The sequence below is a fragment of the Pelmatolapia mariae genome, linkage group LG10_11, assembly GCF_036321145.2.
Source record: "Pelmatolapia mariae isolate MD_Pm_ZW linkage group LG10_11, Pm_UMD_F_2, whole genome shotgun sequence".
In the NCBI taxonomy this organism is placed as follows: domain Eukaryota; kingdom Metazoa; phylum Chordata; class Actinopteri; order Cichliformes; family Cichlidae; genus Pelmatolapia; species Pelmatolapia mariae.
This window is the reverse complement of record NC_086236.1, coordinates 45,890,463-45,951,410: the sequence shown is the minus strand read 5'-3', so window position 1 is coordinate 45,951,410 and position 60,948 is coordinate 45,890,463. Positions and strand designations below refer to the sequence as shown.

Genomic DNA, 60,948 nt, shown 5'->3' with positions numbered 1-60,948 from the left:
TATAGCATACAGAAAACAAATAAACAAAGCGGTCACTGCCTGTAGTTAATTGTACTTTTGAGACAATACTCTATAACTTCTTATGTTATAAGAGTATTGCTAAATGCATCACGTTTTCATGTACCATACTATTGTACTACTATGACATCACAGAATCAACAGAAGCAACCCTCAGTGAATGGATAAGCACACAAATTACTTTTAATTGCATAAAAATACTTTCTTTCGGCGTCTTATCTTGCAGGTGTGTGGTTATGATCCGTTATTTGGTGTCCACTGCCCTCTACTGGTTGGAAAAGGGCACTACATGCCACTATATGCAGCCCATCAATGCAAGGTTACTTGTATATACAGTTCGGTTGCCAAAAAAGAAAAAAAAAAAGAGCACAGAGCTTACTCATTATGAAGAGTTCAAATAAAGAGCCTAACCCATCTTAATATAACTGACTTCATATCCTGTCTACTATGGAGTGTTTAAAAATATGATGCAAAACTTGGTGGTTTTTTGTTCCACTTCAAATGTCAGTATTCGGATAATAATCATAGTAGTGTAAGCTATTATTGGCCCAGGCGTGAATTCTCTTTGTAAATGAATTACACTTTATGCATCATCTTCTAAGGTAATGCACGCACTTACAAACGCTCACCTACAATGTCACCGAAATGGCTCCAAAAAAGTACACCACAGTGACTATATTTATTACATTTAGTTATATTTATTATAATTACTTCTGTAGAACTTTTGCTCTGAATTATCTGACGGACCTCTAACAAGCGGATTGCTCAGCAAAATTATAAAAATAAGGTGGAAAGCTTAAAACTTCACAGAAATCAACCACAGACAGTGCATTAGTAGTAGTTGTTGATGTTTGTCGTCGTCTTCTTATTATTATTAGTAGTATCATTAGTAGTATTGGTTCTAATAGAAACATTGCATGCATTTATTAAAATGAATCAGGGGCTTTTGACTTGTATGAATACATTTGGCGTTTCACTTTTGAGCAAAAGTACATAAGGTACACATATCTAGGAGCTGCGTTTCCAGAATAATTACAGTTCACAAGACAAACATGTTTTTCGCCCCGCTTTCAGGATGTCACCAGCAACCCGGCTTCGACCTGGTCTCATGGTGCCTCATTAACGTTCTCACCTGCCCACCAGGAGTATTTGGTTACAAATTGTTTTTTTTTATTATTATTATTTTTCTCTAATCACGGACCTCTTCGGGCATATGCTGTTATGTTACCCCACACACTGACGGGGCGCATTTGAACACTTAGGTCTCCATCTCATCAGCTAATGATTGACTACCTGATGATTATGGCTGTGCAAGGTCCCTTCTAATCGGCCAGGGGACGACGGCTTGTTCCCATAGATACATCCCAACAGTTGAGCTCCCATGATACCCAGTCTACATAGAGTAGGGAACTACTTAGACTCGCTGGGCTTTTTACCATCACCTGCGGTTTATAGCGGTGCACACGCTGTAGCGGTCACTCCACACCTTTTCCTGTGCAGAGGAGCGGGAATTCTGCAGACAGCTGACATTTGTAACGCAGGGAAACATCAGCACTTTTATACGCTCCATCATACTTTTAATCAGCAACTTTCTTAAGTGTAGAAAACATTTTTTCCTCCTCTGGATTTTTCTCTGTCCAGTCTGCTGGTTTAAGATTTGCCTCCATTACCCATTTTTACTCAACCCAGAACATTTGACGAGAATGGAACAGCTCTAATGAGGTTATAATGGCCTGTACCTCTGAACCGTGAGTTTGTTGTAACGTGTTTTTTTTTTTCTCTCCGCCCGCTTTTACGCACAAAGATGAGTTCGGAGAGGCCAAACTTTCTCTCTCAACCCGTGGTGAAGAACGTTTTCATGTTTCGAAACGGCGATCCATACTACGATGCTCGGCGGATGGTGATAAACCAAAAGAGGGTGTGCAACTTTGAAACCTTGCTAAGAGAGGTGACGGGCGGCATACAAGCCCCGTTTGGAGCCGTGAGAAACATTTACACACCGAGAGGAGGTCATAAAGTTGACTGCTTGGAGAGCCTGAGGAGCGGGGAGCAGTATGTCGCTGCTGGGAGGGAAAAATTCAAAAAGCTAGAGTAAGCATAAATTGTGGTTTAGGCAAATAAGCTAGCCTACTTTTATAAGGCTTTCACGCTGTGTCATTATACAGACGTCTATAAGCATTAGATGCATACAGCTGTAGATGACCAGGAATAAACCATCTACCAGTTGCTGATGCATTCAAGAGGGAAAGCTGGCCATTAGCAATCATTGTTAATCGAGACTCATGCAAATTTCTTTTGAAATATCCCTACTGTTTCATAATCATTGTAGCTGACATTAGCAAATATATATATATACGCAAATCGAGCCAATTGTCAGACACGGAGCTGAGTCGTGGCTTTAAAGTTTTGCATCAGTGCTGACTCACGGCAGTGATGAATGAGATCAGCACTGTAGAGAAGTGTACTCTGCCCTAGCCTAAAAATAAGTGGCCTCATGCAGCAGATAATGAGATTTGAGCAGCCACTTATTCATAGAATGCAATGGAGAAGCAGCAGAGGGGAAGTTAATGTATCCCAGATGCAAAAAGATTGCATACTGTCTCCATCTTCCTTTATTTTTACAGTAAAAACCAGAGAAAGTGCATGCAGATTTTTTTCTTTAAATATTCAGATAAAAATGTTTGGAATATCAGCTGTGATGATGCAGGAACAATTGAAATTGCTCTCTGTATAACAACATATTAAATTTTGTGCAGTAAAAAGCTGCACATTTGGTATTTGACTTTATGCGACAAGTGGCTAAATTCGAGCTGTTTAACTCTTGGTACAGCTTTCAGCAGTTAGCAAATTCTCATCCCTAACTGCTGAAAAACGTTATTCTGCATGTGTGGGGTGCAGAATACCTTACAGAACAGGAAACCTAACCTTTACTTCATGTTATCTCTTGTTTTTAGTTATCTACAGATTGGCTCCAGGAAGAAGAAAATGATGCAGACCGTTCCAATGCAGGTACGGCAAAGCGGCTTCAAAAGTCAGTAAGATCCATGCTGTTAGAGGGTAACAGTGTTAACAGCCTGAAATTCCCAGGATTTTTCTTTTTTTTATAGCTGGCTTCAAACTAACAATTAGAAGAGATGGTTTATATAATTTACAGTTCCAGTAATCCAGCTAGACTCCTCAAATGCTCTCTTACTACATCAAGTCCACAGGTTGCATTAGATTTAGTTTCAGATACTTTAGTGTGCTGAAGTAGCTACATTTCAACTACAAACTTGTTATGTCCAGTTTTTAACATCCAAAACTGCCTCAAAATGAAAAATATATTTGGGAACACCCACAGTGTAAAGATTTTATGAAGATCCTTGAAGAAAGGTGTTATGTTTAGCATTCCCCCTAATTGTTCTCTGTGAGGAATCACTGTGTTGTCGTCTCAGTTTCCATGCATTATTGATTTATGGATCATAATCATCCCTCCTTTTAATACATCTTTAATGCATCAATGAAGTCAGAGCCAAAGGAGCTTAAAGTCAGGTAGCCCACAGGTTCATGACCTCCTTATTTTTTTTTTAAAATTAATATAAAATGTATCCTGGCGAAAGCACAGAATGGTCTAGTAGAACCCAAAATAACAAATTTTGCTGACTTCATTTACATTATGGACAAGATGTCAGAAAACAAAGAGGTGCAGAATTTGACATGCTAATTGCTGTCAGAGAAAATAATGGGGCACTCCAAATTTTGTCAGGGTATTCTAAAAAGCGTGCAGCCCATTTTTAAAATTATTATAATTTATTTTTTTTAACTTATGACCACAACTTTAAAGACACTAGCTGTCATCATCTGCTCCTCTTGACTGTAATGTGTTTATCGTTCAAAGAGAACGTGCTCTTGATTATGTCTCATCACCCGCTGCAAGAACTTTCATTATAGATGACCTTGTTAATTGTTGTTTACTTCACTGGTATCTAGCGAGTGCACACTCAAGATATAACTGAGTAGGTGTGTGATGTGGCAGAGGTTCCATTTAAATGATGCACTGAAAGAACAAGGAGTTTCCTTTGGTTTTTTTTTGCTGCCAAGTGGACTATGTACAAGGACACTAAAACGAGCCGTGGGGACTTTTTGCCCACTATAGAATGAAAGATCAGATACTGATAAACAAATCGATAGAAAAAAAAACTTGTGCGATGTCCCTAGAGACTGATGCATGCCTTGCCTTGCTTGGTTTCTTCCTGATTTGGATTGGTTAGCTAGGTCTCACAAAAAACATAAAATAAATAAAAATAATTATATTCTCTAGCAAACAGCAGATTTCAGGATTTTTGATTGTGGTGTTTTATCATCTTCTGTGGTTTCCAAAGCCTCTCTCTGTAGTATGTTGTAGCATTTTCTCCCGGTGTGCAGTGTGCAGTTGGCTTGCTGTTGAAAACTGGTGTACCACTGAACATGCACCGCCCTTTATTTATCTAAGATTTTTTAATTTTACTTCTGACCTTCACACCTCAGTTGCCAGGTTGCACTCACACACACCAGAAGACTTTTAATATAACTCCTCCCTCATCCCATTCTCCCCTAGGATGCAAGTCTTAGTCTCACAGTCACAGTAGGTTACAGGTGTTGTGGGACAAAACCTGCAGAGCTTATTCTCTGCAGCCTCACATCACTGGGGAGCTCATTCTTTTGCTGTCACGGACATCACAGATGATTTTAGTGTGGACAATAGCGGATTTTCTTTCCCTTTAGAAGTAAAAGCTTTGATGTTGCTCTTTCTTTATTTTGTACTTTGGTGTACTAAAAATGGTTAAAATGATTTTACAAAGCAGTTTAATTACTGTCAAATTGTTGTTGCTAGTTTTGACTCTAGAGCTTGCATGCTATTTTTAACCCTGATGAGTCTTTTGTATACAGTATTTAGGTTGAAGGGTTAGTAAAGTGCCCATTCTGTTTGGACTCCAGTATGAGCATTGGTCTGCAAAGTCCCTAAAGTTTATACAGGTCTGTTGTTTTGAGCCTCCAGATCCCAAGTGGACAAGGTGATTCACCAACAAGCTTTTAACTTAGTCCTGTTATCACAAAACAGAAATGAGACAGTGTTTACTCATTCAGCTTAGTGCATTATTAAAAACTGCATTAATAGGTTTTTTCTTCCAGATAAATTTAATTAACAGCTGTATGTTTGATATAGACTTATTGACGCTTTTTGACTGTTTCTTTTTTTCTCTTTTTTTAGATTAAACCATTTCCACCAAATAGAATCATTGTGTCAGCTCGATTCCTGAAACCCATCAAGGAGCCATGCACCATATTGTAAGCTGAATTTTCATTTTTCAAGTTTTTAACTTCACTTTGGAAAAATTCTTCTTAAATTGTCCCATTATTTGGATTAAATAAACAATTTAAATATATGACCAATTTGGACATAGAAAAGAAGTAGATGTAGTAGATAGGTAGCGTAAGAAAAACTGGACTTGACACTGGAAACTGAAACAGTTTGCACCAAAGTTCTTCCTCTTTTTTTTTTTAACTGTGTGCATTTCCCTTCCATAGTGTGGTGGCAAATGGTGATATATTGAACTCCGCAGTGAGGCTGTTGGTCCACCAGAGGATACTGGGCGAGTTTGACAAGATACTAGAAATGATTACAGAGAAGATGGGTTTAAGAGTCCTCGGAGGAGTTAGAAGGTAGGTGGACAATTTCAAAAAACAAAAAATTGCATAAATGGACTGCATTTCTTTGCAAACTTAATGATTTATTATATAAACTAATTTGCATCAGACTTTCAACACATGCACTTCCGTTACAGCAGATTATTCCTAATTGCATATATTTGCATTATTGAATTTTGATTTCTTCTCTCAAAATGTATTTACTACCAATGCTAAAACGTATTTTCTTTTTTTAAGTAAAAATATACACTACCAGTCAAAAGTTTGGACACACCTTCTCATTCAGTGGTTTTTCTTGTTATATTGTAGGTATATACTGAAGACACCAAATATAAGAATTTAAAATATAAAACATGTTTTGAGTTATTTAACTTTTTTGTTTACTATACAATTCCATATGTGTTCATTCATAGTGTTGATGCCTTCAGTGAGAATCTATAATGTAAATAGTCAGAAAAATAAAGAAAAACCATTAAATGAGAAGCTGTGTCTAAACTTTTAACTTGTAGTCTATCTGCTCTGACATTATATGAAACATACATTCTACTGGCACAACAGAAGTCGGTATGCTTCATTTTTCAACCAGCTCAATAAACAATCACATGGAGATTTTGAAAGCAATCAGTAACACAGATGGGACTGACTTTGGAAAAATGCTGCAAGCACATGATGTAAACAATAAGGCTTTTGATTCTCTTTGTGTGTTCTAGTCTCTTTACCTATGAAGGCCAACAGGTGACTGAGGGGAATCAGTTAGAGAGCGGTCAGCTTTATGTGGCTGTGGGAAGAGAAAAGTTTAAGAAGCTTCCTTACAGTGATCTGCTCTTCACCAAACCCAGAGGGACGAGGCGAGTCAGAGGGTAAAGAAAGTAACACTTTATCTTAACACTGAGTGCTTGATTTAAAAACAAAAATGAAGACTTGACATATACCAAACTGTCACACATCTAAGATCTGCAAAATGATGTCATTAGGTTTGAAATTTTGCATTTGATTTAGCCTGCATTAAAAATAAAAACAAGCATTTTTACAATAGAATTGCACACGAATAGCAGTGAGTCATGAACACCGTTAATATCCATCACTATGTGTAGTCTTGAGTCATTCATGAAGAGCTGTGGAACTTTAAAAATAGAATACTATGGTGACCAGGGATGCTTCTTGGAAACCGTACAGTTTGTGTTTAGATCTTTTCCACTGGGGCAACTAATTACTCCTTTAGGGCTACAAATCTGCTTTTAATTCTCTTGAAAACTACAATCCTCACACATGTTCCATCTGTATGAAGGTGTTCTGTTTGAAATGATTATGATTAAAGATAGATATTATAGGCACGTACATCACACAACTATGAAGAGCTTCTTAATTACAGTGGCTTGCAAAAGTATTCGTCCCCCTTGAACTTTTCCACATTTTGTCACATTACAGCCACAAACATGAATCAATTTTATTGGAATTCCACGTGAAAGACCAACACAAAGTGGTGTACACGTGAGAAGTGGAACGAAAATCATACATGATTCCAAATATTTTTTACAAATAAATAACTGCAAAGTGGGGTGTGCGTAATTATTCAGCCCCCTGAGTCAATACTTTGTAGAACCACCTTTTGCTGCAATTACAGCTGCCAGTCTTTTAGGGTATGTCTCTACCAGCTTTGCACATCTAGAGACTGAAATCCTTGCCCATTCTTCTTTGCAAAACAGCTCCAGCTCAGTCAGATTAGATGGACAGCATTTGTGAACAGCAGTTTTCAGATCTTGCCACAGATTCTTGATTGGATTTAGATCTGGATTTTGACTGGGCCATTCTAACACATGGATATGTTTTGTTTTAAACCATTCCATTGTTGCCCTGGCTTTATGTTTAGGCTCGTTGTCCTGCTGGAAGGTGAACCTCCACCCCAGTCTCAAGTCTTTTGCAGACTCCAAGAGGTTTTCTTCCAAGATTGCCCTGTATTTGGCTCCATCCATCTTCCTATCAACTCTGACCAGCTTCCCTGTCCCTGCTGAAGAGAAGCACCCCCAGAGCATGATGCTGCCACTATATTTGACAGTGGGGATGGTGTGTTCAGAGTGATGTGCAGTGTTAGTTTTCCACCACACATAGCGTTTTCAATTTTGGCCAAAAAGTTCCATTTTGGTCTCATCTGACCAGAGCACCTTCTTCCACATGTTTGCTGTGTCCCCCACATGGCTTGTGGCAAACTGCAAACGGGACTTCTTATGGTTTTCTGTTAACAATGGCTTTCTTCTTGCCACTCTTCCATAAAGGCCAACTTTGTGCAGTGCACGACTAGTAGTTGTCCTATGGACAGATTCCCCCACCTGAGCTGTAGATCTCTGCAGCTCGTCCAGAGTCACCATGGGCCTCTTGGCTGCATTTCTGATCAGCGCTCTCCTTGTTCGGCCTGTGAGTTTAGGTGGATGGCCTTGTCTTGGTAGGTTTACAGTTGTGCCATACTCCTTCCATTTCTGAATGATCGCTTGAACAGTGCTCCGTGGGATGTTCAAGGCTTGGGAAATCTTTTTGTAGCCTAAGCCTGCTTTAAATTTCTCAATAACTTTATCCCTGACCTGTCCGGTGTCTAAATCCAATCGAGAATCTGTGGCAAGATCTGAAAACTGCTGTTCACTGGTACGTTCAGAAGCTCCTGACTGAGCTGGAGCTGTTTTGCAAAGAAGAATGGGCAAGGATTTCAGTCTCTAGATGTGCAAAGCTGGTAGAGACATACCCTAAAAGACTGGCAGCTGTAATTGCAGCAAAAGGTGGTTCTACAAAGTATTGACTCAGGGGGCTGAATAATTACGCACACCCCACTTTTCAGTTATTTATTTGTAGAAAATTTTTGGAATCATGTATGATTTTCGTTCCTCTTCTCACGTGTACACCACTTTGTATTGGTCTTTCACGTGGAATTCCAATAAAATTGATTCATGTTTGTGGCTGTAATGTGGCAAAATGTGGAAAAGTTCAAGGGGGACGAATACTTTTGCAAGCCACTGTATAGACAGACTAAAAAACAAACATAGATATTAGGAAGTTTGTGAACAGATGTTATTTAAGATAAGATAAGATAAGATAAGATAAGACTTTATTGATCCCACGACGGGGAAATTTTTGCATTACCTCAGCTCAGGTACAGATATCAGAAGGAAAATACAAAAAATACAAATAAAATACAAACAAATAAAAAAGAAGTAAGATAATACACTACATACAACGGTAGCATACACAGTATGTGATTATGGATATGGTTGTGGAAATATGCAAGACATAAACTATATAGCTTAAAATAACTATTCTACCACTACTATTCCTATGTATAGACATGTACATGCACACACACATGTACACACTAAATATACATATATATATATATATATATATATATATATATATATATATATATATATATATATATATATATATATATATACCTGCACACGTCATGTTCAGATGTATTACACTTCAGTGCTTTATGTATGGGTTTCATGTATGTAAGTCAATATTCGTTAATCATTTTTGCAGTATCAAATATATATGTCACCACTTTTTGTCTGTTTTCTTTTTTTCACAGAATGAAATCTTATTCTTTGCCACCCATCTACAGGTTCTCAAAACAGAGTGAAAATGTCAGTACTCCACGTACCATTTCCAATATTTTGTGAGCTGTTATTTATTTATATTTTATAATCCAAAACTTTTCCAGGATTCTTTAACATGCAAAGCACAGAGAAAAAATTTTCTCTGAAAAATTCTGCTGGTTTAATTATTTAGGGATGGCTAGCAAATATTGATGTAACAACATGGTGGTCTAGACTCCCCGGTCCTAAATTTTAAGCCTGAATTAAATTTAGGATCAAGTGGACTTGCAGAATTGTATTTCATCATGAATCTTAAAATATTTAGTCATTTTTCTAAAAAAAACGTTACGATTCATTTCAAAATCCCACCTTTGAATAAACTGATGCAGCAAACCCAAGACGTAAATCTTTTTTTACTCTCCATCGTCATGATTTTGAGAAGTTTCTTACTAACTAAATCTGACTGCTACTTTCTGCAGGGTAAGTCCATGGTCCAGAGCAGTGACAGTGGAGATGGAGAGTCTCCTAAGGCCTCGCCTCCAAGCCACAACAAGGAACACCTGTCCTCCATTGTAAGAGAGATTTCTCAGGCCAGACTGCTCTCCTTAAAGAAGATTAAGAGCAGACAGAGCTTGACTCCTGGTGCATCTGACAATGGTAATGCAAAAACACGAAAAAGATCACCGTGAATAGAAGTGAAATTTTAATATCTACACCTGTTTGTTTTCATGGTGGCTATTAAGCTCAGCAGGGCCGTATTCATCCCGAAGTCAAAGAAAGGAAAGCATTGCTACTGTATATAGTATAGGTTTATATTTAAGGGTTACTTTGACTACACTGGATAAAAAATATAGTTTAATGTCATATCTCCTCTTGCTCATATTATTCTGGGCTAGCATTTGTAATTATATCCTTAAGTAGTTTGTTTGTAATATATATTTAAACATAGAGTTATAATCAGTAGTATTTTTTTGTTTCGTCAAAAAAGTCACATTTTAATAAAAATGAGCTAGTGAATGAAAATCATACAAAAGGAATCTAATCAAAGTTTGTGTTTGACATATTATTACCCAAGAACTAAAATAGTTTAGTTCATGGGTAACAATATACCCAAGAACCAATAGTTAGCAACACTCATGCTCCTGTGATTCTGTCATCATCATCATCATCATCACCACTTTCTGTATTCATTTTTCATCTATAGAGTATGGTAGATGTGTGCAAGTGGAAGGTATCAGAATAATCTACTTCTTTAAGTATTTGCCATCCCATGTTTCACAAGTGGTGCTTATGTACTGCTGAGAGTTTAACATACACAAAAATATGATGTAATGCTTTGTCACTGGAATCTTATGTAACCTGCTGCATTCGTAAATGTCCACACAGTGGCACTGTTGCTCTGCAAAATATTTGGCATGAAATATTAAAAGTAGGTCTAACATGATGACATTAACCTTTATTACAACAAACACATTACGTCATCTTCTTGTGATACGTATATAATAATGTCCTACAGAAAGTTTGGCACCTGCCATCCTTTTTTTGGAAATTAGGAGGTTTTACTGCTCTGGGACTCTTAATCTCATTATTATTATTATTCATCCATCTATCCATTCATCCATTGTCTTTATGATTATCAGTTTTTACAGTCAAAGGGAAGCAAATCTTCTGCAGACTGCTGCTGACCTTGTTATAACTGGTTCTGTGGTATGAACCACATTACGTCATGTTGTGGCTCTTAATAGATTTTGCCTGTTTGCTCTCTGGCAGGGGATTTGACAGCAAAACCCCCAAAAGAGCATGGAGACTTTGTGACTGTGGTTCAGAGGAGGTGGCTTTTTGCATCAAACGAGAGAACTGAGGAACGTGTGTGTGTGTGTGTGTGTGTGTGTGTGTGTGTTCTCTGTGTCGGTATGTGCGTGACTGCATTTGCAGCCTGTAATGTCACCCTCAAAATTGCCTGTATCAGATTGTGTGGCACGTCATATTACAGGCACAGAAAAGCATACTGCATTATTGGTCCCCTTGGATGACATTGAGCAAAAATTACGTTAACAGACAGACATCTCAGAAAACAAAATCTGACATAAGAGATCTTTAAATGGCTTTGAGGACATTTCACTTTCTCATGCAGTCCTCACCGTTTGACCTGTACAATGCTTTCTTAGTCCTTTCATGTTAGTGAGACACAATATTTTCCTTATTTGTTTGGTTTCATAGAAAGACAGAGTGTATGCGATGGCAGCCTGCTTTGTCTCTGTCCATGGTCCTGAATTCACTCTAAGCAGTATATTTAATTCCCAAAGACATCTTTATTCTTTTTATTTATTGCTTTTTTTTGTTTTGTTTTGTTTTTTGGGTTCTCAAATGAAACATGAACAAATACTGGCTTACACAACAACAACAAAAACAATAAAAATGTCCCTTTAGCCTATCATCTTAGGCAGGTTAAATTCAGTGTTGTTTTAATATTTGGCTTTGCAACAGGAACACAGTGTTCATATCACCTTTTATGGTGATTGTAAGCAGCACAGAGGTGTTTGGTGTTATTTTCCCTTTGGGAAATCCTGCCCTGGCCGGGCATGAGGTAAATACACCCCGCTCTGGTGCCAAAAGGAACACAGCCAAAAGGTTGCCAGACTGGCAGAGGCTGTGGAAAGTACAAAGCATGAAACCCACACTTCAGATCTCTGATGTGTTGGAACATTGGAACCAAGACAAAAGATATTATATGATTATAAAAGCATCAATTCATTATAAATGTATTTGTCAAAGATGGCTTTGGAGTGAGGGATGAGACTGAAAGGACAAGCAAACCGATGACAGCGGGGAAAAAAAGACAAATGAGACCGAGTGACCCTGTAACTGGAGATTCTCCCTCTGCAGTGCACTCACTGTGTTTACAACATGGAGTTTAGTTTTTGAGTGCGTGTGTCTATGTGTGTGTGTGTTCACCAATCCCCATTACTCACCGTTTATTGTAAAGCCTTTACCTTTGCTGTTTCATTAGAGGGAACACAATGGTGAGTGAGAGCAGAGAGAAGGGAGAGGAGGTGTTACAACTCGTTCAGCAAACTTGGAATGAATGAAATGAATTTGACCTTAATGTAACAAAGACATCCAGCTTAACCCTTGCATCCTGTTCAGGTCAAATGTAGCCTTTTTTGACATTTGACAGCAGAAAACGTACCCTAAATGTCATGCTTTTGACCTGAATTTTAAGACTTTTTATAAAGTGACCCAAAATACACGAGATGTATTTAAAAATTGTATAGTATACTATAAATTGTTGTACCCTGAGGCTGTTCAGGGTCAAATTTGACCCATACAATTGTGATTGATTTTGGATATATATCAATATTCACCAAAGTATTCCCAGCCAGCCAAGAGACATAAGGTCAAATTTGCTAATGTCTTATGCCAGTGCGATCTGGGTTTTGGCATTAAAAAAGTACTCTTGGCATTTACAAAGAGAGTGCAGTGATAAGATTGTTTGGAAGAGGTGGGAGCTCAAAGATTTTTGCACCAGAACCTGTTGTGTCGTATTTCTGGGATTTCCTTTCTCAAGTCATAAAATATAAGGAGGAGGATATTTAAATCAAGCATCATGCAGTTATGTAGTATTCACTGAAATGCAGCTGAGCTGCCATTTCAGTGAATGTGGGAAGCATATGTGAAAATGCCACATACGTAAGGTTTTAGTGGTTAGGCATAATAACTCCCAACAGTTCCAGAATGTTCTCGTGATTTCCGCTTTTGATAAAATATGTTTAAATTCATTATATTTGTTATGTTTTCATGTGTTGAGTAAAACAGGGCATGCTATTGTGTGATGGTAGATACCATCCAGTAGCCTAAACAATACATTCTTCCTGCTCTCTGAAACATTAATTAAGGATTATTAACAATTTGTTAATTTCAGAGATGCTATTTTAGACATTCTAAATTGACCTGTAGTTCAAAACACACTTAATATGAAGGGAATTAACCCAGACTATACTGTGAAGGCATGAAACATAACCAGTATCTGTGGGTTAAAAGACTTAACCAAAAAGACACATGGCTTGTTGGTTTGGTCTTTATTATTCTTTTAAACTTACTGGTCCAATTTAGCCAGTGTTAGCCTTTTCTTTCAAAAACAGCTTGAATGGAAGCAATTAGCAGTTGTTGCTAGCCTCAAAATAGAAATGGGATGTTTATCAGTGTTCTCTTTCTTAAATGGCCTCTGTGGCCAATTCAGTTAATGGCTCTCCTGGGAAAAGAAGGGGAACACAGCAGAACCAAAAGGGGAGACAAAGAAAAGCGTAACCGAAAAAGGAGAAAAGGATGTGTTTAGACAGGTGATTGGGGATAAAGAAGGACAGAAGAGGGAATAAAAAGCTGAGATGATGAAGTGAGTAGAACATTATGGAGGTGGAGAAGGGAGGAAAAGGGAAAACAGGTGGAATCAAACAGTGAATTTGATGAATAACCAAGGGATGATGAAGCATGAGTACTGGATGGAATAAAAAAAAAAAAAAAGCTCAGAGAGATATTAACGGGTAGAGGGATGGGTGGGGTTTGGATAATTGCCTTTCATTTGGATAATCTCTCCATTTAGAGTCATCAAAGCAGATTTTTAGTTGCCTGGGCCCCTCGCTGGAGCCAAATTGCTGCTCTGAAAATCAACAAAAGAGCCTTGTACTTCAAGAAGAAATTACTGATAAAAAGGTATGCACTAGAGGAGAGAGAGGAAAGGTAAAGGCAGAGCAGGGTTCTACTGATTATCTGAACTTTTACGTGCTGTGTACATGCCTACTTATTACATTAGCACTGTTGGTGGGGGGTGGATGGGGCACTAATTAAAGGGTCAGGTGGTACTGAAAAGTTATGTTTATTTTGTTCCCCCAAGAACTTTTTGTGTGATTAAATAGTTCTTTGTGGAATACTTTTAATCCAGGATGCTTTTTCTTGTAGGAAGAAATAATAGCACACAATGCAATAAATAGTGGATGTAATGCAAGCTACAGTACAAATAATGATTAGAAGTGGAAGCCAAACATTGTTTTCCACTTTGTAGTTAGTTACAGCTTAGCTAAAAATGGGCTTTCTATTTCTACTTCTATTTACTTACAGAGCAGCCAGTATTTCAACATGGTTCATCATGCCTTTTATTTAAAAATATAAATCTAGAGATGTTGAATTTCACACACATGATTTCTCCACTTGCATTAATACTTCAAGGGCATACACTTTACACAGAACCTTCATGTCTGAATAGCATGGCTCCCTCCTTTTCTTGTACTTTATCTTTTTGAAGGTAGCAGAAGCCAGTTGAATTTCTGTTGTATTTATGTATGTTTTATGAAGGATGTACAGCATACATTTTCTCAAAAGGGCTTTGATTTGAAGTCAGTTTTAAATAAGAAAGGGAACAAAACCATTCTTTGTATTATTTGAAAGTTGAATGTGAGAGAAATAAAAATTGCTGGACATGAGTGAGTGAGCTTGTGTGCATGTGTGTTTGTGTGATTATGCTTGTCTCTGCATGCCTTTGCGTATGAACAAGTCAACCAACCAGATCAAACCTCAGCCTCTGGTGTCATAAAATGTGATTCTGCTGGGGGGAATTAGCCCTGTTAGCATATGTATCTATAATGCTTGTCAGAGTGAAATAGGGTTCAACCCAGTGTTAGGAGGCAGGAGACATGTACACAAAGAGAGTGTGCATCTCAAATCGCGTGCCTGTGTCAAAAAAGAGGCTAAGCAGTGAGGGATGAATGATGGCACCACTTTTTTTTTTCATTTGCTAAGTTCTTACAACGTGTGGTTTGTGTGTGTGTGTGTGTGTGTGTGCGCGCGCGCGCGCGCACATGCCTGTTTTTATGTGCATTTGTGCACACGCTCATATGTCAAATTTCCGACAACACAGCCATGCTTGTCTGTTCTTCGTGGATTCTTCTATTCCTTTCATCTCCTCCTTTTAACTACAGCAGAAAAGGGTTCTTCATGACCCATTGATGCAGGATTACTGGATTAAAGAGCAGGGAAGCTGTACTAATCTGCCACATTCATCTGTTAACAAGTGTTTTGGCTGTGGCATACAACAGCACCGGCTGTGATGGTGATGTGTTAAGGTGATGTGTGACACTCTTATTGACACAAATATTCCTCATGTCTATCAGGTTCAATCTCTACTTTTCAGGCTTGCCTTTTTTTAGCATTTCTCAGAGCTTGGTGTGAGTGATTGTGATATGATCACAAGTCTTCGTGGGGTTAATATTAGTCTGAGAGACTGAAACAGCTTTGACATAGACTGTAAATGGCAAAGGTAAATAACTGACATTTGTGGTTATCTAAAGTTTATATTGTTTGTTAAAGAGAGGTTTAGGAATGCAAGCAAATGGCATCAACGATGCATTTTAAAATGTGTTTTTCTGTCTTTTCTTCTAGTTTTAATCCATACAATGTAGTTTAGAGGATAAAGAGAACATGAACAACTATCAGAAAAGATATTAATCAATTAGTAATTAAATAAATTTACAGAAGACTATCCGTGCTTGAATTATTAGAGAAAGGAATTGCGTTCAGTGTTTTCTTAGATTTGATGATTACAACTCAACAGCACAAGTACTTGGACTTGGAATAAAATGGTCATGCTCTCATGTTTTTTTTCAGTTGTGTAGAAACGAAAAGAAATCAAATTTTAATATGAGTTCATATTGCACTTAGACATTCATTCAGATTAAAACCTTTGTTTAATGAAAACGGTCAATGGCAAGATTTCAGGCAACTTTGAGAACAGTGCAGGGGAAAAAGCTCCATGAATTATTTAAACATTTAACAGAAGCTGTGACCTTTATAAATATTACTTTGGCTGTCTGGTTGCAACATTGTTAAGCAAAGGTTTTCTTTGATTTAATGTCAAAGCTATCTAAGCACATGCGCATTAAAGGAGATATGAGGAATTTTCTACACAAAAGTGCATGGCATTTTTTTTCCAGATGTATCTTGGAAACAAATCTCAAAGATAAAGGCTATACATAAGAAATACTTAATGCCACAGTGTAGACAGCTTGTGTCTATTCTTAATGCAAGACATTTCAATATACCATATCTTTTAAAAGGACATGGCAAGGTTTTGCACTTCCATTATATAACAATAATATTTAGCAATGGCAACAAATGCCAAGCTAGTGATCCATTGTACTGAGTCAAGCTCCGAAACTGGGGGATCTTACCATTCTAATAATACCAACAAAGGGAGATTCCAGCTGTCTTTATGAGTAAAGTCTTTAGGTTTGATTTGGAGTAAGTGACATATGAGTCACCAAATCTTCATTTACAAATCATTAGCATTATAAGTATCAAGTCATGTTAGTGTGGTGTCACAGAATGAAAGAGTTAGACCAGTCAACCATTTTTATTCTCAGCTGTTCAGCTTTTCTGTGTTTCAGATTTATGTAAAGCCAGCAGCAGCTGGGTCTCCCATGTAGCCATACAGTCATTGCATGTTTTAACAGGACCCTGGTCAGTGACCGGAGCGCACTTGCAGAGTGGCAGCATTCCAAATCACTGTGCATGTTGTTTTACACCCAACTATAACTCAGGTACATGCTGAGTGGATTAAATCATCTGGGTGTAAATATGCAATTTACTGTACTGTCCAGTGAAATACAAGGAGTGATGTGTGAAGTGATTTAGGTCCATTAAGTAGTATTTCTAGACTTGAGAATTTATTAGCTGCAGTACAGTTAATGCTAAAGTAGACCAGGCTTGTGGAGGCCAAGCAAATAAATAAATAAAAGCACACACTGTGTGATGTAGTGTGGTGCATCCACAGTGTAGTAGTTTACACACTCGCTTAACAAAAGCGCTCCAGCTTGATCCTGAGAGGAGACACGAGTCCCTCGAGGGTTGTGTCAGGAAGGGCATCTCGCTAAATCAAACATGCAGAGTGACCCCCTTGTGAATAAGAGATCAGCAGAAACTGGCTTTACTGTGTAAAGCAGTGATTTGTTTTGCTCTGAGTTACAACCTACTGCAAGTGTCACCCTGTCAGAGGTTATTATGCCTGGTGATCATCAGCACTGAAAATGTTGCAATAACAAATGTCTATCCTACCTAGTATCCACAGATACTAGACAGAGCACAGTAGTTTTTTTTTTCTGTAAGGAAGATTTGGTTAAAAAAAACAAGGTAAAGAAGAGTTTTACCTGGGTTAATGGGTTTTCTAAAAAGTCCCAACACAAATTAGAGAATAATTTGCAGAACAACAAAAAGAACAGTGTAGAGATTACACGACTCACTCACAGATCCCTTTGCAATAGTGGTTAAAAATGTCCTGTGGAGAAGTTTATTGGACTTTAAAGTGCTTCCCGAAGGAGTGGAAAATCTTTGAAACATTCTTGTAGAATGCATCTCTTTGCTCATGTTTGATTATTAAATTCTGTATTAACCTCTTCACTACACCTTCTAAGACATCACATGATTTCATAAATCCTTTGCATCTGGTAGGCAAAATAATAAAATACCTGCTTTGCTACTGTGCTAAGACTTGAATTTGGTGAAATGTCCTTTGGCAACTTTTTAACAATGCATTTCAGGATTTAGATCAGCAAAAAACACCTGCATCGCTAAAAGCAGACTGTATTTGTGTGTTTACGTGTGCAATCTATCTAGCCTATCACTTCATCTTGAGTTGTGTTTTATTGCATTTCTCTGGAGCGACAATCATCTGTAACTTTACCTTCCAAGATAATGCCAGCAAGAGTCGTTTATATGAGTAATTATATCTGCTTGCAGTTGCATACAATTTTACTTCTTACTAATGGATGCAGCACATCATCTGAAATGTGGGTGTGCTCTGTCTGCTTATGCCTTGTGGAGGAGGGAGTGTGTGTGTTTGCCTGATTATGAAAGGAAAAGTCAGACACATTTTACACTCAGTTGCACACACATACATAAAGCAGTCCAACCATTTGCAAAGCCAGACTCTCCGGATATACTGGAATGAGAAAGAAGGGGGAGATTCTAAATATCATATTTAATTTGATTTAGCATTTTCATGAGCCTGTTCCTCATCCTTAAATCATGTTAAGATGTTTAGAGTCATAGCAGCTCCTCCTCTGCTTACTGCTTACACTCAATCGCTTGGCCCTCACTCCTAATGAATGCGGGGTGATTTCCATAAAATATTCTTAAAGAGGTCTGTTATTATTACCATAACGTTTCATCTCCCACCATGGCTAAACTTCAATCAGTTTTGCATTTGAAATGCATTAAATGTCTCCATAAACTCTTCTAATCTCTACCAGAGTCATTTTTCTTCCTTAACCGGTATGTGTAGAAAGGAAAACTAATATTAAAGATATTAATTGCACTGTTCTTTTTTTCATTCCTGATTAGAAATTTCAGTCTCATCCAATGTTTCAAAACAAGTGTGTAATTATGTTGTTTATCAGAGCGTATACTTGTCTTCCTCTTATGTTTAGGGTTAATTACTCCAAGGTCTTTGATGCACATGCTCACATGAAAATAGAAAAGCCCCGTATCCATTTTCACACTCCAACAGAACTGCCTTGCTGAGCTGAGCTTGTTTGGAGTTGTAGTACGATGTCTTCATTTAAATTCCTGGATCCCAGTCTCACTTTACAGTTGTTTGTATTGTGAATGATGAAACGTTGTTTCCTCAGGGGAAACTGGAGGATTTCTTCTACAGGCCTCTAGTCTGTTGGATGATTATCATGGGTCATCATATTTGTTGTGTGGTATCATACAAAAGCAATGGTTAAAGGAGAAAACCATCTACCTTGCATACCTGTGGTGATGATTAGGATGATTACTGCAGTGGTGATAATAAAGATGAAGACAATGTTAGACATTAAGTGTAAAATTTAGATCACTAAATGAGCTTATAAAATGTTTACTGGCTCTCTCCTGCACACTTCCCATCGTCTAGGGAAAGTTGTTTACTTGCAACAAATTATCTTGGGTGCTTTTCCTTTAGACCAGCAGGTGTCACTCTTGTGCTGCATTTATTCAAATTTGGCAACATCTGCTGAATAAAAGCTGAATAATTTCAACAAGTCTCTGACTGAAGGATGAATAAAAGCACCCATATTTATGGGACAGATTTTCTGGGTTTGTAAAATGAATTAATTTGCAGTGAGTGCGAAGATTTTGGTTTCAGGGTCTTGAAAAGATGAGCAGTGGGCACATAAAGGAACACTTTGGCTCTTTTATGCCCAAAGAATGACAAGATTTGAGGGCAGGCTTTTACAGGTGTGACACTATATTCATCTGCTTTGACAAAAAAAAAACCCTACTTAAACTTTGATGAGTTTTTTTACATGTAATCATTAACATTGTCAATTATTATTATTTTACTGTATTTTACATATTTTTTTCTGAATGAGTCCAGTTAAGTCTACTGCATCTATACCAGGATAGTAGGACACCCTTTATTTACCTTTCCTTTATCTTGTACTGGCCACAACAAGCCTTTTCAGTATTCAATATTGCACATTAGGGTGGAACACAAGTGGAAAACATGCTTTAACTTGTTTTTTTCTGTACTTTAAGGAATCAAATACCTCTCTGTAAAATGAGCTTCTGATTTTGCATGCAGAGCTAAAATTGTCTGTTTTTCTAGATGAACTGGAACAGAAGTTTGATGAAGGAAATGCTGATTGCCAAACACTACAAGACAATGGAGCTGAAGCGGTATAAACATACACTACTCACTCTCTCTTTTTATTTTACATATATATTTACAGTCATTTTTATACATAATCCCTCATTTTCAGACTCACAAGTTATTAAACAAAGCATTTTTAAATAGGATTGTTCTTAATACTAATAATGAAAGTCAGTGGTGGTAGTCTGTAGTCTACCTGACTGACGGCCTGAAGTCTAGAACCCATGGACATCACCAAATGCTGTTCTTTCTCCTTCTTGAGATGGCAGGTTTTTACTCCATCCACATTCAGTAATTGCTTGTTTGTGGGTCTCTCTGCTTTTTCTTCAGTTAACTGAAAAACATGCTTTATTTGGTTGGGGTCAGGTGACTCACTTGGTCATTGAAAAATATCAGATTTTTTTGTCTTGACATACTCTTGGGTTTTGCAGTTTGCACTGTGAAGCACCGTCTGATCAGTTTTGCAGCATTTGGCTGAATCGGAGCAGAGAGTACAACCCTGTACACTTCACAGTTTATCCTGCTACTTTGTCATTCACATCATAAATAAACACTAGTGACCTGGTTTCAGTGGTAGCCATACATTCCCATGTGTCCATCATGTTTGACAGATGATGTGGTATGCTTCGGAACATGGGCTATTCCTTTCCTTCTCCATGCTCCCCATCTTTCCATGATTCTTGATTTCATCTGACCAAAGAACAGATGAAAACGTTGTTCCAGAACTGTGTAGGCTGTTTTAGATATTTGCTAAAAGTCTAATATGTTCTTCCCATTCTTCAGTGGAACCACTGATTTGCACCTTCTCTTTCCATTTATGAAAGCATCTCTTCATTTTAGACTAAGCTCCTTGATAGTTTTCTTGACTGGTCTAGAAGTCGTGAAGGCCTTTTTCGTAACCAACAAACGATGGTGTTCCAGTCCTTTTGGTTTTGCTGAGCTGGCCAGTGCATAGGTCTCATAGGTTTTTGTCTATGTTTTTTTCATGTCTTTGGGACATCACATTGAGAATTCGAGGGAAAAGATACCAAATACTTGGATTCATCTCCAGATCTTTTTCTGCTTAATTTTTGATAAGATGATGAGGGGACGGACTGGTTTCACCTGGGCATGAAACCACTTGTCAGTTAACTGTTCAATTACTTTCAGGCTTTTAAAAACTATGTATAAAAATGGCTGTAATTCCTAAACAGTTACAGTAAGGCAATAATTGATTGCTGTTTATCGTTTCGTGATTCTTGATGTTTGATTTAAAATCTACTGTGCTGGTGTACAAAGGCAGATAGCACCAACGAACCATAGCATCAACAGAACAGTGTAAATCACAGAAAGAATTCAACATACTGAGTCTGTTAAAATATTTAGAGATATTAATTGCTTCTGTGGTTATACTGCATTACAGAAACTTGATGCTACTGATACAAATGAAACAGAGGAGAATGTTGAAAAGCCAGAAGAAAAAGAGGAGGCAGAAATGGCTGAAAATGGCAGAGAAGAAGGTGATTTACCTAGCAATGAAAACAAGATGAATAGTCAGGAGACAAACAGTGAAAAAGAGGGGGGAGGTGGAGGAAAAACAGAAATCGATGGACAAAAAGATGGAAAAGGAGAAGACATAGCAGAAAATGAGAAGAAAGTGGAGGAGGTAAAAGAAGAGGAAAAGAAGGAGGATCCAGAAAAGAATAAGGAGGTGTTTAATGGTGAAGAGCATGGATCTAGCAGTGATAAGGCTCTGGACAGTAAGGAGATTGAGGATGGAAACAATATGTCTTCTCAAGGTGAAAGGGGGAAAATTGTGGAAGACGAGAAGGAAGATAAAGACCACACTGAGGTGGAAAAAAGCACTACGGATCACACTAATGATGTAGACACAGTGGAAGAACAGAAAAAGATGGGAAACGGCAACGATCCAGAGACGACTCAGTCAGATAACGAGACTAAAGAGAACGATAGCAGTAGAAGTAGCAGAGGCAACAGTAATCAAGAAGAGAATGAGAACGAAACAAAAGAGGGCGCTACCAAAGAGTCAGGTGAAGAAGAAGAGAGCAAGGTGAATGCTTAGGTCAGTGGAGAAGATAATGAGGTAGAAGGTGAAGCAGAGCTCAACACAGATGAGAAAAAATGGACCAGTAAAGATGCCGAGTGCACACACGGGGAAGATGGTGATCAAGAGAGGCAAGACGAAAGTGAAAAATTTAAAGAATAGGAAAAAAACACCAAGTTCTTTATACTGAAAATATGAAGTTACAAAATCTATTTATATAATGAAAGTGACAGATGAAATTTATAGAAAACAAAGCAAGATCAGAGCGCACTCTGAGAATTTTTTTTCTTCCTATATAAAAGCAGTTTTGCAATGCTGAGCATGTAACCTAAATATTTAAATGGTTGTCTGTTAAATGGCACAAGTACAGAAACACCATATACATCAAAACTTTATAACTTTCATGTTTGAAACAGAATACACATATAAAATCCATAGTAATATATTCTTATTTTTGCATTAAAATGTTCTTAACTAATAGGTTGCTTTATTGTTTCTTTACACACTGTCTGTGAGCACTGTAGTGAGTGATGCAGAGAAATGATAATATATTTATCCTTTGAAATTTTTCGAAAGAATGATTATGCCTCTCATAGAAACTCATACAAATGTATTTAACGAGACATATATTATTGTTTGTTTTTGAATGGTAAGTTAATTTATAAAAAATTCGGATCTTCTTCCTAAATGAGTGCTTCCATCTGTAGGGCTAAAGTTGTCACTGAATAATTCGGTTAGCATCAAAGTGATGTGCATCATATAAATTTAACATAACCAGAACACTCGTGCAAGATTTTTGTCCATTATATTTTTAGTCCCCTCTAACGCCATGATCAACACATCACATTAGTCAATATCTTTTATAACAATGATGTTTCATCCCTGTAATGCAGTTCCAGAGACTTACAGAATTATTCCCAGTCTACAAGTGCAAGTGGAGGCCCAGAACCTTACTGTTACGCCTAATGTTGATTTCTGTCACTGAACCATATTTTCAATGTCTAATTTTTAAAGGCAGTTTCATGTCATATTATTTTGTAATGTTGCTGCTATGCCAATGTCCATCTGCTTCCACAAAAATTAAACTGAGGGAAAAAAAGACAGTTTTTTTGTCTTCTGTAACTGATACTTCAGTGATGAAATGTATCAGTCAATGGAATAGTAAAAATAAAATCATTTTAAAAAGTGATGATGATGTATGATATTGGAAATTAATTTTACAGCAGGCGTAAAGCTTTTTTAAAACGTTCACTGAGATTGAACTACACTCTCCATTCCACAAGAGTTGAGATGTACGTGTAAAATGTAAATAAAAGAGATTTAAATGTTTTTAATATCCCATAAGCCCATTTTTCATTCACTTTAGAACATAGAATGATATCAAATATTTAAATTGAGAAAACTATTTTGCAAAAGAAGAAGAAGAAAAAGGTCAGGATTCTAACTGCTCAATAGTTTTCAGTCCTACTTTTCTCACTTTTTCTTTTCATGATAGGCCAAATGTTTAGCACCTGGACTTTTCTATTAGAAGGCCTTGTTGTAGTAGATGCAGTATGCAGTTTAGTATTGTCTTATACAATCTGAAAAAGATTCCATCTGCATAGAAGCATGGGCACTAATGCACCTCCACACCATCGGTGATGCAGGCTTTGTAACTAAGTATCGGTAACAACCTGGATGGTCCCTCTCCTCTGTACTCTGGAGGATGTGATGTCCATGTTTTTCAAAAAGAATCTCAAATTTCAATTCGTTTCATGGTGGAACAGCTTTCCACTTTGACTCAATGTATTTGGATCATGTTCACAGATGTAGATTTTTCTTTAACCTCCATTTGTGGATCAGCAACATGTTCTGGAAGTTTTCCCGAGCCCATGCAGTGATTCCCATGGCAGAATCCATCCTGTTTTTAATGCAGTGCTGCCTGAGGTCTCGAATATCACATTCCTGTCCCTTCCGCACAGAGATTTCACCAGATTCTGTGTAGTAGATGTGATATTTAAAGTCTTTGCAATTTTACATTCAGGGACATTATTCTGAATTTTCTTTTACAAATTGGACAATTTTTCACTGCCTCTGTAAAATGCTCAGTCATTTTACTGACCTGTTGCCAATTAACCTACTTAGTTGCAAAATGTTCGTCCTGCTGTTTCTTTTTCAGTAGCATTTATATTTCCAGCCCCATCACAACTTTTTGAGATGTGTTGCTGCCAAAGTCAAAATACAATTTTTCCTGAAATAGTAAAACAACTATGTTTTCTTTTCTCTTTGGTGAATAAAATATCGGTTTATGAGATTTTCAAATCATCGGATTCTGTTTTTATTTACAGCGTCCCAACTTTTTGTGGGACACTCTTGGTTGAATTTTCCTAACAGAACATTCTTAAAATCCTTAAAACTCTAGGCATGGGTCATTATGTTGTTGTTATGAAGACTTAGATAGACTAATATGGACTTAGAGACCTACTATAACTAATGTCTCATTATGCATTAGATCTAGATCTTCAGTCTGTCTTAGTGAAACTGCACTTTGGTCTTTAGCTGCTTTCATCCTGACAGGAAGAAAAGTGATATTTTTGGAGAGGCACTCTTCTCACTCTCATTCAGTGATTTTAATTTGTCATTTTTTTCCTGAAACAAAGTTCCATAAATCCACTATAAACAACCAGCTGTGGGCAGGAAATATGAACTCTGATCTAATTCAGTATGTATGATGGCCCCACTGCCCGCTCATCCCTGCAGCTGTTCAAATTGGGATTCATGCAGTCGATGTGTTTGTGAGTTACCATCCCAAGAGAGATAAGGAACCTGGCTGAGAGGGAGGAGGAAGAACGAGAGAGCAAAGAGCAGGAGACTCAGAAAGCAAAGGAGGTGGGGGCAGGAGTGTGTGAGTCATAAGGCCTGCCTGGTTGAGGTGATGATCCTCAAGATGCTATTTCTGGCATCACCATTAATTCTGTGTTATCTCCTCCACCAGCTACTCTGTGTTTTCTGAGTGTGTATGCATGTGGGCGTGTTCAGTAAGGCCCTAAATAACACACCCTCCAGACTGCTTACAAGGGGGGCTTCTACAATGTAAAAATGAACATTATTAACATATTGTTTGAATGAATTTAAATCTATAATTATTTAAATATTGGTTTGAATCAATAATCATAAATTAGAATTATTCTTGATTAAGAAAAAAAGGGAAGGCACCAGATTTTAAAGAACACAAAGTCCTACTTAGCTAGTATTGTACAGTATATTTAAATAACCCTGCAGGGAATTTAGGAAGTAAAAGTGTCAGTTGTTTGGCACAGTCATAGATGGCAACTGTGAGATATTAAATGAAAACAGCAGGGAAGATTAAAGATTAAAATAAGATCAAAAACATTTGACCCTTGTGACAACAGTGAAGTATTTTTTAATTCTGTAGGGAGACATAAACTAAGCCACTTTCTGCTCCCACTTTATACCAGTTTATACCTCTCACTTCTGTTGGGAGGTATAAAGTTTTATCAACAGTTAAGCCACCAGTCTGTCAGCTTACTGCACAGTGTGCTGCAATACAGTTTTCACACATTTTCGATCCACCGATATGTCAGTTTTATTGTGCTGTTCGAAAAATAGACATACTGCATGTAGACACTGATTTATATGTGTTCTTTATCCAATCTGTTCGCAAATAAGGGTGGCATCGTTTTTTATTTAGTGGGATGATCCACTGTTACATCAGGAAAGACTTCAAGTTAGATATATAGCAGAAAAAAATATCCATTATGGATTAGAGTTTGTAATGCAGCAGGAAACAGCATAACATTACAAACCAGCACTGCCTGTTAAAGTCCTGGCCGCACTAGAAGGTTTGTCCATAATGGCTTGTTAAACAGCTTGGCTTTTCTTCATGTACTGAAGGCCCGCAGCTCAGTGGCTGTGTATCTTGAAAATGAAATGCCTTGCTTATTACTAGGTTGGTTTTTTTTGTAGTTACAGCTATGCTTCTGTGTTGCATCTGAGAGTAAATGTGTTAACACCAGGACTTTTTAAATAATAGTAGAAAGAAGATTGGAGGTAAGTAGAATAATATTGAAAAGGTCAACTTACATTGACAATAGTAGTCAGCATAGCAAATCAACATCTTATACAGTAAATATACAAGCTGTGCTGCAAGGATTTGATGATGAGATATGGTTTAAAAAAAACTGAAGCTTGTATCTTGGACAGTAGAATTGTTCTAACCAAGTACAGATTTTTTTTACAGTACAGGTTTGTTTATAATGATGAAACAAAAGATACATGTTAAGAAAAACAATGCAAAAACAAGCTTTTAAAGTGGTAGGATTACAGTAATTGTAATAAATATATGTACAACACATGTGGACACAGTGTATTAAAAAGCAGCAAAACATGGCCGTTACCAGCTTATTGTGCTTCTAAGTTACAGTTACAGTGTGAATACTTGTATAACATAAAGGAATTAATAAAACAGGAACCGTCTTAATAATCACTCCTTCAGTTTCACATCCAGTACATAAGCAAATTCTCTATAGTGTAAAAAATGTGGTCCTGGAATTTATCAGCTCACTGGTGTTAAACATTGCTGACTGTGATATAAATTATTGAGTTTCAAATTTTGTGTGTGATAGTAGGAAGGCATTTATTGAATCTCTTTAATTCATCCATTAGTGCTGTCAAATACGATGTTGCTGCGATCCCATTGGAGAGCTGAACGTGCTCTCATCTTCCCTCCGTTATGTAACCTGTGTGTCACATTGTCTCTCTCGATGCACCCATCTTCATTTTCATGAGTAGCACTGACTCATGTCTGGTAGCTATTAGCATTTTGATTCAAAACAGCGTCTGCTCTGATGGATCTGTGTGTGTCTATGAGCCTTTTGTCACAGGGTGAAAAGGAAACGATGGAAAGGAAAAGGTGGGTAAGCCAGTGTTTAGGTATTAAAAACTTAAAAATAAAGATAGAAGACATGATGAATGTCTTATTTTCTGTATGTTGAAAGTAATCTGACATATCATTGCTGTTCTGCATGCTCTGTCTGGTTCAATGTAACTTTCATCAGCCTGTCTGCTCTTGTGTATTGATTCTGTCTGAAGATTTACTGAAGGAAACAAGGTCACTGGCCTAATAAGACAGAAGATAGACACAGAATCTCCCCATACTGTCTCTTCTAATCTGCATTTATGTCTAATCTGTTAGGACACTGTGAACCTTTAGAAAGGTTAAGACCTTTGAGTTACTACTTTATCGGAAAGAAAAAAAGAAAGGTATTATAAAACGATGTCGTGCTTTGTCAGCCTGGATGAGCGTTTGAGGTAAATATAGTACATTTACACTTTTAACAGCTAATAATTCCAAACATGCACTCATCCTGATGGTCACTAGTCAGAGGTAATGAGTGTTAACTGGTACATTTGATCATTTCTGGGAATGGGGGCCAAAAATTTCAAATATGCCACGTGCTGCCCATCGCCCTCTAGCAGTAACAACATTGCCTTTTACAAAAGTAAGAATTCTCTCAACAGTAAACAAACAGAAAACAAGCTCTGTGGAAACTACTGCACAGTGTCACGATTCTGCAGATGTCTTTTCCAGTGAAATTTAAAAAAAAAAGTTTTCTTAATATTAAAGTGAGTGTTTTTTTTATTGTTTCATAACATCTGATAAATAAATCCCCTATATTTTGTTCATCCTTTCTAAGTTTTTAAAATCTCATTTTAATGTCAAACAAAATAAGATGAGGAACCAATACTATCTGTTATGTAAGCTGACCTTTTAAAAAGATAAACTGCACACATGGATCAACATACACACACCGGTCCTCTTACAACTTTCACTTTATGCCTTGATCTTAGCCTTGATCAGGGCTCTGACTTTGTGGTCACTGGCTGGATGTTCTGAACTTTGGTAAGTGTGACTGGCACCTTTCCTTCTCCGGGAGTTGGTGCTCTCATTATTGGAGTACCTGTGGCATAAGCAGTTACTGTGATTTAGATATTCATATACAAACGCAGAGCCATTTCAGCAACCTTTACATTTATTCTGCTTACATTAATTTGAACGTGTTATACTGGGAAAGAAGAGAATGAAAACTTACCAACTGTTGCTTGCAGATCTACCAACCTCTCCTTAAACTTCTGTTGCAGAAACAATTCTTCTTTGGAGTAGCTTTTGGCAAAGGCAGACAGCAGGAGACCCACAGCCATGGAGGTGCCTCCCACACAGAACAGCACTGCACCAGTCAGCTTACAAACATCCAGTGCACGGTTGAAACTGACGGCATGGCTGTTACAAGAACAGTTTAAAGCAATCATTTATTTGCCACCAAGTCTTTTTGTTCAATATTTATACAACTATTTAGAGTTATTTCTAAATTTAAACATATGCATGTCCTACTAGAACACTGTTCTTGGACATTATTGTCAAGACTAAGAAGTAACACTTCAAATAAAGTTCATGATCTGTTCATTTTAAGTCTATGTAACCTTTACTATTTCAGAATAGCAAAGGTTACCTAAATTCTTTCCCACTCGTACATTGTACTGTTTCTATACCTGTCAACAAAGAGCAGATCATCTTCACCAAATGCTTCAATCTTGGCTGGAGTGGCATAACCTACCAAAACAACAATGAGGCCCGCAAACAAGATCAAGGTACCGAACGTGAGACAGACCTGTGAAAAGAAGAAGTCAAAAAACAACAAAAGTCAAAAACATATATTGTTATAGTTGTAAATAATTTGGTTTATTTTCAGTTCCATTATATTGGTGTTGTTTTGAACAAGCTAAGGGTTAATCTGACCTTCCAGAGTAAAGAGCTCCACCTGCTAGGCAATCTCTGAATCTGAAAATCTTCATCACGTTCCCAGATAGAAGCTGTGCAGTCCTCATAAAACTGGATAAGGAATCAAAGAAAAGTACAGGCTTTCTTAAAATTCACATCTTGAACCTAAACTTACAAGAAATGAAGGTTTGGTGATTTTGTGCTTAAGTGTTTATCCGTTTGTGAGTTTCATAGGAGACGTCTTACTTTGTGTGGGTGCTGAGTCTGGTTACACTATTACCTGGTGTAGGTAGGAGCGAACTCCATACTGCTGGTAGTTCCCACCGGTTTGAACTTGCTCACTATATTCTGACCCACAGATCTCTGAGCAAGAAGTCATCCTTCACGTCTGTCTACCTGAGAACACACATAAAAAACACACATCTCCAGTAACCTTTAAGCCTGATTTAATTCAAGAGATCTGGGAGGAAACTAAACTCTTGCACCTCTTCTTAATTATATAATGTACATATCTCCCAATATTGGAAACCTCATTTCAATGGGGGAAAATCTAGCTCAAAAACTTCTCAATTCAGCAAGGCAAGAAAAAAAATGACAGTCAAAAGGAAAGTGTGGGTTTAAATATAATGGGATGTATCTTTATATTCAAAGATTTAGATTTACCATGAAAGCAGCCTGATATCAGTGGCATTACTAAAGGCTAGTACAGCCTTCTGCTCACCACAGCCAAAGCCGCATGGGTGAGGCTATTTCTGTTTTTATACATCATACTTGCAGTAGGAGTTAAAAAAGGCAGTTTGTTTATTTTATTTTTTGTTGTTGTTTGCACACACAGTTTCTGGACAAACTGTTTAAACGCATAGTTGCATACACATGTGCAGTACATTTATGCTTTTGTACACATAAGCATGTAGTCACTGTTGTTATGTAACAATGTACTGAAGTAATGGGTGCCATAGGGCATTGAGTTTAATGATGCATTCTGCTTGTCTGCTGTTATGAAATAAAGCATGACATATTACTCTTTGGATCCAATAATGTTTCAGCTAAATGCAGATGGTGCTGACATACATAGAAAAATCTTTTTTGTAATGTTTAAAGAAAAACTATTAACAAACATAAACAAACATAACTGCATATTGGACTTTGCCTCAACAGTGAAATATGTGAAATATGTAACTATTAGGTGTTAGTTAAAAACTAATAATATCTGTGACCATATGTGAATAGATTTTATGAACATTAATCCCCCACTGACTGAGAGCTAACTGCATTGCACAGTTCTGCTCTGTACAAACCAATTATGCTTCATGTTTTTGTTAGCTAATACTAAATCAACTATTTCTGCTGGACTGAATTACAATAAGAAAAGGGTATAATTGTGGGAATGAAATATTGAGTCCATATATGTTAAAATGTGATCATGCTCTTTCCAGTAAGACACTGGTATACAATGCATTGTGGTTGGAATAATGAAAAAAAAACTAACTAAGTGTCTAACCTCATAAGAAAACCACTGGCCTGATATAGTAAAACTCATCAGTTAGACGTCAGGCATAATTGTACATGAAATAGCAAGGGTTACATACCTCTTGTAGCTGGAACCACATTATACCAAACTAGCGAGTAAATTATTTACAATATTATTATTAAAAGAAAAACATTATATAGTAATCATCTATATAAATTCATAGTTAATTACACATTACTAAATAACTTCACTTTTAACTAATTAGTAATCTTATAAAATATGCTATTTTTCAATCAGTTTCTATGATATCAAATTTAAAAAATCATTAATAATATAGTATTGTGCATTACATCATAGTCAATGTCAGACGATAACACCTCACACACATCAGCACACATTGCATTTTATAAAACATATTGGTTGTTTGTTTGTTAGTTTGTTTTTAATCATTCCCAGATGCTATCATTCTTAGGTAATAATGGTTTCATTGTAGATCAGTGATCCAAACCTCTTGTGAAGGACCTCTTGCTCACATTTGCATACACTGGACATTTATAATATGCAGGGTTAATGGTGTAAACCACAACATTAAGCTGCCCAAACCTAACCACCTAGTGAAGAAAACGTTAACAGTAATTGAAACAGATTGTGATCTTCAAACTCCTGTTACACTTCACATATATTATAAACCTGATGTTCACCTTTGTAATAGTCATTCAAATAATGTTAATAGAGGCAGTAAACAATATTATCAGTCATAATCTGAAGCTTTACAGTTAATATCTAAACAACATTTTTAAATGAAAGTTCTACAGCCAAATTATATGTGGATGAGTTGTAGAGTAAATCATATTAAATCAATTTACTAATGCAAAGTGTACAGTGATAGTGCAACATGAAAGAGTCTTACAGGAGGAAATTTGAGTGGACATGTCAAGTATTTTTTAACCTCCAACCCACAGTGCTATTAATATTGTTATACAACTCTAGTTTAAACTGTCGGTATGCTTATTTTTACTTAGCTTTTATAGTTACCATTACATAATCAGTGGACCTGATGATGTTTATACTTTGGTCTGTTTTATTTATGTACTCCATAGTCACAAAATAGTTCAAATACCAACAAAGGGTTAGTTCACTTTGTCTTCATTGTTGTAATTATAAGTAAGTAGTTAAAGGACACATTCTCTCTCTGTGCAAACAACAGCTCTCATGTTGCTATTCTACCCAGCCAGTGCCTCTTATCTGAAATGCTGCATACAGATGAGGCACACTCTTCCCTAGTACGTTTACCTTTGTCACACACAGCTTAATTGTACACAGTAAAGAAGAATATTCATATTGCATTCATATATCATGTACCTGAAAAATGAACAATGAAACAGAAAATTAAAACTGTTAGTTTTAATTTTCTGTTTTCTTAGTTGTTGAGTCAACAACAAGGTGTAATTCAAATTTAATTCAGTCTGTTAACTTTAATGGGAACTTGTTATAATAGCTTTTAAGAAAACAAACATTTTTAATTAGAATGGCTTGAATAACTTTAAACAACATCCAATCTTTAACTAATCTTCAATCAGGTGTTGTGTGTTTCCTTTCTACAACAGATAAAACAAGACATAAAAATACAAGTAAATCAAACACAAACATTTTAACCCATCTCGGTTAAAAATCAGAGCTGTTAGGACAAATCAAACCAGAATGTCTTGATATAACGGTCCAAACATATCAGCACCACTGACCGTGGTGCTGAAAATCATTCAGCCTTAACCCAGCAGGAAAACACACAGACGTAATATGTGACGCCAGTCTGAAAATAGACTTCATCCATTCGCCCTCCCAACCCCCTATGAGATTGAGACCCACTGCACCGTTGAAGCTTAACCTTGCAAATGTGGACTTCACGTAAAAAAACAACACAAAAAACGTCCAAATCAAGTTGGCTGATGTTGTAACCACTTGAGAAAAAGTAGCTAATCCTTTAGCATGAAATGACATACGCCGAAGAAACATATTGGAGAAGCGTTGTTCCATGTCATTAAGACAGCAACGCCCGAAACGAGTTTAAAGTAAGACAGAAATACTCGACATCGAAAAAATGAGATACAAATGAATGCACGGTGATTAAAACAAACATTTCTTTGACATTCTCAACACGGAAGCTTCTTCCAGATGTGCAGCGGTGCAAGGAGGACACGACTGAAGGAGTCTTCTTAGAAAATGTGAATTCTCTGTGTGCTACTAACAAAAACAACAACCCGCACCGATGCTACAGCACTATCCCCATATTTCTAAATAATAATAATAATGGTGATGATAAATCGCCATTTACCTGTCATTACCAGCTCGGAGAGTGATCATTCGCTGCTCTTCCCTTAGCCGGGTCCCATCACTCTACAGTCACCCCTCTCTCTCTGTCGATGATTCACATTTTCACGCTGTCTACTGCGCAGGCGTTCCATCCATGACAGTATATGATTCAGTAACGATTACAAATAACCAGGCAGGAGGGATGGAAGGATTAGAAAAAATGAATTTCATTCATAATTTTACAGAATAAAGGATAGATAGATAGATAGATAGATAGATAGATAGATAGATAGATAGATAGATAGATAGATAGATAGATAGATAGATAGATAGATAGATAGATAGAGTTCAAGGGGAACAAGTCAGAACAAAGTCAGAGAACATGTAATGGGGTTAGAACAAGTGCCTCTGACTCATCCGTATCCTCAGTAGCAAAACCCCCAGCAGGTACAGAGTGATGTAAAACATATATTTTCTGGTCACATTCCAGAGCTCTCTATTTTTAGCTCACTTGGTGACATAAATGGCTGAAGGAAGTGTTAGTCACCATATCAGCAATCATCATGAAGGAGGTGGAATCTAAAAGAGCAAACTATATTGTGCCTCAGAAATAAAATCCATGCGGAATAAAGAAAGAATAAGAATGGGAGACTGAGTTCCCCATTTGCCTTGCTCATGCCTTGCTTTAATAATGTAATGACATTTTTATTTCAGCTTTTAGAAAAATGTTAGCTTTTTTTGATACAGGCTTTGGAATTTAAGTTGTATAAAGAAAACCTGTCACTGTTTGTTTTGTTGACTTGGTTGTGGAGAAAGGCAAAACAGGTTTAATAAAATTTGTCTTTTCTTGGTCAAAAGGCATAATTGTAAGTGACTGGAGCAGAGAAACAACAGGAGAACAAACAAAGGCTGGACCATTCAAATTTTAAAGAGTGATTTGGCAGAAAGGTAACTGAGAAAATTCCTCTCTTTATTTTGAATGACTGATAGATGGAGTGCACGCTGAAAAGTCTCTGTGCCACAGGTAAATCACAGTAAAGGAATTCTTAAGTTTTTCTAGTGGAAAGTTAGTGAAATATCCACTATGAAAGTCATTGGATATATGTGAAGTGATGCTGTAATGCCTTGAAAAAGAGGTCAAGTTACCTTATGCTTCAAATCAACTATTTTTTTTTACCTGCATTAGGAAAGTAAAGCTGCTTTCATGCTTTTGTTGCACTGGAAACGTAATAATGTAAGATCAAAGTATTACATGTACAACCAGCATCGCAAAAATGTTGCGATGCTGTGCACAGCATTATTAAAATAGAATCCAGTGACTTGGAACTGCATCAGTTTTTTAAACTGAAAAAAACTAGAATTTCCTGGCAGCGATACATCAAAAAAGTTTGGATAGAGACAGCAAAAACTGGAAAAGTAGATGGTAGCAAAAAGAAACACCTGGAGGAACACTTTGAAATTAATAAGGTTAACTGGCAAAAGGTCAGTTAAATGACTGTGTATAAAAAGAGCATCTTAGAGAAGCTGAGTTCCTCTGAAGTAAAGATAGGCAGAAGTTCACCAATCTCAAAGAAATGCATGAAAATTGTGGAATAGTTTCAGAATAATGTTCCTCAACATAAAGTTCCAAAGACTCTGGGTCAGTCATGCAAATGAATGCACAGGCTCTGTTCATTGTGCAATCCACATGTGGAGGTAAAAGCTCTATTATGAAAAAAAAGAAGCCATAATATGTAAACATGAACCAGAAACACTTCTGGATTCTTTGGGTTAAAGCTCATTTAACATTGACTGAGGCAAAGTGGAAAACTGTTCTGTGGTCAGATTAATTGAAATTTGAAATTCTTTTTGGAAAACATGGAGGCCACATCCTCCAGACTAAAAAAAAGGAAAGGGACCATCTGTCTTTTTTCTGCGCTCTGTTCAAAAACCTGCATCTTTGATGGAATGGGGTTGCATTAGTGCCTATGAAACTGGCAGCTTGCACATTTGAAAAAGATATCATCATTGCTCAAAAGTATATTAACAGCAACATGTATTTAAAGCAACACACAGCTCCCTTGCAGATGTGATCTTTTTCAGGGAAGGCCTTTCATATTTCAGCAAGACAATGTTAAACCATCTTTTACATCAGGTTCATAGTCCAGTGGTCTGGGTGCTGAACTGGCCTGTGTGCAGTTCAAACCCTTCACCAAATCAAAGCTTTTGGCACATCATGAAACAAATAATATGACAAAGCTTAACTTATATATCAGTCAAGAATGGGAACAACATACTTCTCCCCAAACTCCAGCAGCTGTTTTGTTTTTCAGTTCTATGGTGCAGCTCATTGATAAACATGGTGTATCGGTGTACACTTCACCCCCAAAAACACAAAAAGGAAAAAGGAAAAAAAAAACACCTTCTAACCTGATGAAAATAATGAACCTTCACAGTAACATTTTTAACGTAATGGATGCAATAAATAAAGTAAATGGAAGGCTGTTGAATAATGATAGGGGATTTTTTTTATCTGTTTACCACTGGTTAACAAGACAACTCTACTGCCAGATGATGTGCCTGTGCAATGACACTACAGCATACTAATGCTTTTTTATTTGGACAAAATGTTCTGTTATTGTTCTCTGTATTGCTCTGTCTCTGTCCCTCGCTCTCTTTGCCTCTCTCTCACTCTCTCTCTCTATTTCACTGAGAGAGAGGTTTCTATGGCAACCTGAGAAGGTCACCTTCAGGAAGTTCTCTGTGAGCTGTGCAGAATGCCAGTTGGATAATCAGGCTTCCTGTAATGACTGATGGCAAACCATAGCTCATTAGAGAGAGACAGCACTGAGCTGCAGAGAGCAGGGTGGATTATTGGTCACAGTAGAATAAAAAAATAAAATGTTTATATTAAAGGTATGCTACTTAAATACTGTGTGTCTGGTGTTTGTTTGGCTAACAGGTTGTTCAGCTACAACACACTTAGTGTGAAATACAGTACAATAATTACTAAATGGATGCAGGTTGTGTAGCTATAGAAGGCACGTAGCTAGTAACACTACAGTAAATAGTATAAGAAATATATATAAGAAAGAAAGCATCTCATATTGCTCATGTTTGCCTCTTGGCATATCACTTAAGTTAACTGATATATAGGGTGATGGTACCTGGCAACCCGGCAGGACATTGTGACCTACATTAGCAGTGATACTGCAGCCGGAGTACATTATGACTCAAGATGCCTTTTGTGTATAAGTGTATGACAGCTGATTATGAAGGAAACTGCAATTTTACCACAAGCTATCCTGCAGCCCTGAAATGGTTTGACAGTAATGATAACAGGTTTGCTAAATCAACCTCTTTACTTTTGGGGACTTCCAGAGTTTGCCTTCACCTCAAGGTTAACGGCCTCATCCCCTGTAAATATACTACAGCATTTTAAAAAGTACAACTTTGTGTTTATTTAAATAAAAAGGGGTTTGCATGCAGATTTAAGTACTACTGAGGTGGACATTTCTCATGCAGAGTAAAACTGAGGTTATGTTTTGTAAAGTTTGTATAGTGCATTTTAATTAGATGCTTAAATTTATCCGTAAAATTTTCATGACACAGATATAAGATACAATGAAATGTTGTTTTTAAAACTAAGCTACATGGGAGTACATTTAGGAAGCATAATAGCATATACATTAGCATTAAATTTCAAAAGCAGACAGTGCTTTTTTCTTGTGCTTTCTGCTGGTTATAGAAGAATGCTCTCTAAGATATGCATTACCACTTACTGTGTGTCGCCTGAAAAGCTGCAAACTGGTTACACCCTTGTCTACTTCACACTGTGCATCCAAGCATCACACCCATTTCTTGAAAGAATCAAACAAGGATGTCTGGACTTTTTCCTGTGTATTATGTTAATAGCAACATGGTACACGTACTTACTTTTTTTCTTTTATCTGAGATAGTAGCAGGATAGGAAGGAACACAAGCTGTGGAGATGGAGCGTGATACTCTGTGTATTATTCTGCTTGGAAGTCTTACAGTATGTCCAGGCATTCATGATGATGTTACTCTGAGAAAACCCACCATCCATGTAAATTTTGTTGCAGATCACAAACCCATGGCAATAATATTATCTGTTGGCAGCTTTATAAACTGAATTGAACTAAACTGAACGGAACACCATGATAGGCATGGTGGGGGACCAGTACAATATTGGGCAAGTAGTTTTAATGTTGTGGCTGACGGGTGTAAGTTTTCAATGAAATGTAAAAAAAAATAAAATAAATAATAAAGTTTGGAAAGTTCTCATTATCTAGTTACAAAGTAAAACAGCACCATAGCTATAATATTGTGCTGTTAGCAGGGTGTCATTGTTACCATGTTAAAAGTCAAATGTTTCAAGATAAACTTTCACTTGTTAATAAGCCGGTGTATTGTTTCTCATTGGAAAGTGGAACAATAACATTTTAAGAAGATTTTACTGAAGTGTCCCTTCACTTGGCAAGCTACAGTTCCTCTGTTTTAAATGTTTACAGGCATTTGTTTATGCACCTCTCTTAAGGTTTTATTCTAGGCATTTTAATAAGGTTGAGGTCTGGACTTTGGGCCTCTGCAACACCTTGATTCTTTTCCTTTTTGGCCATTCTGTTGTAGATTTGCTGCTGTGCTTGGCATCATTGTCCTGTTGCATGACTCAGTTTTGACCAAGCTTCAGCTGTTGGACAGATGGCCTCACATTTGATTCTAGAGTACTTTGGTATACAGAGATGTTCATGGCTGATGCAGTGTTGTGGCTGCAACAGAAGCCATTTCATTCTCCTTTGCTCTATGATTTCCCCTGTTTTCGTCTGTGGTCTTGTGTTCTTCCGCTGCAAATTTATTTAATTATACTCTGATTTATATGGTGAACCTTCTCTGTAAGTTACTGGTCATGTATAGGAAAATGTTGTCCAATTATCCTTTTTTTTTCTACCAACCATTCATTTCATGATGCAGTGTTCAAGTGGCACTAATCTTAAATAAATATTTTTCACATATTTAAAATAAATATCTATATTGAATTGGTAGAAAGGTACACCTTATTAAGCTATTTCGCCTTGAGAGTTGTGTATTTGATTATGTCACCATGATTTATATACACTATATCTTAAAAGCTATATTAAGCACCCATATAATTGAGTCTTATTTAGAGAGGGGGGGACGCTATTCTGTTAGTGTGCTCTAAATTATACTACACAGTAACGCTTATTATGATTGGATAATTCTAGATAATTTGATCTAATAGACATAATGTAAGCAAATCAAGTCAGTTATATTTCTATAACCCAGTCTCAAAAATCACAATTTCTCTCAATTGGCTTTGCTATCTGTACAACATACAAATCTATCTTCCATTAGTCACTAAATTCTTACAAGAAAAAAATCCCATGGTGACAGAGATGTTATAAATGAAAATATCAGATAAATAATTTAAGCAGCACATGGCAATACATTATTTGCCATTAATCTACCAATGTCAACACCCACACTGCAGTCAATATTAACTTTCTGCTAACAAGCCTGACATCTACTGGACTTCGTGGGAACTGCAATAACAGTGAACAAATTTAGCCTAGCCTCAGCACCATTACATACTATCTAGACCAGGGGTGGGCAATCTCAGTCCACGAGGGCCGGTGTCCCTGCAGGTTTTAGATCTCACCTTGGGTCAACACACCTGAATCACATGATTAGTTCGTTACCAGGCCTCTGGAGAACTTCAGGACATGTTGAGGAGCTAATTTAGCCATTTAAATCAGCTGTGTTGGTTCGAGGACACATTTAAAACCTGCAGGGACAGCGGCCCTCGTGCACTGAGATTGCCCACCCCTGATCTAGACACTGACCTACATTCGTCAAACATTTACTGATATTATTATGTGTACTGTTTGACAGTCATTTTAAGGTAGACTATGATTTTAATACTTAAATTAAGTTTTAAAAAAGTATTACAGCATTTGATGTCGGTGCAGCCAATGATGACTTAAAACATTCTGCTCATGAAATAAAATAATCTCGGGCTGCAACTGGAGCTTTTCCTCGATGTCAAGGCTTGTGCAATAGCTCTTTGATATAATGTGATTTATTTATTTCCTGTTATATTATATTATGATGAGAATTGGAGGCACAGAGGAAATGAAAGCTGATTCTTTGCAAAAGCTATTACAATTGTGATGTGTGCATCCATAATTCAACATTTCTGAACTGAAGTTTCAAGATTTCTTACACAGAAACTAATTAATGTTTTCTTGTTATTTTTTTTTTCAAGTGAGACAAAAGATAAGAAAGATTTTGTAGTAGTGATCGTAGCTACATTGCATTTGCTCTCTCTACCTCTCTTATATTGTATGATAGATGGAGAGAAGGAAGACCAGATTTATCCATCTTGAATCCTTAGCCTTGGTGTTGCGGCCTATTTGTCATCTTATTGATTCCTCAGTCAATCTGCCATTCCAGGGCTGGAAGCTTGGACTTTCCACTTGGACTTGGACCATGCTGTATTTCATAAACCACTGACTGGAGGGGGCAAAAGTGCCATTGTGATGGAGGTGATCTTTCTCTTTGGAGAGAAAGCTGTCAAAGTTATAGCTGTACAGACATTAAACCAAGGCAGCATTTATTCAGTTGGAAAGAATTGTGGTGAGAAAAAAAAAAGTAAGATAGAGAGGTAATCTTTGGTTAAATTAATTGGTTTATCTTTAGCTTCATTCTTATATGGGCCATGCGCCCTATAAGCCAGTAATATGGGAAGAAGTAATTGAGAGAAATCCCATATCTATAAATACTGACACAGGCCCTCCAGTAATGGCATCCATGTAATGTATTGTGACCAAAAAAGGATCAGTTTTACATCATTTTCAGTAAACTATTAATGATGTTTATCCTTAATTATAATTATGCTTATGCTCCCATCATGCTTTAATAAACAGAGAAGACTGGGATTTTCAAAGTTATGGATTTGAAGGCAAATAGAGAGGAAATATGATCTCCTCATCTGAAAGGAGCTGTCAGGTATAAATCCTATACATCGTCCAACACAAAATTATTAATAGCCAGTAACACTTAATGCACATGCCCTGCCACGCACACAGTTATGAACACAGGTTGCTGGGTCAATAGCCTGATGTCCCTGTAGTTACCTACCCCCACATTTTTAGCTGTTTTAATTGTACCATTTGTGCACATGTGTGCTGATGGTGGTCGTCTTTCACTGGTCTATCAGGCTTGATGTATGGGTCTCAGCTGTAAAATTCTCTTTCCTCTGCAGGCACAACATCTCTTATAAGAAGCGCACTTAACAACAATTAATCACGCTGAATCACACCCCACAGGGTCACACTCTCTCTCACACACTTGTTTCAAGCCATTTAACTGAGAACTGCTAAAAAAGTATAATAAATACAAGATTATTTTTTTTAAAAAAAGGATAGAGCAGTTCCCCAGAAAGGTTTGGTTTATTAAGTTTCTTAATTTAGGAAGAACACGTAGCATGTAGCAAAAAGAGCACTGCAAGCAAACATGAAAAGATCATCCCATAGCTCAAATACAGCGGAGGGAAAAACATGATTTCAAATCTGCAGCTATTTATTCAGGGGTAAAGGAGGACCTGTTATTAATTAATAAGTGTGTGGTTGTGTGTTATTACCTTAAGCACTTTGAGTTTATCTTCCATTCCCAATTAAATGAAGATCAGAATGCAAAAAAAACAGGTAAAATCACAGGAGCCACGCTATGCTGAAGACTTTATTTCATGAGCTACTGTATATGTGAAGATCCAAACTTCTTTTGCTTTTATGATAAGCAAATGTATGAAAAAAAGCTACTACTTTACTTTTTGTTTGAATGTTCAGCCGAAATTCAAGTGCCTCAGACACACACACACACACACACACACACACACACACACACACACACTCACACACACACACACACACACACACTTATTTGATAAACACAAATGCAAGAGTTTTTTTGGAGTGCAACTTGAGTGTAGAATGTAACCTTGCACCTGCCTCACAGCTGGCAGGGTAAGGTTGGGTTGCTCTGGGTTTTAATATGACACACCAACACACAACCCACCCATCCACCCACCCACACACACCAACACACAGACACACACAAACACACACAACCACACTGCAGTATGCTTGCCTATCTTCAGCTCTTTTTGTACTTTTCCATCTGCCCTTCAGTTTACTCCCCTCCTCAAACCCCCTCTACTTTGTTGCGCTTCCCCCTTTTCTCTGCATCTCTGTAATTGGTCATTTAAATGAAAAAAGCCTCAAATTGGAGGATTAAAGGTGATAGAGAGAGAGAAGAGAGAGCGAGGGAGAGGGTGAGTGAGAGAGAGAGGACTAGAGTCCCATGGTAATATGGCAGACAGTCTCCAAGGGTTGTCCTTAAGAACAAAAGCATCTGGAAGAGGCCTCCTTTGCGCTCTCTGTTACCCTGGTTACAAGCTGGCAGCTTGTGCATGTTTGCAAAGTCTGTGAGTCTGCAATGTAAGTATTTGCTATGTTGGCCAGGTTCCTGATTGCATGATTGTTGGATTTACAATTAATAATAAAAAGATTGTTTTTCATTTTAGAGATGATGCAGAAAATGATCTGATTCTCATGATGAACATAACAATTTTTGTGGGGAAAATCTAAACAGATTAGAGCAACTGTTAGTCAGTGGAAGGCATTCAAAAGTTTAAACGTCCAAGTGTGCATTTGTCTCTCTGTGTGTATGAAAGTGTGCTTGTATATGTGTATAGACAGGATGGCTGGCAAGCAACTGTCACCACGTGGCAACAGCCAACCACGCTTCACTTCTGGCCACGCCAGGATCTCCAATTACAGGAGCCAGCTTTGCCAAAAGCCCCTTCTTTTCCTCTCAATAGATAGGATGACTGGGCTGCATCCTCTGACACACAAACGCACATGCATACACGCACTTCTTTCCCGTTCCCTCTTCTCATGGTGCACCTGCCTCCCCGGCTCTCCAGGCCAGCTCAACTCCTATGAAAAGAGCTGAGCTCTTTTCTTTCAGAAAGCTAATCCAACACCTGTCTTCAGGCTTTATACTGTGAGAAGAGGACTGTGTGCTGCGCGAGTGTAAATGCAAGAGTACAGTGTGTGTATAGGCCAGTCAAAGAGAGAGTGTTTGTTTTTGAAAGAAAGAGAGGGAGAGAGAGAGACAGTTTGTGTTTCTGAGAGATCAAGAACAAAAAAGAAATGGCGTGTATGTGGCTCTTTTGTGGAAGGATTTGAGAACTGACATATGGAGACTACAAGGCAGACTGTATTCTTTTCAGTGGTGATGGCGTATCAAAGGACATTCGGGCAATAGTTTGGGTCTTATTTTGCATGGGGTCGGATCAGCTATGAAATAAGGCCAGGAGAGCTTTAATTTGTCTGTTAATGCCACCTACTGTAACTGTTGAATGTATCACTGTGGCACTGACTGCAAGTATATGGCATTTTCCCAACACGGTATTTAATATAGTGGCATGAAAGTCATTTATGTAGCTGAAATGCTTCTTGTTATGTTAACTGTCCTGTTGAAGGAATTTACTATTTACATGAAAAGTTCTGATTACAGTTCAAGCTATGTTTTTTCTATTATTATTATTCACTTTTGGCACATTTCTGTCTCATGTTCACTTTAAGTCATGTTCCTTGCCAGGGATTGTATCCCTAGAAACTATTCAGGGAGGTAATACATGCTGTTCTGTGTACAGAGCGTAGATGATGTTCTGGTTCTTGTTGCTCTATTTAGGAACATGGGGGGGTTGAAATATTTTGCCATTTTTTACAGACTTTAATTTAACAGTACGACTCACATCAGGCCCTTTGAAGATTCGCCTCGAGCAGCAGGGGTCTCTCAAATTGGAAATTGGAGGTAAAATAAATCTAAGATTGCTTCCCTCCCTGTAGGGTCCCAAAAATGGCTGCAGGGGAGATATTAGAGAGAGGGCTCAGAAGGAGAGTTAGATGGATAGAAGGGAGTGGTAAGAAAGAAAAGAGGGTTAAGGGACAAAGAAAGAACTAAGAAATAAACAGAAGAGATGGGAGAAAATCTGAGAGAACTGTAGAGGGAAGATAAAGTTAATGGAGGTTTATTCACTTTAGCCATCAGGGCCTGCAAAAAGTCATTTTGCCAGCAAAGGGTGAGTGTGGCCATAATCACATGTGCAAGCCAGTGAGTAAGAATGGGTCTTTTTCCATGTCTGAACTTGCAAGTGTACCATCAACAGCATGTGGAAATGGGTCTGTGTTTATACTGAACTTTGTTATATATTCATCCAATTGTTATGGCAATGCAATAATGGGATACACATAATCATTGTAAGTCCATGCCCCACTAATACAGAAGTCACAGAAAACAAATGATCTCTCACACTACACATGTGAATAAAGGGCAAGGTTGCTGGGCTTCATGGTACCGTATCATCCTCAAGGCTCCAAGGACCTGTGCTAGCCAAATGTCTGTGATCCTCTGTCACATTTACTATTAACTCAAACAGGAGAAGATACTAGTGTTAAAAAGGTTAACACTGTCAGCCTCACTTAATGATTATCAACCAACTTGGAGAGATTAGTCTTGGCCCCACATAGCTGTCTCAGGTAAAAAAAAAAAAAAAACTCGTGATCCTCTGCAGTTTGCATATAGACCAAACGTGGGAGTGGATGACCCAATCATCTCCATGCTGCAGAGATTGTTCTCCAATCAAGATAGTAACAGCTGTATAATGAAGATCACCATTGATTTCTCATTCAACATCATCCAGCCCCTGCTACTGAGAGAGAAGCTACAGAAAATATCAGTGTAGATGTCAACCTTCTTATGGATTACTGACTTCCTGACAGGCCAGTGTCAGATTGGTCAATGTTCATCTGATTTGGTGATGTGCACAAGCAGTGCTTCACAAGGGGCTGTGCCATCTCCATCCATGTCAACCTTGTACGCCTCAGGTTCAGCACAACCTAGGGTCATGCAATTTAGAGAAATACTCTCTATGAAGGAGTACAGAGCACTGGTGGATGAAAAGAGGATGAGCAAGCTCTGTTTCTTAAGGAAGCTGGGATGCTTCATTGTGTCCACAAAATGTTGGTGATTTTTCATCACTCATTTGTGGCGAGTGCAGCATACTTTGCTGTAGTCTATGGGAGACCAGCGATGGCGCTGGTGACAAAAATAGACTGAATGAAACTACTAGGAATGGTTCTGTGATTGGCTTCAAACAAGACATTTTTGAAGCTGTGGTCAAGAGAAGGTTACTGACCAAACTGTTGCCCATCATCGATAATACTGACCAATCTTCTCCACCATTTACCAGACTGGCAGCAGAACACCATCTCGAACAGACTGATAGGTACCAGGTACTCCTTTTAATAGAAACCAGGGAGACTCGAGGAGGTGCTGGAGAAGGAGAGGAGACAGTTAGCTGAATTTTCTGAGAGACCGGTTTGCCTTGTGAGTTTAGACGCTCTTACTTTTCTGTGAGGGGGATCCAAGGTTGGGAGGGGTTCAGTACATCTACTCAACAGGCTAGGTGAGCAGCTGCGGCGGAGAGTGGGCAGGCAGACAGCAGTTAGTGAAAGCAGCTTACAGAATCCTAGTGAGACAGCGGGGAGCACACTGGAGGCACTGAGGATGAACCACGGACAAAAATGGGTTGGAATCGAGGAGCCAAGCTTGGAAAAGGTGAGCTGGAACGGAAAGAGAATTATTATTACTGAGCTATGGATCACAGAGTAGTCACTACCACCACAAGGGTGAAGATGATCTTGGGACAATTATCAATCCTAAATACAGCAGACTCAATGAGTCTGCTGTATTTAAGACCAGGGGAAATGAAAGGTATCTGCATCCAAACTCATCCACAGGCGAACCCACCGTAACCAACTCCAGAGAGGGAAACCAAAGCACAGAGGAAAAACAAACAAACACGATATCCTGACAATGACAGTAGCACATTATTTGTGAAACATGGAGGAGGCGGTAGTGTTGACTATGATGATACTTCAAACTCTGAGTCATTCATCTGATCTTAATCCAATAGAGATGGCTCTTATTAAATACAAAATTAAATGCAAAAAGACAAAGAAATGAGCAGAAGCTGAAGGTGGCTGCAGTAAAGGCCTAGCAGAGCATCTCAAAGGGAAAAAAAAATCAGCAATTGGTGATGTCCATGGGCTCTAGACTTCAGGCAATTCCTAAATAGTTAAAGTGGTACTTTTATTAAATCCCTAGAATTAAAGCTAAAAATATGCATGGAAATAAAACAGGATTGGTTGTGAAATCCCTCAATACATTATAGCTGCAAGAGTAGGTTTTTCATTCACACTTAACACACTTTTTATCTGACCTGGGACAGGCAAAATCAAGTTGGCGATTAAAAACAGAAAATCAAACATCATTACACATGTGTTTATTAACTTTCATGCTTTTATTGACTTTTGTTTTTCTTCCAAGGAGGATTCACATGGATGCCTTATGATATAAAAAATGAATTTGATTCACAGAAACAAAATTAGGTTCAAAAGAAATATAACCAAAGTCTGGTTATATATTAAATGTAAATTGAATATGTTTTGAAAAGAACAAACAAACAAAAAAAACCACAGTACAATCTACCATTTTAAAATTAAGCATCCTCTATTTATTTTTCATATTTTTTAACCACTCATTGACAGTATACCATTCCTGGAAATGCCCATATATTTCCAGGAACAAAAAAAGAATGCAGGGCGTCTAAATGTGTTCACCGCAGTGTATTTATATGTATTATCAAGTACAAGTTACATATAAAATCACTACCATCAACAACTAAATGTGTGTGAGACAATTCCGGTTGAGTGTGTTTACTTGGCAGACAAATAAAGTCTGCAGTATCAAAAAGTCTTTCCTCAGCTAAGAATTTATATTACTATCAGCCTAATGCTAGAAAAAAAGTTACCATGGTGACTGAGCAAGCTGAAAAAAGCCAGTCAGCTCTTTAGACCTCTGTGTCTGAAGACTCAACAAACCTAGCTAAAACATGCATTTGGCTTCTGGGACCAATGGCCTAATTTTGGCTCAAATGGCTGATATTTCCATGCATCATTTTACAAATGCTGCAGAGACTCGTCATGTGACCAATGAGTAGAATTTTTACTATGTTACTAGCTGATTTTTTTTTCTTTAATTCTCCCTTAGACCTGTTTATGCAACCAGAGTCTGTTCAGACTTGACTGTTCAATAGTAGTGGCACTGCAACCACACATCAGAAAGCACATCAGTAATAAAAAAGTCATGTCCCTTGCCATGGATCCTGCAAATTTATATGCAGATATCTGTTTACTGAGATTACTTTAACACACATATGCACAGCTGTGTTTTTTCTGAATGCCTTAGAAGTAATTTATACTCACTTTTCCATCACAATGAGATTATAACTGTTTCATTCAGCATTGGCTAAGCAGAGCTGGTGTAACTGGGAGCAAGATGAAAAAGCACGACTGGGCCTTTTCTCACTCTTATTCTCAATCTCACACATATGCGCGCGCACACACACACACACACACACACACACACCTACACACACACACACACACACACACGAACAACACACAAGCCAGGCTGTTAAACAAATATCAGAGGCTCACTGGATTACCATATCTGGGTGAGATAAAGAAGCAGACGATGGTTACTTAACTTTGACTTAATGTCCCCCATCTGCCTCTTTCTATCACTTGCTCCTTCTGTCTGACTGTTGTAGTTTTTTTTCTTTTTGCATAAATAAATAGATTTTTAGTCTTGCTCATGTTCACTCTGCCTTATTTTATGACTAATTGTCTCAGTGTGCTTTTCTCTGTGTTTCTTTGTGCTGTTCTGTTTCCTCTCAATTTCACCTCCCTGCTTTTGGCAGATGATTATATCAATGAAAACACATTAAAATGACAATAAATTTCTTATCATGGAGCATCCACCATGAGGCTGGGGATTATCCATTTTTACATTAGACTAGGCTGCCTGTCAATGTGTACAACTGACACTGCAAATCACGTACATCTTCCAGAAAATCGATTTAACAAGTCCACATGGGCACGGCGACTCTCGTGCACATACACAGAATCAAGCCCAGTGCACGCAGACAGAGGTATATACTGTATAAAGTTTCCACCACATCCTCACGAAATGTCAGGAGTATGTACATGAGATAGGGGACCCTGACATTTTATTGACATTTTTAGGAATTTTCGGCTTATCCAGATAAGTAAAAGATAGGGAAAAAAGGAATGCATCTTTTTCTTTTTGTGTACAAACTACTTTTTTGAGATTATATTCTGCATTTTTCTTACATAAGCAACTGGAAAATATCTTTTTTGTGTGTATTTCTGTTATTTTAAAATTGACTTGTACTGATAAATTCTTAAAATCTGTGATGCAATAATCTTTATTGCCCATCATGCATTTAAGCCTCAAGAATACACAGACGGTCTACTACATTTAGCAAAAATTCACTTTAGGCAGTAATTCTGTAATGCATTTGACTCACACATATCTATAATGTAGAGTTAAAAAGAGTAGCAGTATTTGTGAAACAGTGCACCCATTATTTTATCAGTTTGATTTTAGCTCAAACAGCCAATCATAGCTTAATAAAATATTGGTATTTGAAAGTCTAAGTACAGTGTAGAGTTAACCTTCCCTGATTGCCTGATTATGTTAAGTATTCCAACTGGACATTTCCAAGCGCCAATGATAATGAAATCAGTCCACATTAGATTCTACAATTTCATCTGTTGTACAATTTGAATAACAGTGATCCATGGGCATGAATGTTCCATTTGAATCAATTGCAGTTCAAATGTCACAGCCATAGATAATTGTAAGATCGACCCAGGAGTGATGGTTAAGAAACCAAAGGCACTGAAACGTATGAATCTCCATTTTAGAGTAAGTTAGTTTTTTCATTTGTCAGAGCCTAATGGTGCTATTAGGGCAGCTCATTGGCATTTGCTGCCCCACAGAATGAATTCATGCATATGGCTGTTCATCCCAAATAGGGGACCATGTGAACAGGCACATACAGAAACAAACACACTTACAGTTAGTAATACATTTGGCTGTAACTCTGCAAGCACGGTATTTTATGCATTTCACTTTCACCTGCCAGTTTAATTGAGATTTGCTTGCTAGTAGTGAACATGGACCCTGGTGTTTGTAATAATTCACACAGATAGTGGTGCCTGTCCTTTTCATGCATACAATAATGTGTTCTTAGGCACAGATCAATGGCTTTATATCTGCAGTGATACCAAAATATAAACAAATGGATGCAGGGTAAAGTATAGACAATATTTCCTGTTCTTTAAGGAAACTGATTTTTGAATAGGAAAAATGATGAGAGCGAGAGAAAAATCCTTTTCCACATAGAGCACATACATGGCAAGAAGGGGGCATTATTACCAGCAATTTGAAAGGATCGTCAGTAACTTTACTAATAATCTAATTCCCAATGGAATAGTAAATAAGTGAATTCCACATGGAAAGCATTACATCAAGGGCAGGTCTTCAATTTGATTTCCAATTATCTGTAATAACAGATGAATTTGCTTCAAAGCAAGTTTAGCTACACTTATCTTGCCTACTGTCACTATGCAACTGACCAGCAGAGCAAACCTGTGTTTTACCTTCTCTTGTTTTAACATCTCTTACTTTGTTTCTTGGCCCCTCTCCTTTTCCTTCTCTCCAATTTCAAGATACCTATCTTTCCAGCCTCTTTCTCCCCCATGTCTTTCTTTTCCCGCTCATTCTGGCTCCCTTTTCTAATTTTCCTCAATGACGGATCCCCCACCTGCCTCAGATAATAAGATACTCCCACAGGCCTGCGAGACTCATTCCTCCTGCATCCATCACTCCCAGAGTCACATTACTGCCCTTTACAAGCACCAGGATGTTTTTCTCCTTAATTGTAGCCGTATACATACCTCATCCCGCCAGTAATAATAAATGGTCTTGTCCTCCATTATAGCCATTAGGGAGCTCACACTGTGAGCAGCATGCCGCCCACAGTGAGGAAGGCTTGTTTGGTATTGGATGTTGTAGCCAAGCAATGGAAGAATGCCCCTGCAGTCTGGAAACACATGTTAGGACATTCAGTATGTTGACTAGGTGTGCGCAGCAGAGATGGTGTCTGTCTGAGTTCTTCTTATTCCACACAAGTAAATAAAAGCACCAGGTTGAACAGAATATTGAGGTAAAAATAAGACCAGGTCTCAGGAGATTAACATCACATTATGTCCCTGCAACCAGATGTCGCAGACATGAAGCAGTGTAATCAAGAAAATAGCAGTAACAAGTCTGGGCAGAAGATGGCACTATGTTCCCATCACATTGCTCACGCCATGATCTTTACTGTATTCACAGAAGAGCAGGTCGTTCAAACACACACACAAAACATTAAAAGCAGGATACACAGTGGGGCTTGAATGAAATTGTGAAGGGTGAATGACTAAGTGTGTAAAAGACTATACATTTTACAGCTGTGGCATTTAGATATTGTTGGGACTCTGATAATACAAATATTTTGAATGTGTTATTTCACACATTGCAGTTTATGAATGAAGTCACTACAAGTAGAGTAGCGACATTAGATGTGTGCAGTGTCACCACCGCCCCACTGAGAGTGAAATCTGAAGTCTCTCCCGCAGAGAACAGGTACTGGCTGTGATGTTGACACTCTGAACATAATGTTAAACCTACTGTTTGTGCAATAATTAACCCTAATTTAGCTAATGTGTACATAAACCTGAGGAAGTCACATTTTTCAAGCAAACCTCAACTTTAAAAAGCTCAATTTTGTGAATTTGACTAAATTAATACCCCCCTCCTACTTGTCTTTTTGATAAGCTGTCGTTGTTTGAGTCCACTGGTACAGGATGCTTAATACAAAACCATTCCAGTTAACCTATTAGAGTGTAATGTTAATTACTGAATACTTTTTATATCATTAGAAAGAAAAAAAGAAATGAAAACATTAATGTGTCAGTAGATATGACCTGTATTGTTTTACTTTGCCTTTTCCAAATATGTTAAACTCTGTTTGTCCAGCACACACTGCTCAGTGTTGTGTTATCCCTTCTTCTCTTTAAAACCATTACATGGTGTTTCCCTCAGACATTTCATCACTTTTTCAGCAGTTTGCTGTCAAGTCTGTCGCTGTATGTGCCTAATACCAACAAGCCAATTTACAGATGGTGACACAAGAAACGGACCAGGAAATCATTGCAGACAGATTCATAAATATTGGCTTCTCTGTTCTTTTAATGGTCAAGACTTAGAAGTTTAAGGTATGGGAGTCCTGGAGCTAAAAGACTCAAGGATAGATCAATGTCAGTCGTCAGGGGGAATGAAAGCCAGTCTGGTGGAAAAGGGGGGAAGAAGGAAGGAGCTTCAGGCACTGAAAAGTCATATCATAGAGTCGTCAGCGTGGGCTGTGGTGGTTTCAAATCATGAATTCTTTAATGTACTAAGTCCAAATGGTCCCCTGTGCCCCTGCACTGCCTTGCCTGGCAGTCTGAAAATAATTGAGGACTTGAGCCAAGCAAAATGGGATGGGGTGAGTAAAAAGAGGGAGTGAGGATGCAAGGCAGAAAGAAGAGGAAAGACGAAGAAGGAAAATTTAGAGAATGAGTAAATGACACGAAAAGAGAGATGGAGATAGCTCTTCGCAAAAATTACCTTACCTTATACTTACACAGCTCTCTTGCGACTCAGGGGCCATCATTTTTTCAGTCCTCCTGCCCCTGCATCACTCACACTCATGATGAAGCTCTGGTGGAAGGTGGGAGGCAATCTAGTGGCATTTCAAGGAATGGACCTCAGAGGAATACTTCTTTCATCTAAGGTCATTAATCGCAACGTCCAATCTTCGGGCTCATAGATCAATAGCAAAGTCCTGTGCTTGAAATGAAGGCATGAAAAGTAATGCTGAAGTATAAAACATGGTATACGTTCCCCCTCAGCAAGTTTTTAGCTGGGTCAGTAAGCTAGTGTTACGTGACCTTTCAGCTTATGAATTAGCTGATCTTGAGGTTTAGTTGTATATGCTATGATTACAGGCTAAAACCTACCGATGAGCCCAAACTGGAGTTCTAATCATCATCATCATCATCATCATTATAATTATTATATTGCAGTAGTTATTTTTCTGTGGCTGTATATTTTTTTAAATTTCAATTTAGTGCTGTTAGTATGTCCTCAAAAAGAGTATAATTAAATTTTATATGATTAATAATAAAAATTGCTGCATAGCAGCTGCAGTAAATCTAAGGTTCTAAAATCAAGGTTAAAAACATTGCTCTGGGCAGCAATCCTCGATCAGTGCTGTTTGGGAGCGCTGATAATTGCCTTTCCTGGTTTTTCAGTTCACTGAGTACTGGCCACTAACTCTCTTAGCTGGTTGGGTGTTCATTAGAAGTCCTCATTCAGTAGTTAGAAAGGATATGAGTTTTCAGCCAGCCCATTAAAGGCCAAATGTCACCAATTTAACTGTGTGCAAGGCTCATAAAAGAAGTCATGCATGCTATTGATGTTCAGTACCTTTCCATTCTTTATAACGAGCTGCTTGCAGGGAACTGCAGCACGTACAATGGATATCTTTGGACTTTAAATGGACGAGTAATGAGCATGCCTATTTCATTACAATTTTGTGTCTGCTTGCTGCAGATAAAGATTTTTTTTAACCCTTATTTGTCTATTTTTTATTCTCCTGGTTTGGCAAGATAAGATAAAAGGCAGGTAACGCCATGATTGGGAGTCATACTTAATCAAAATTTTCAGTGTACTAAATTTTAACATCAGTATTGAAATGCATGGTGAAAAGCTTAGTTTACAGGCTAAAGCCTTACTTTAGCATGTTAGTGCAGGAGTTGATTTGAATGGCAGTAGGTCTTGGTATTTATTTAAGAAGGACAAAGTCGGGTGAAAATTTTTGTATTTGGTTAAAAAATACTAAATTCTCAATTTCTTTTCCTTTTCTTTTGACACCTTACCATACCTTTTAAGTTAAGGAACCATTTAATATATGCGTGTTATCTTCAGGGAAACATGAGTGTGTATAACAAGTTTCAAGGCAGTGCATTTATTAGATATTAGTTATTTCATCAAAAACAAAAATATCAAGCTTGGAAGTAACAAAACTGCAAAAGTTATGGGGAAACATAGTATTGGGAATGGTCAAAGTGTTCTGTCATTTTATGAGGATATTTCACTGAAAACTAGGTGAAAACTAGGTCTGTCATTGGTCACAGCCACAAAAGTCACTGATTCATTCGCTGGGGGATTTGAATATAACATTTTATGGCAATCCACACAATAAGTTTTGATAAAGAAAAATTCAGATGATTATTCATGTCTGCTGAATATTACTGTACAGAATCTTCTAGTGATAAAGTTTCTGGTATTTCTCGGTCTTGTCAAAGCAATCACTTACTGACTGATGCAGTGATATCTCTAACTAACTCTACAAAGTAAAAATAAATAAATAAATAAACAGGCTAGAAAAACATTGATTTTCTTTTTTGTTTTAAGTCTCCCAATAACCATCTCATGCAATAGTGTAGAATATATTGCAACAAAATCAACCCAAATACACTCACTCCTTGTGTTCAGTATGAGGGGGACAAATAACCCACATCAGCAGGCTTCTCAACATATCCACAAGGGGAGAAAGGAAGAAAGGGGATTGGCTTATTCCAAAGATGAATGTGCCTTGCAGCTTTTGGGCAAACAACACAAAACCACTGAAAGGGAACATCGGCATCATTTGATGAGGCATTCCAAATGTCTCTGGGGGCTGAATTGCCAAGGGCTAAATGATAAATATATGTTGTTGGTGGTAGAGTGATTCCACTGGCTGCCCTGAGGTGCTCTGTGGCTGCCAGCAGTATTCCATTTGTCCTTGAAGGTGTTGGCTGCAAATGTTGTCATCTGCTTGGGTTGTCTTTTGTGGCTAGTTTGTTTGTGTACATTACCTAGGCTAGTCTTGTCTTGGTTTTGGACTTGGGAGTCCCACTTCTTTGCTGCTTTTTTTCACTCTTGCCTGTTTTTCTTGCTATCTTGTTATATATCCTTAGGGGAAATCTGTATTACTATCATGTTGCCCTGTGCAATATATGGACACGCTATGGTAGACAGGCAAACATGCACTTCTACTCCATGTAAGAGCAGAGCAATGTCTGATCTTACATGCAATGGCTTTACAGTTGCCCAAACCCTGAATCTTGAGATTTGTTGTTTGAATTTTTGCAGGTTTTAAATAGAATCTTTAAAAGTAAATAATTTAACAAAACATATGCATAATAGGTCAATAAAATAGTACACATTACAAACGAAATAACATACACTTGGTGGAAAAAAAGTTTGACTCAAAAAGTCTTCTAGAGAAATTGAATAAAATTCTTATGAAGCAGTTTCAGCAAAATGTAATACGGTTGCCTACACAAAACTGTACATTTTCCTACACTGCAACTACACTATGGAAGACATTGTTCCCTCTTTTTTAGTTGCATAATTCAGCAAACCTCACACAAAATTAATGCAAATGAATAATTCTTGTACGGAGGCTTTCATATTCCTATCTTTTTTTTTGTTTCCTTTTTTTTACCTATATGCTTGAATTATTGATGTAGGTTTAAGAGAATTTCTTCTCAGTGCACAATGTGTATTATCTATGCAAATGCCTAAAGACAAAATAACATTGTAAAAACCTCCATCAGACAGTGGGAATGGAAGAGATGGAGTTTGAATATTTACAGTCAGTTAATGACATTTCCATTCTGTGGGCTTGTCAGAAATAACAAAGCCCTGCATTTACCCTCGGCATCTGCTTAAGTCGCTTTTCCTCCTCCCTGTGCCCCAAGTGGCTCAGAAATCCTACTTTATAGCAGAGAGGTGTCAGAATTTTAAACAGGCCCTGTCTTTATCCCCAGCTTCCCCGAGCTCTTTCCCTTTAATTCCTGGAAGACTAGGCCATGGTCGCCTTTTAACCCTCACCTGCTCCTCTGCTAGAATAATGTTGGCTTCTCTCTCTGTTCTGTGGGGGAGGATGCTGAGTGCTGACGATGGAGTGAGAGGGGAAAGGGTTGGTACAAGGGAAAGGAGAGTGTTCCAGACAGGGGGGGACTGATAGAGTTAAGATGGGAGTGAAGGGTGGGAGGTGTATGTGTGTATGTGGGATGAGGTGGGGAGTGTCTGCCAGTGACTACATGTTCAGAAAAAAAAAAGGTGGAGGGAAAAGGAAAATACTGGTGGAGGTAGCCATGGAAGACATGGACAGAAAGCAACAGCTGGAGTTATATTATTCTCTGGTGGGATGCTGACTAGCCATTTATTATGTCTCACTGTGAAAAGAAAATGAGAGACAGGGAGAGTGGAGAGGTTTTTTCGTTGTTTTTTTTCTCCATCTTTTGTCAGACAAACCTGATGACGAAGCAATATCCTCACATCAGGTAACATCCACATTGTAAAAATGGAACAACTTCATCCTAAAGTCAAAATAAGGAGGGGTAATTAGCCCACATTGTACGGAAAACAGATTTGTACTTTTGTCTTCACAACAGAAGATTCTCAGCCGTTCTAACATTGTTACATCATTTTATAAATTGCAATACATCCATGCTTAACATTTTCCAGTATCATAGCAGTAAAATTAATAAACTGGGAGAAGTTTCCAGATGAACTGTCTATAAATGATATTCTGCTGTATGAGTAATTGCCTGCAATTCACTCCCCTTTGAGTCAATCTCATGTGTGAAGCCAGCGCTGTTAATTAGACCTGTTTTTATGTTCAAGGAACCAGCTGAGCCTTCCTCTCCCTCCCTCACTCTCTTTCTCTCTCTAGCATTTGTACTTAATTACCGAGGGACTGCTGTCTGCACCAGCAAGGCATAACAAAGAGATGTAATGCCATTAGCAAGCACAGGAAAAGGAAAGAAATTTAATCATTTCTCTTATTCTTATATCTTCCAAGAGTTAAGCAAAGATACACCTCATAGCTATTAGAGATATAGCACCTCTTGATGATTAATATTAGAATTGGTCATTATGTATTTTAGAGTGACAGATACATAGCACTATGTTAATATAACATTCTTACTATGTTAAGGTCAATAATCAACCAAAAACCCCTTTGCTGTCAGATGTTTTAATGTTAAAACTCAGAGAAGACATTACTGTTAAGGTTTTGTGCAATTTCTAGCAGTATTTTAATAAAAGAGTCTTTGCAATGACAATGTGCGCTTTTTGCAAATAACTGTAAGCGCGTTTGAAATGCTCATTAATGCACCTGCAGCATGTGATGTTATCTTAAACGTAGCATGTTCTGGTAAAGCCATAGCACAATAGCACAGGTGGAACACTCTGCCTTCTGAGAAGTAAAAGTATTTTAGTATCAATATAAATACTTATAATGATGCAAATGAAGCGGATTTATTGACATAAAGTACAGAATGACACCTACTGGGTGTTGAAAATTGGATTCACAACGCAGTGGTTGGTACCATTTGTTGTTGGGAGAGCAGTGAGCGACAGTGTGGTTATTGAGTGGCAAGGCAACGTGTGCACACATACCCTCTGAGCACACCCGCTCTCCTATATACACACAAGGTGAGAGGAAGTTTTACAGGTTCTGACACTTTTGATTGCATCTGACACCACAGAACTCCACAGGACATGTAACGTGGAAATTATCCATTGATTGCGGGCACCCTGTCCCAGGTTTTATTTGTAGTGAATTGAATCAGCCATGGTTTCGCTGTGCTTCGCAATACCTGAGGTTATGAGGGAGAGTTCATAATTTAATGCAGCCATAACAGCAAAAGCAATCACATAGTTTAGAACTTCTATATTTGGCCCACTGAATTCCCAGAGGTCCATGGCAATAGCTATGTTGTGTTCATTACAATAATTATATTGATTATTATCAAAAGATGCAACCTTTAACACTCCCATGGAATCAAAAATGGCCAATTTTTCAATTTACCTTAAATTTCTCTCACTGTTAGGATCAGGTTTTTACATTAAAAAACACCTATTTAGCTTAGGAAAAAACTGTAGATCAGTCTTGCTTGCATGAAGCTTAACACACCATTAAAACTGGACAGGAAAAATTGAGATGTAACACTAAATGGAGCTTGTAGTGTATTTAAATGTGATGCAAAGAGATAGCAGCTATGCATCTTTATGTGTCACATTGCAAGTGACACCAGGCTGAATAGCTTTACTAGCCATGATTCATGGCCATGATGTGGTATAATTATGTTTGAGAGCAAGGGTTTGGTTAGTCTTGTGTCATTTTTATATACTATATGCTATTTATATACTATTCTGTCTTTTTGTAAATCGAAAAAGGAGTAGAAACACTTATTTATTCTCAATATCTGATGAAAATTGAAACTGTGTTGCAATGGTGAATTAAATGGATTTAAAGTGTCATCTCAAACTATTAAATTGAAATCCTGTGCATCTTTTTGGTGCATTTTTCTATATCCATAATCCCCATTCTTCTTCTTCTTTTTCATCTGTACTACCTGTCTTTCCTTTGTAATTGTATAGCCAAAGATTTGTGATTAATTGATACTCTTCAAACTGACATTTAAAGGTGTTCGGTAGACATTTCATAATCTGTGATGCCAACTAAATGTACAGTAGTTAAGCTAAAATAGGATATCCAATCTGCTGAGGTCATCTCAATGCTATTGTATGTTCTAAGGATTCTACAAAACATGTTTGGACTCCAAGATATTTTTATAGCTTGCCTTCAGTGCTTCATTAATAAAAAGAAAGCAGGAAAAGTTTGAAGGTGAAAGAACATTTGTATGCTTTGTTCCTGAAGCCCTATTATTTTTAATACATAGTCTATTGTAGTGTCACCATCAAAGAGCAAAATTCAATTAACTGATCTGTTTGATCAGATTGGCACTGAATAGATAGTTTAAATTAAACGAGGCTTGAAATTTAGGTGAATATGTGTGGCAAGAGTTAAATAGTGATCCCCGGGCCATAGAACAGTTGAAAGTGACACAGAAAGCTCTTTTGAGGTGAAGGACTTTTCCTTTCCTGTGATGGATTGGCAACCAGTCCAGGGTGTACCCCACCTCCCGGCAAATTTCAGCCAAGATAGGCTCCAGCTCTCCCAAGACTCTAGTTGGATAAACGGTTAAAAAAATAGATTGATGGATGGACTTTTCTTCTCTAGCATCCTCTGAAGCAGCCATTAGTTTGGTGGAGGACCATGGTGGTCCCGAGCCATATCAATTCGAGCTCTTGGCTCCAGCCATTGTAATGCACAAAGCTCTCTCCTTGTCTCTCTCACTCACTTTCTCCCTCTCAGCGTCCTGCCAGATATGAGTCAGAAGGGAAATGCAGTCTGACAAAGAAGCAATCAAAAACACAATTTGAATTTTCAAATTTTATGAAATAGATTAACTCTGAGTCAACATTTACTTTGTAAGGTTCAGGATGATTTAATACAGGGACAGTAGCAGTGCAAATTTTATGTTGACCCACTTTCAACTCATGAAATGTCCAATGTTTTTCATTACAGTGCAGTACTTTTATGTATTTTTTAATTATTTACCTTTTTATACAACTCATTAAAATATCAACATGTTGACTACCTCTAGGTCACTATATTCACCCAACTGAGAGGAGGTTTGACTCACGGATTGACACCTTACCGTAAGTATGGTGGAGAAAATAGATTAAGATTATTTATTATTATTCATTAATATGATTGTTTTCGTTTAATAATTCTGACATTATATAAGCATTTTTGAGCTTTGGGTTCACTGCAGGTCAGGGTTTTTTTTAGGTGAAAATCCATTGAATAGAAATCAGCAATTCCTAAAAAAGGTGAGCCTACCAATTAATTCTCACTGACCAGAAATAATCCAAACTAATGCAGTATTAAGAGTGCAGTCTAACTGATATTATTCTGACTAAACAAAGATTCTGATCCATCAGACTTAAAAGGGTCACACTGACTTGGAAAAAAAAATCTTTTCCTCTGGCCACTCTGTTTTCCCAATAACAAATGAGGATGCCCTGCAAGTTTCTACAGCTGTATATAAAAACATTTTTTGTAAACACTGTTTTAAGGCATTTGAACAATTTCAACACTTAATAGCAAATTATGAAAAAAAGCATTTGTTTCAAATATTTTACAATATTTTGCATTTTTACTCCAAGTTAACTCAAACTCTCTGACCATCATGCATCTGTATGAAATGTGGGTCCAGTAAGATTAAATAAAGGAGATGATAAAACTTTATGAAAGGAGTCTAATATGGCTTAGACTCCTTTTGGACTGATGACAGTGATTGAGGTGAGCTGTTGAAGATCCTGAAGATCATGAAAGTTTCTGTAAGTGCTGCTATTTTTGCCGGTGTTAGCCACTGTTAGATGGTGTTACTAAAACTAGTTCTAAAGTAAATAGAAAATGGATCTAATGTCAGACTTTTACAATTAACAAATGAACTCCCATACAATATAAGAATGTAATCAATCAGTTTATCAGATGGAAAGTGTGATTTTTGGGGCACTAGCCTAATGTTATTTTAGCTTATAAACAGCTGTTACTAGCAGATTTATCAGCTGTCAGTAGATGGGAGAGTCACATATTAATTCTAATGATAATAAGCAATTGTGGCAATATCTGAAATTAAAAAAAGCATGTTTATGAATGTTTTAGCATGTTAAAGTCCTGACTTCTGAGGCTTCAGGTAAGGAGAAACAGGATGAGGTGGAGTTGGTTACATTAAGAATAAATTATATCCCACAGAGTCGCACACAGACACAAGTCAAAACCTCAGAAAACGTCACTGGAAAAAACACTGTACATCATGTGCACACATCTCAACTGCATGTGGACAGATAGGAGTCATAGTCATTCTAGCAAAATATTAACATTGTTCTTGACCCCAAGGGAATCAAAACTGAAAAACCAACAACAAAAATGTTTATTTTACATTTAGCTTACAGTACATACCTGTTCAAAATGTTTATCATTACAAACATCATTATTTTAATAAGAACTTAAATGATCAGGAAAGGGAATATGATGTTTGTTATTCTGAAATAGCAGCAAGTAACAAAGTAGTCGTTCAGTGCAGCAGATGGCAATTGAGGAAGTTCCTTTCCCATTTTGATAGAGGTAATCCTTTATGCTTTAAGTCAATTTGGAACAAACGGAAATAAAATTAAAAAAAACATAAAAGATTAGTGTATTTCCTCTGTAATAGCCCAATTTATCCATGGCCATTACACCATGCTTTCAAAGTTAAGTGCAAAATGTTATATTGAGGTAAACCATATGGGTTTTCAGAGCGTTTGTTCATTATGTTAACTTGTTCCCTGTCTGTCTCTTTTTATTGTTTGTAAAAATGTTGCCTGATGCCCTCCTTGTCTTTCATTTGATGCAACTTTATCTGTGAAAATAAAATGTTAACTTTGACACTACTCATTCTTTAAACATTAAAAAACATTACAGATTTCCACACAGACTGGTGCTGTTTGTGACATTGCCATTTTAACAACTATGTTTTCATTTAGTAGTAAGAGTAGTAAGTAAGTAAGTATGTAGTAAGAATGACTTTTAGACTAAAAACAAGTCTTTTGATTATCTAGACTGGGTGATAATTACTTTACAGTATGAAAAAAAAGGATTAGAAAATGATTAAATTATATGCATGTAATATGTCCATTGTACTACATTTATTATTTTAATAACACAGGAGTCTGAGTGTCAGTGTTCTTAGTGCTGATCTATGGAATGCAATAACAATAAGTAAACAATCAGTGAGTCAATCAATCAGTAAATCAAGTGATTTAGTAAGCTAGTAGCAAATCCAGAGATACTAAATGTAGAATGGTTGCATGCAGTCTACATAATCAAACAGTCGTAAAGGCTTACTCTTACTCTGTTACTGAAGCACTATGACCAGCTGCCTTATGAAAAGAAACCAATTGCATTTAACAAAGTCCATTTGTTTTTAAGGCACAATGTACTCATCCAGCTACATTTCACTTATTTAATTTAAGGATTTCCTTTGTTAAATTAATGTAACAAAGGAAATCCTGCACATTACAATACAGTACTTTGTATTTTAGAATGGCTTTGAAATCTATGCTTCCACTGTTTTTGTCCTTTCAGTTGAGTTGCAGCAATGAACAACAGCTCTTTGTATCAAGCTGTCATATACATGAGTGATGGAGTTTGGGGAGCACACACTTGAGTACACACAGCATGCTATGCGTATATATCCAAGTCTCAATCATACCCTCTGTATTCCATTTTCATTCAGTCCTATAAGACAGCACATAAAGAGTGGTATCTGTGCCAAACTGTTAGTTTCCATTAATACTCAAAGTTTTTACTTTAAACAACATTCTGAACAATATTGGACCTATCAATAAAATTGTATCAACATTTTCCATAATAATCCATAAAGTATAAAATAAGTAAAATTTATTTTGATACAGAATAAATATAAAATCAACAATTAAAAAAAATCCTGGTTAAACAAGGTTTTAATAGAGTTTTTTTTAAAGAGTCTTTACAGGTTTTTCCACAGAGTCAGCATAACATAATTTCTGTTCCAAAGACTTAGTGCCAGAGATTGAAAAGAAGAAGTCTGGAGTCTGGCCCTTTAGTGCTCTGTATGTGAGGGCACTGGTGGGCCAATGGTGATTTTTCGTTTTTATGGGCCAATGTTTTTTGTTTTCTTTTGTTTTGTTTTTGTAACGGTATAAACAATGAAAGGTGGTGGATTGGCCAGATGCTGGCCGATGTGTAAAAATAACAGTTTGTATAACAGTTTGTCAGTTGTTTGGTGGTGGCTATGGTGGCGCTTCCACAGTAGTGATGGGATTTCCGGCTCTTTTTAGAGAACCGGCTCTTTTTAGAGAACCGGCTCTTTCGGCTCGGCTCACTAAAAAGAGCCGGCTCTTTCGGCTCCCAACCGGCTCTTCAGGTTGTTTTGTTGCTTTAATTAATTTATTATTAACAACAATATAAAATTATGCACTAAAGGAATTACTAATGTAAAAAAAAAAGTGTTTTTATTTATATATGTTTATATATAAATATATACAGTGGCCCCTAGAGACAAAGCACGTACAAACTCCAAAAAGCACGTACAAATTCCAAAGCACGTACAAACTCCAAAACACATTTCTAGCTAGGGTTGCCAACTCCCTGAAAAATAAATAAGGGACACCTCGTGGCCAGGGCCGGGCAACCCAGTTGTCTTCACCCTTCCCAGTGTGGTGAATTTTTTAGCTCTTTTTTTGTGTGTGTGAAATTATTTTTTTAACCATTTGACTTGAAGTTGATTTAAGTAGAGG

The 60,948-nt window shown here is 37.4% G+C and overlaps 2 protein-coding genes across 2 annotated transcripts; one reads left to right on the top strand and one right to left on the bottom strand.

The window, feature by feature from the left end:
• The first annotated feature begins 1,410 nt into the window (after positions 1-1,410).
• On the top strand, positions 1,411-26,535 carry LOC134635666 (doublecortin domain-containing protein 2-like). Its single transcript, XM_063485093.1, has 9 exons — positions 1,411-2,109; positions 2,973-3,027; positions 5,249-5,325; positions 5,566-5,700; positions 6,396-6,545; positions 9,266-9,320; positions 9,752-9,929; positions 19,906-19,976; positions 21,353-26,535. The coding sequence occupies exons 1-9, from the start codon at positions 1,823-1,825 to the stop codon at positions 22,010-22,012; spliced, it is 1,668 nt and encodes a 555-aa protein (XP_063341163.1). The 5' UTR covers positions 1,411-1,822; the 3' UTR covers positions 22,013-26,535.
• nrsn1 (neurensin 1) lies at positions 25,623-32,702 on the bottom strand. Its single transcript, XM_063485094.1, has 6 exons — positions 32,576-32,702; positions 29,053-29,168; positions 28,791-28,883; positions 28,544-28,662; positions 28,087-28,274; positions 25,623-27,954 (listed from the first exon to the last, which is right to left on the bottom strand). Exons 2-6 carry the CDS (start codon positions 29,149-29,151, stop codon positions 27,851-27,853), a joined length of 603 nt encoding a protein of 200 aa, XP_063341164.1. The 5' UTR covers positions 29,152-29,168; positions 32,576-32,702; the 3' UTR covers positions 25,623-27,850.
• Positions 32,703-60,948: the final 28,246 nt, after the last annotated feature.

What these genes read in the sequence shown, in the direction of transcription:
- LOC134635666 (XM_063485093.1), top strand. Translation starts at nt 1,823, where the DNA reads ATGAGTTCGGAGAGGCCAAACTTTCTCTCTCAACCCGTGGTGAAGAAC. An exon ending in GTCCTCGGAGGAGTTAGAAG is followed by an intron (nt 5,701 to 6,395) that starts GTAGGTGGACAA and finishes TGTGTGTTCTAG; the next exon opens with TCTCTTTACCTATGAAGGCC. An exon ending in GGGACGAGGCGAGTCAGAGG is followed by an intron (nt 6,546 to 9,265) that starts GTAAAGAAAGTA and finishes TTTTTTTCACAG; the next exon opens with AATGAAATCTTATTCTTTGC.
- nrsn1 (XM_063485094.1), bottom strand. Translation starts at nt 29,151, where the DNA reads ATGACTTCTTGCTCAGAGATCTGTGGGTCAGAATATAGTGAGCAAGTT. An exon ending in TTCGCTCCTACCTACACCAG is followed by an intron (nt 28,884 to 29,052) that starts GTAATAGTGTAA and finishes TTCCTTATCCAG; the next exon opens with TTTTATGAGGACTGCACAGC. An exon ending in GGAGCTCTTTACTCTGGAAG is followed by an intron (nt 28,663 to 28,790) that starts GTCAGATTAACC and finishes TTCTTTTCACAG; the next exon opens with GTCTGTCTCACGTTCGGTAC.